Source organism: Peromyscus maniculatus, chromosome 21 (genome assembly GCF_049852395.1).
Source record: "Peromyscus maniculatus bairdii isolate BWxNUB_F1_BW_parent chromosome 21, HU_Pman_BW_mat_3.1, whole genome shotgun sequence".
Taxonomy (NCBI): Eukaryota; Metazoa; Chordata; class Mammalia; order Rodentia; family Cricetidae; genus Peromyscus; species Peromyscus maniculatus.
This window is the reverse complement of record NC_134872.1, coordinates 44,671,205-44,732,151: the sequence shown is the minus strand read 5'-3', so window position 1 is coordinate 44,732,151 and position 60,947 is coordinate 44,671,205. Positions and strand designations below refer to the sequence as shown.

The window sequence follows — 60,947 nt, the reverse complement described above, 5'->3', positions numbered from 1 at the left end:
GATTCTATGCAATCCCCATCAAAACCCCAAGAAAATTCTTCACAGACCTCGAAAGAATGATACTCAACTTCATATGGAAAAACAAAAAACCCAAGATAACTAAAACAATTCTTTACAATAAAGGAGCTTCCTCAAGACCCAGCTATACCACTCTTAGGCATATACCCAAGGAATGCTCAATCATACCACAAGGACATTTGCTCAACTATGTTCATAGCAGCATTAGTCATAATAGTCAGAACCTAGAATCAATCTAGATGTCCCTCAACCAAAGAATGGATAAGGAAAATGTAATACATATACACAATGGAGTATTGCTCAGCAGTAAAAAACAATGACATCATGAAATCTGCAGGCAAATGGATGGAACTAGAAAATATCATCCTGAGTGTGATAACCCAGACTCAGAAAGACAAATACGGTATGTACTCACTTATAAGTGGATATTAGGTGTGAAGTAAAAGAACAGGCTACAATCCACAGCCCCAGAGAGGCTAAGTAACAAGGAGAGCCCAAAGAAGATGCATGGATTTCCCTGGGAATGGAAAGTAGAAGAGAGCGACTGGGTAAACTGGGGGTGGAGAGCATGGGGGGATCAGAACATGAGGGGTTGGGTTGGGTGGGCTGGGGGCAGGATGGAGAGGGAGAGTAATGAAAGTTTTCTTGATGGGGGGCATTTCTAGGTTAGGGAGAAACCTAGTGCCAGGGAAACTCCCAGAAATGCACGAGGATGACATCAGCTAAGACTCCTAGCAATAGTGGAGAGGGTGCCTGAACTGGCCTTCTCCTGTAATCAGATTGGTGACTACCCTAATTGTCATCAGAGAGCATTTATCCAGCAACTGATGGAAGCTGATGCAGAGATCCACAGCCAAGTACTGGACCGAGCTCAGGGAATCCTGTTGAAGTGAGCCAGGGAGGTCAAGGTCATGACAGGGGAACCCACTGAGACAGCTGACCTGTGCCCTCTGCATGTGTGTGACAACTGGTCTATTTGTCAGGCTCCCAGACGTGGGATCAGGACCCATCCCTGGTGCCTGAACTGGCTTTTGGGAACCTATTCCTGTGCTGGGATGCCTCGTCCAGCATTGATGCAGGGGAGGAGTTTGGTCCTGCCTCAGTTTGGTGTGCCATGCTTTGTTGATGCCTATAGTAGGCCTGCCCCTTTCTAAACTGAGAATGAGAAGTGGATGGGGGGTGTGTGGATGGAAGGTGGGGGGAATAGGAGGATGGAGAAGAAACTGTGGTCAGTATGTAAAATAAATGAGAAAATTTTAATTAATTTTAAAAAAAGAAATGGCTTGCTCTGAAGACACCAAGACTACATGCTGCTGGTTTCTCCGATATAACCTTGTCCATCCTGCCCAAATCTGCACAGCTTAGAGACTGACCGAACCGGGACAGTGGAAAATGAAGAAATGACAGACACAAATACAGAAAAGGTGAGATGAGATAGGCTGTGCACTACGATGGAGATTCAGCAGCAGCACCTGGAAACTCAGAGCATTTGCTACAGACAGCACCAGTAAGGAGGAGGGGTTGTTGTAGCCAACCCCAGTGGCAGGTCTCTGTAGGGGAGCTGCCTCAGTCTGAGGCTACAATCATCCGGGGGAGGGGGAAGCTGGGGTTGGCAGTTTCTGCACACACTGGTCCTAGCTAAAGGTCAGCCCTTTGCCACATCTATACTCTGATCGGGGATACAGGTCTGACCTGAGGAAGGCCTTGCCAATCCCATGGGTCTGAGGCTTTGGGGTCCTTCACACAGCTGTGCTCATGTCAACAGTACATATACACTCAGGACTTCATCTGCTCCCCACATTATCCTGACTGGCGCAACCAGCTAGAAACCCATCACACGTTATGGAAGGTGATCTAGTTCCATTTTCAGTTGCTATGATAAAATATCCAGACAAAACAACTTAAAGAGCAGATTTGGCTTAGCTCACAGATCCAGAGGGATGGAGTCCGCCACAAAGAGAAGACAGGCAGCAGGCTGGAAAGGCATGGCAGCATGGTGGCAGAGGGAAGCTGGCCCAACATATCACATCCACACTCAGAAATCAGGGGTGTGGGGGGATGACAGAGACCACAAACTGGGACAATAAAATCACAAAGCCCAGTGACTTCAGCAGGGCTCCACCTCCCAAAGGTCCCATAACCTCCCACATGGAGCCACCAGCCGAGAACCCAGTGTTCAAACACAGGCGCCCGTGGGAAACTTCATCCTCAAACCACAAAAGGCATTGTGGACATACGTGAGGGTTGGAAAGCCAAAGGCAGGGGTCTGAGAAGAGCATCTTCCACATGAGCCTGGGATCCACACTATCCTCCATTCTTCTCAGTGTCCCATAACCTGAAGCACAGTAAGAACATAGAAGGTGTTGTAGAATATTATTTTAAAATGTGTTGCTTTTGTTTTTGTTGCATTTGTTAAACTATGTGAAGCGGTGTTACTTTGCCTGTCTAAAACACCTGATGGTCTAATAAAGATCTGAACGGGGCCAGGTGGTGGTGGTATATGCCTTTAATCCCAGCACTTGGGAGGTGGAGCCAGGCAAATCTCTGTGAGTTCTAGATCAACCTGGTCTACAGAGCGAGATCCAGGCCAGGCACCAAAACTACACAGAGAAACCTTGTCTTGAAAAGAATAAAACAAAACAAAAAAATCTTAAGGGCCAATACCAAGGCAGGAGAAAGGATAGGTGGGGCTGGCAGACAGAGAGAATATATAGAAGGAGAAATCTAGGAGGAGAGATCAAGGAGCCAGAAAAGGAGGAGGACTCCAGGGGCCAGCCACCCAACTACACAATAAGCCATGAAGTAAGAGTAAGATTTACAGAAGTAAGAGAATAGGAAAAGCCCTGAGGCCAAAGATAGGTCAGATAATTAAAAGTTAAGAAAAGCTGGAAAGGAATAAGCCAAGCTAAGGCCAGGCATTCATAATTAAGAATAAGTCTCCATGTGTGATTTATTTGGGAGCTGGGTGATTGCCACCCAGAAGAGTAAAGCCAAACAACAACATATTAGCACCCAACATGGGGCTCAAATGTCCATCTAGAGCCTGAAGAAGCTGAACAAGAACAATAAAAAGGGATATGGCTCCTTTAAGAGTTTCAGACAGACAGTTTTTGCCAATCACTGAGTCCTTGAGCAGCCAGTACATTAAGTAGGATCAAAAAACTAAGTAAAAATGCCTGGCACAGTGCAAGCATCGGCATTCAAGAACTATAGGAAGATTGAATGCAGTTCCTGGTCAGACAAACCTCTGACCAGTGGCTAGTTTCATGCTTGGTTTTCACAACCCGAGAAACAGGTAAAGCCAGCTGAGAGACGTGTGCAGAGGATCCAGGTGCAGGTTAGCAGTTTAAAGGTTTTCTCATACAGTCAAAAAAAAAAAAAAAAAAAGGCTGAAAATACGCAATAAAAGAGGTGCAGATGGAAAAACCTCTAAACAGGTTACAGTGTGTTTAACAATGTGTGTAGGCTTAAGAAAAGAAAAAGGGTGTAGTAATAGAAAGAAATAGTTTAAAAACGAAGTCTTTAAAGAGTTAGTAAAAGTAATAAATAAAAAAGGAATAAGCCATATAGAGATGGGAAATACACAGGGAGTCTGGATCCTGTATTTTATGTTGATTTCGAATTTTTTGAATGGTAATGACCAAATGACAGCTACTGGCAGACATGGGCTTGTGTCCAGGACTGCAAAATTGAACCAACCAAGATACTTTAGGGCTACCTTACTTTAAAAAAGAATTCAAAAAATGTATTTTTCAAATGGAAATAAAAAATGCTTTAGAGTTTTGTTCCCACAGGGGATGAGAGGCTATGGATTCTTTCAGGGTTAATATGGATCAGGTGTGATCAAGGGAGACCTCCTGAACTTTGACAGGTGATATCTATCAGCAAAGGTTACTGCTGGTCTTCCCAGAACTTGGTGATTATCTCAAAAATTTCTCAAAGACCCTAAAGACACTTCATCCACATTCAGCAGGAAGTAGTCTAAAGAACTATGCCCAAATTATTAGTTATGAATGTTTGTTTTCATCTAAAGGGGGTTGGTTATAAAAATATAGAGTAGATTATTGAATCTACTATAAACTGAGGGACAACTATTGATCTCAAGTATTTTGTATTTGTAAGGGCTTTTGTGTATTGACACAAATTTAAGGTAATTTTTGCTGCAACAGACTATATGTGTATTTCTGTTCTTGTTTGGGTAATTTTTTGTATAGTGATAAAAATTTAAGGTTATTTTTGTTACAACATATTGTATGTATGTTTCTATTTTTGTTTGAGCTATTGTGCTTATGCAGTTCATTTGGAAATGAAGGGTGAAGATCTAGCTTTTTAAAGCTATTATTATAAACTACACAGGATAATTAGAAAACCTAGGTTAGTGATTAGTCATTTATAACAATCAAACTTATAGATATGTTAGGAATGCTTTCCAGATCATATAGAGATATATTTTAGACAGATAGATGGTCTTCAAACCTTTTAAATACCTATAGAATATAGCATTTAAAATGGTAACTTAAAGTTTTTAATGACAATGAGATAACTCTGCTCCTGGCAGCACAAATTTACTTCAGAGAAGATGATGGGCATCAAAGAAACTCCTTATGGAGTTTGCTTTCATTGTGGCAAGGTTAGCCACTGGGCAAGAAACTGATTTTGCCATGACTGCTTGACTACATGCTATGCAGACTGGACATGCAGGACCCACAAGAAAGTGACTGTTGAACTTTGTCCAAACAAGGTGGGATGGTCCTTCAGGGTTCCTGCTTCACAGAAGAGTCTGCCAGATATTATGCAGGACACAGAGGAAAGTGACTGACAAACTTTGCCAAGACAAGGCAGGACAATCCAAAATTCCTGCTTCATAGAAAAGTCTGCTAGGTACTCTAGGCCTGTAGACTAAAGATGGATGCCCCAATGTTGCAGATGAACTTTGGGTGACTGTCCAGGTAGTCAGATGTCTCTGTCATTTCTAGAGTTTTGGAAGTTGTTTGCAATGCACTTTTTGTTTAATCAAACAATATTATCCTTCTGGGTCTTTGATGGAGTTGAAAACTAACTAGTTACAGTTGCAGTTTTCCTTAGTTATGACAGAAAAGTAAATTAGGTAAAATTTTGTATTCACTAAGATAGAATAGATAACACAGTATTTTCTCTGAATATGCTAACTACAAATGGACAGAATATTGTAAATTAATTATTACTTAATAACTTTTTGTTGTGTATAGTTTTACTACGTTAAAGTTAAAATCTTATTTTTATTTAGACAAAAGGGAAGAAACGCTGTAGAATATTATTTTAAGAAGAGTTACTTTTGTTTATGTTGCATTTGCTTAACTCTGCAAAACTGTGTTACTGTGCTTTTCTAAAACACCTGATGGTCTAAAGAAGAATTGAACAGCCAATAGCAAGGCAGGAGAAAGGATAGGCAGGGCTGGCAGGCAGAGAGAATCTGGGAGGAGGAAAGATCAAGGAGCAAGAAAAGGAGAAGGACTCCAGGGGCCAGCAACCCAGCTACACAGCAAGCCACGAGGTAAGAGTAAGATTTATAGAAGTAAGAGGACTGGAAAAGCCCCAAGGTCAAAGATAGATGGGATAATTTAAAGTTAAGAAAAGCTGGCAAGAAACAAGTCAAGCTAAGGCCAGGCATTTACAAGTAAGACTAAGCCTCCAGGTGTGATTTATTTGGAAGCTGGGTGGCAGGCCCCCAGAAAGAGTAAAGCCTTTCTGACTTTCTGAGTAAACCACAGGGACAGTATTGGTTTCTGGGGTGGCAGACCCCCCAGAAAGAGTAAATTCAAACAACAACACAAAATGCTCTGAGGGTTCCATGGGCCAGTGCTACATGAGGAGCAGCTGTGAACAGCAGGTACTCTTCCTATGCTCAGACAGCGGTCAGTCTGACACATTTCATGGGTATCTGCTCACTACAAATGAAGTGTGTCCTAGAGACATTGACTCAGCCAAGGCGACAGTCAATGAATTGTCAGCTGGGACTGAAGTCCAAGCTTCCTTCATTCTTCCTCGCCACCTTCAAGCAGCAGAGTCTGTGTAACTTCCAGTTTACAGAGTAGGTGCAATTTCCTTCCAGACTGCCTTGCCTCCTTCCTTGCCACTTCCTTAATGCTCTCATTCCATAATTAGCACCGAGATCAAGGCCTGACCGTGATAGGCACTCTCTAAACATGTGTTGAATGAGTGTGTAAGTACAATAGAAGACTCAGCTGCAGCTACTGACTGAAATGGTAGATAAACTCAAACTCACTCACGCTAAACTATCACTCAGGGCTGTGGACGGACTTCAGTGAGCACACCTGCACAGCATGCATGAGGCCCTGGGTTTCATCCTGAGGACCAAAAAGAGTCCCTAACTGTGTGATGCCTGATCCAAACTACTTTTGAAATATGGCTACTGTGCACTCAGTATTCCCTGTTGTTTCCTGTTACTCTCCTCCCCCTCCCCCCCCCCCCCCAGCTAAAACTATTCAGCTATATATTCCAGGAGTTACTTTTTTAGTAGAAAGGCCAAGAAAAATCTTGGAGGCCACAAAAGTTTCAAATATCTCAAAGAGTGCAACAGCACATTCCAGACTACAGGGAGGGGGGAAAGACTGGAGGGACGCAGACATAAGGATACACTGAGCCCCTGAGGAAAGGGGAGCCAATACTGTCCCTGTGTTTATTCAGAAAGAAAGACAGAAGCCGGTACAGTGGTGCATGCCTACAATCCCAGAACCCAAGAGGCTAAGGCAGGAGAATTGCCAGTTCCAGGCCATCTGTCTGGGCTACACAGCAAGATCCTGTCTAGCCCTCACCTTCAGAAAATGTTTCTGTCACCCAAGTTTGACCCAGTTCTGAAGACTGTGGAAACAATGTGGATGTGAAAAGCAGAGGCAAAGCTTGGAAAACAGGCATTGGTTGGAGCACCGCCCACTTTTTCTTGCTTTTCTTCTGAATGAGCCTTCTTAGACCCCCACATGGCACCTAAGCCAGGACAGAAACACACAGTCCTCTGAGCCGAAGAATCAAGACAGAGCTCCGACAGAGCCAGGTGGGTGAGGCAAGTGGCCAAGAAAGCCCAAGTTCCCTAAGCTGTGGCACACATGGAAGACAGAGTGACCCCACCCCACGCAACTGAAGGGAGCAGAGGTGGCAGAGTGCTGTGAACAGCCCACAAAGATCCTCTCCATCTTTGAAAGGACCAAAGGCATAAGATGCTCTTATTTCCTGCAAGCAGCAAGTGACTCAGCGGAGACCCGACCGGGCAGCAGCTGGGGATGGACCGTGGGCAGAACATAGCAGAGGGCAACCAAGGGACAGGAAGAGGCCCTCGGCCTCCCTCCCAGATGTGGTGGCTGACCAGGGACGGGCAAACGTGTCCGTCCCTTGGCCCAGGACTTAGCACAGTGCGAGGGTACTGGACCAGTCCTGGAGAGGCTGGGAGGAAGCTGCTGCATCCTCCGCTCTGCAGCTATGGAAGCAGCCAGGCGTTGGCCTCAGCCCAGCACCTGTGCGCTAAATGGAGATAAGCAAGTGTGTCGGGAACCAAGTCGAGGTCAGACAGTTGCAGGCTGACTGGGATAAGGAGCAACTCTAAGTGCCTCCTCCCTGCCCTCCTGGGAGGACCTAGGGACTCAACCTAGAATCTTCTCTGAACTCTCAATGTGCAGCTCAGGCTCCACCTGTGAGCAGAGTCCTCCCTGCCGCCAGCGGCTCACAGACAGGCTTTATTAACTGAGATCTGGCATAGGAGGGCGTCCATTATCCTCTCTCTATTAATCAGATGAATAGATGAAGGAAGGAGAAGAACAAACATGTAGGAGAATACTACTCACACCAGAGCTCAGGCCCTTCTTCTGGATACAGTGGTTCTCAGAAAGCCTGCTCTGCATCCTCCCCAATCCTTCAACCAGCCCTCTGAAGGCAGATAGCAGGTAGCACCATCATGGCCATCAGCCCACCTCGTCTCTTCCCTCACCTTGCTGGCTTTCTGCTCAGCTGAAGTGGGGATCTTGGAAGAGAGGACTCTGTCAATCACCAGGCCCACATGCAGAGGATGCCAACAGCCCCGGAGTCAGGGAACACACATGAACAACTTCTTCCCAGACCTTATTTCCTGGTTTTGGCTCCCACTCTCAGCTGAGAAACAGCTGGACGGCAGTGGGCCATCTCCAGCCATTGGCATCAAGCTTGGCCTGATGCTGGTACGGGGATTATCAATATTCTACAAGTGTTACCACTTCCAGGAGACAGAGGCGATACCTGATTAAGTCACACAGTACAGGACCTCAGTTCTCAGGACATAACACAGCAAGGGCTCACTCTCACCTCCTCTTTCCTCTCAAGGTCACCAGACTAATTTTCTTTATGTTCAAACCCCATATGTCCCCATGTCCTTTCTCTCACACAGTTCAAGCCAACAGCCCCAGCACTAAGGAGACAGAGTCTGGAGGGTCAAGGCTAGCCTGGGCTACATATGATTTCAGTGCCAGCTCAGACTACCTAAAAAAGTGGATTGTTCGTTTGTGACACTGGACCCAACTCTCAGGGTCACACTTTGCACAAGCTACAGCTTCCCCTCCTCTGCTGTGCACACCTCCTGGGGACCCCTCAGACCAGCTCCCCCTGGCCTCCACTTCCCCCAGCCTCTAACATTACCAAGCATCCCCACAGCCCCACCCCCATGAACATACCAGCCAAGCAGACCAGTAAAACGAGCAGCACACACCCAAACATGCTGAAAATCCAGAGAGGAAACAGAAAACAAGGAACAAAACTCCCACCCATCCGAGACAAACCTAGAAATTGGCCCTAGAACTATAATCACCCCAAACCCAGATGCCTGGATGCCAACATAAGAACATAACAAGTCAGGGGACTATGTCTCCACCAGAGCTCAGCTGTCCTACCACAGCAGGCTCTGGATACTGAACAAAGCTAGAGTGCAAGAAAAATACCTTATACCAACTATATGAAGATGGAAGAAGTCCTTAAAGGGGAAATGAATAAATTCTCAAAGAAATCCAGTAAAACACAAACAAACATTTGGAGGAAATGAATAAATCCCTTAAAGACAGCCAAGAACAAACAAACAAATGAAGGAAACACATAAAACTGTTCAAGACCTGAAAACGGAAGTGGAAGCAATAAAGAAAACACAAAATGAGGGAATCCGGGAATGAAAAATTAAGGAATGAGAACAGGAAGTAAGACAAGCTTCACCAACAGATTACAAGAGATGGAAAAGAGAATCTTGGGCACTGAAGATATGTAGAAGAAATGGATACATCAGTCAAAGAAAATGTTAAATCTAAAAAATCCCAACATAAAACATCCAGGAAATCTGGGGTATTATGAAAAGGCCAAACCCAAGAATATTAGGAATAGAGAAAGAGGAACAGCAGATCAAAGGTCCAGAAAATATTTTCAACAAAATCATAGAAGGAAAATTGCCTAACCTAAAGAAAAAGATGACTATAAGAAAAGGTACAAGAAGCATGCAAAACACCAAATAGATTGGACCAGAAAAAGTCCCCTTGCCACATAATAATCAAAACAGCATATAGAGTAAAGAAAGAATATTATATGCTGAAAAGGAAAAAGACCAAGTAGCATATAAAGGCAGACCTATCAGAATTACACCTGACTTTTCAATAGAGACTCCAAAAACCAGAAGGTACTGGACAGACATGCTGCAGACTCTAAGAGAACACAGATGTCACCCAGACTACTATACCCAGCAAAACTTTCAGTCACCCTAGATGGAGAAAATAAGATAATCCATGATAAAGACAAATTTAGGCAATCTCTATCTACACATCCAGCCCTACAGAAAGTGCTAGAAGGAATGTAATCCAAACCAATGTTGACTGCACACATGAAAACACAAGTAATAAATAATCTCACACCAGCAACACCAAAAGAAGGGACCCCCCCCCATATACACACACCACCATCACCACCACCACCACTAATAACAACGACAACACAACAGGAACAACAATCATTGTTCACTGATTTCTCTCAATATCAATGGCCTCAATTCCCCAATTAAAAAATAGGATTAAAATAATGGATATGAAAACAGGACCTATCCTTCTGCTGCATATAAGAAACACACCTCAACATCAAGGATAGGCATTACCTTAGTGTACAGAGCTGGAAAAATATATTTCAAGCAAATGGCCATAAGAAGCAAGCTGGTGTAGCCATTTTAATATCTAACAAAATAGACTTCAAACCACAATTAATCAAAAGAGATGGGGAAGGATGCTACATATTAATCAAAGGGAAAATCCACCAAGATGATATTTCAAATTCTTAATCTATGCCCCAAACACAAGGGCACCCACTTTGTAAAAGAAACACTACACAGCTTAACTCACACACTGACTCTCACACACTGATAGTGGGAGACTACAATATCCCACTCTCACCAATGAACAGGTCATCCAGACAATAATTAAACAGGGAAATACTAGAGCTAACAGATATTATAAATCAAATGAACCTAAAATATTTACATAATACTCTACCCAAAAACAAAAGAATATAACTTCTTCTCAGTACCTCATGGAACTTTCTCTAAAATTGATAACATACTGGGACACAAAGCAAGTCTCAATTGATACAAGAAAATTGAAATAATCCCCTGCATCCTATCAGACCCCAATGTGCAGCTGGACATCAACAATAACAGAAGCAACACAAAGCTTACAAACTCATAGAAACTGAACAAGTCTCTACTCAATAAAAAAAATGGACTAAGGTAGAATTTAAAAAAAATCAAAACTTTCTAGAATTTAATGAAAGTGAATATACAAGATACTCAAACTTATGAGACACAATGAAAGCATTCCTAAAAGGAAAGTTCATGGCACTAAGTGCCTACATAAAAAAAAAAAGGCGAGTTCTCATACTATCAACTTAACAGCACACCTGAAAGCTCTAGAACAAGAAGAAGTAAGCATATCCAAAATGAGTAGGTGGCAAGTCAGGGCTGAAATCAACAAACAGAACAAATAAAAACAAACAGAATACCAAGAACCAGTGAAACAAAGAGTTGGTTCTTTGAAAAAATCAACAAGATAGATAAACCCTTATCCAAACTAACTAAAAGACAAAGAGAGAATATCCAAATTATTAAAATTGGAAAAGAAAAGGGGGACATAACAACAGACACTGAAGAAATCCAAATAATCATAAGGACATACTTTTTAAAACGTGTACTCTACCCAATTGGAAAATCTAAAAGAAATAGACAATTTTCTGGATAGGTGCCACATACCAAAATTAAATCAAGACCAGATAAAAAACTTGAAAAGAACTATAGCCCCTAGTGAAATAGAAGCAGTCATTAAAAGTGTCCCAAAAAATTTAAAAAAAAAAAACCCCAAGGCTAGGTGGTTTTAGCAAAGAAGTCTACTGAACTTTCAAAGAAGAGTTAACACCAATATGCCTCAAATTATTCACAAAACAAAAACAGAAGGAATGTTGCCCAATTAACTTTATGATGCCACTTACCCTGATACCCAAACTACATAAAGACTCAACAAAGGAAGAGAATTACAGACCAATTTCCCTTAAGAACATAGATGTAAAATTACTCAATAAAATGTTTGCAAACTGAATCCAAGAACACATAAAAAAATCATCCATCATAATCAAAGTTTCATCCCAGAAATGTAGGGATGGTTCAACATACAAAAATCAGTAAATGTAATCCACCATAGGAAGAAAAAAACCACATGATCATCTCATTAGATGCCAAGAAAGCCTTTGACAAAATCCAACACCACCTCATGATTAAAGTCCTGGAGAGATTAGGGAAACTATGGACATACCTAATCATGACAAAGGCAATTTACAGAAAACCTATAGCAAACACCAAATTAAATGAAGAGAAAAAAACAAAGCAATTCCACTAAAATCAGGAATAAGACAATGCTGTCCACTCTCTCCATATCTATTCAATATAGTATTTGAAGTTTTAGCTAGAGCAATAAGACAACTGAAGGAGATAAAATTGGAAAGGAAGAAGTCAAAGTATCTTTGTTTACAGATGATATAATATGCATAAGTGACCCTTAATATTCTCCTAGGAAACTTCTACAGTTGATAAACACTTTCAGCAAAGTGGCTAGATACAAGATTAACTCAAAAAAAAAAAAAATAGTAGCCCTGCTATGGACTAATCCTTCTGTATACTGTGAATATGTATTACTCTCATTTGTTCATAAAAAGCTGACAGGCTGATAGCCAGGCAGGAAGTTAGGTGGGAAAGCCAAACTGAGAATGATGGAAAAGAGAAGGGCAGAGTCAGAGAAGACACCAACAGGTGAAGAGGGAGCAAGACACACTGAGGGACAGGTAAGGCCATAAGCCACATAGATTAACAGAAATGAGTTAATTTAACTTGGAAGAGCTAGTTAGTAACAAGCCTGAGATATTGGCTGAGCATTTATAATTAATATTAAACTCAATGTGGTTATTTGGAAGCAGGCTGGCAGGACAGAAACTTCTGCCTACATAGTCCTCCTATACACAAAAGACAAATGGACTGAGGAAGAAATCAGGGAAACAGCACCTTTCACAATAGCCTCAAATAATATAAAATCTTTTGGGGTAACTCTAACCAAGCAAGTGAAAGACTTGCATGATTAAAAACTTCAAGTCTTTGAGGAAAGAAACTGAAGAAGATATCAGAAGATGGAAAGATCTCCCATGATCATGGATCAATAGGATTAACATAGTTAAAATGGCCATCTTACCAAAAGCAATCTACAGATTCAATGTAATCACAATCAAAGTTCCAACACAATTCTTTATAGACTTTGAAAGAACAATACTCAACTTCATATGAAAAAAAAAAAAAAACAAAAACCCAGGATAGCTAGGACAATCCTGTGCAATAAAGGAACTGTCAGAAGTCCCTGATTTCAAGCTATACTACAGAACTGTAGTAATAAAACCCACATGGTATTGGCATAAAAGCAGATAGGTGAATAAATGGAATCGAATTGAAGACCCAGACATAAATCCACATACTTATGGACACTTGATTTTTAATTTAAAAAAAAAAGCCAGAAATACACAATGGAAAAAAGAAAGCATCTTCAACAAATGGTGCTGGTCAAACTGGATGTCAGCATGTAGAAGAATGCAAATAGATCCCTATTTATCACCCTGCACAAAATTCAAGTCCAAGTGGATCAAAGACCTCAACATTAAACCAGACACACTGAACCTAACAGAAGAGAAAGTGAGAATAACCTTGAACACATTGTCACAGGAGACAACTTCCTGAATAGAACACTGATAGTACAGGCACTAAGATCAACAACTAATAAATGGAACCTCATGAAACTGAGAAGTTTCTGTAAGACAAAGGACACTGTCAATAGGATAAAATAGCAGCCTACAGAATGGGAAAAGATTTTCACCAACTCCACATCTGACTGGGGGCTAGTATCCAAAATATATAAGGAACTCAAGAAATTAAACATCAACAAACCAAACAATCCAATTTAAAAATGGGGTACAAATCTAAATAGAGAATTCTCAAGAGAGGAATCTCAAATTGCTGAGAAACATTCAAAAAAATGTTCAACATCCTTAGCCATCAAAAAAATGCAAATCAAAACAACTCTGAGATTCCATCTTATACCTATCAGAATGGCTAAGATCAATATCACAAGTGACAGGTCATGCTGGCAATAGTGTGGAGCAAGAGAAATACTCCTCCATTGCTAGTGGGAGTGCAAACTTGTACAGCCCCTTTGGAAATCAATATGGTGGCTCCTCAGAAAATTGGGAACTGATCTATCTCAAGACCCAGCTATACCATTCTTGGGAATATATGCAAAGGACACTCCATCCTCCCACAAGGACACTTGCTCAACTATGTTCAATGCAGCTTTATTCATAATAGTCAGAAACTGGAAAGAACCTAGACGTCCCTGAACCAAAGAATGGATAAAGAAAACGTGGTACATTTACACAATGGAGTATTACTCAGTGGTGTGTGTGTGTGTGTGTGAGAGAGAGAGAGAGAGAGAGAGAGAGAGAGAGAGAGAGAGAGAGAGAGAGAGAGAGATGCTGAGATTTTTAGACAAATGGACAGAACTAGAAAAAAATCATCCCAAGTGCAGTATACCCAGACTCAGAAAGACAAATATGGTATTATTCACTTACAAGTGGATATTAGCTGCTAAGTAAATGATAATCTACAATTTACAGACACAGAGAGGTTAGGTAAAGAGGAGGGCTATATGGGAGAAGCATGGATCTCCTTAGAAAGGGGAAATAGAATAGATTCTGTGGGTAGATTAGAGTTGGGTGGGGATGAGACCAGGAAGTTGGGGAATGAAGGAAGAGGGTTCAGGGAGAGATACCTGGAATTGATGGAAATCTGGGGCGGGGGAGGTGGGCAGTAGAAACCTAGTGCATTGGAAACTCCCTGGGACCTATGAGGGTGACCATAGTGAGGACTCCCAGTAATGGAGGATACAGAGTCTGAACTGGCCATCTTTTGTAGCTAGGCAAGGGTTCCAGTGGTGGGACTGGGTTACGTTCCAATGAGTGGTTGTCCATGGATATCTCTAAACAACCCAGGCTGATGCTAGGACAGAAGGTCACCCTCTGAAAACTGACAGTGGGGCCCCATTGCCAAGGACACTTCCACATAGCTCATTGAATATAGAGAGGTTTTAACTGATGAGAACTCGGAGCCTCCACCCCTACGTTCTAGTATCTTTGGCACAACTGCCCTACAGGCTGTGGAAAGAGAAACCTGGACACCAACCCAGTCAAAAACCCTCAGCCTACAACCTGTCCTGCCCTCAGGATGTGCTGGAGCAGTGGAGGCACAGAACTTGTAGGAGTGGCCAACCAATGACTGGTCTGTCTTGGGGCCCACACCACAAGAGTAGGGACTCTGCCTGAATGGCCAGGAGCAGAGACTGGACAGCCCAGAGACATAGACAACTGGCAAAAAAAATCAATGATATGATTCCTAATTCCTAATATTCTGCTATACTCAGATAGGAGCCTTGTCCAGTCATTATCAGAGAGGATTCCTTCTGCAGCAGATGGGAATGACTGCAGAGACCCACAGCCAGGCTTTATTCGAAGAGTGATTCTAAATTGGAGGTCTCCATTGGGTCCCTCCCTTCAGCAATCGGGGAACCCCACTGAAGAGGGGGAGGAAAGACTGCAGGAGTCAGAGGGGATGGAGGACCCCAGGAGAGCGTGACCCACTCAATCAACAAAGCAGGGCTCCCAGAGACTGAAACAGCAATCATGGACCCTGCATGGCTCTGCTCCAGGTCCTCCACGTATGTTACAGCTGTTAGCTTGGTGTTTTGTGAGACGGTGGGAGAGGATGTATCTCTGACTCTTTATACTGTTCTTGGGACTCTTTCCCTCCTATTGGGTTGCCCTGACAAGCTTGATATGAGTAGTTTTTGCCTTGTCTTGTATCTGGTTTTATCCTGTTTGGCTGTCATCTCTTAGAGGCTTGCTCTTTTCTGAAGTGGAAATGGAGGGAGAGTGGATCTGGGGGAGGGGAGGGTCTGTAGGGGAGCTAGGAGGAGTGGAGGAAGAGGAAACTGTGGTTATACTGTATGAGAGAAGAATCTATTTTAATCTATTTTAAAAGAGAGACAGAAAGAGAGAGAGAAGTGGATTGTTAAAATAGGACATTTTTGCTTGCCTGTTTACCTCCACTACCAAACACACACACACACACACACACACACTGAATGCTGCAGCATTTGGTTATGCAGAAGATGAACAAAAGCTGTAACCCCTGAACTCTCAGAGAGGCTCCCAGCTAGCACGCTTTCTTCAAGGTAAAGCTGATAATCTGAAACAAGAATTCCCAGAGACTACGCCACCCTTTCTGCCACTCTACTTGCCCCCACCATAAACCAAACTAAGCCAAAGACCACCATCCGATGCCGTTTGTGTGACGAGATCCCTCTGAGCACACTTAAGTGAGTTTAAAGAGGGGGTGAAATGATGATGTTCCCACAAAACTCATTCTGAAGTAAGGACCCCATTCTTAGCTACTTAAAGGGTATAAATGTAACCTAACTATGGCTTTGTGGAGGTCAGAGCTTTGGGGAATAATGATGGGTAAATGAGACCATGAAGGTGGGATAAAAGACCTAAGCTAGAATGATCAGTCCTGTTGGCATGTGATATCCTGCACTGCTGAGTTCCCCTCAGCAAGAAGGACCTGCAAGAAGTTCAGGTATACTGCCTGAACCCTGAGCTCAACAAACCTCTCTTCCTTATAAATAAGCTGGCCTGTGTATTATTCACTTACAGTAACAAAAAACAGGCTAAGACAAAGCCACTTTTATTAACGTGTGTGTGTGTGTGTGTGTGTGTGTGTGTGTGTGTGTGTGTGTGTGTGTGTGTTTTAAATATTGGTAGAGGTCTGGGAAAACAGCTCAGTGGGTAAAGTGCTTGCCCCACAAGTACAAGTTTTGAATTCAAGTCCCCAGAACCCCAAAAGATGGATGAATTAACATGATCTGAAATCTCATCACACCTATGGGAGGACTGGAGGTAGAGGCGGGAGAATCCTTAGAAGTTTGTAGCCTGGCATAACCAGCAAGGAACAACCATGTCTTAAACAAGGTGGAAAGTGACAACACAGACACCTGAGGTTGTCCTCTGACACCTACACAGAGAGAGAGAGAGAGAGAGAGAGAGTTTTAAATTAATCAAAATGTTGGTAGAATTATGCAAGAAAAATAAGAATCCACAGGCAGCAGAAGAGAGAGACACTGGGCCTGTTGAGCATTTGGAACCCAAAGGCCACCTCCAGTGACACACTTCCTGCAACAAGGCCACACCTCCTAATCCCTGTCAAGGAACACCACCTCCTAATGACCAAGCATTCAAATCCGTGAACCTATAGGGGCCATTCCTATTCAAACCACAAGGGGTGCCAGACAGGAACGTGGAAGGTGATTAAGGCTCAGGATTCTTTTCTTAAGTCATGTTTCAGATGTTATCACTGACTAGCAGGTCACTCCAACTGTAGAGTGTGGTGGTATTGTTCCCTGAAATATTGTGCACCCAAATAAACTTATCTGGAGTCAGAGAACATAACATCCACAATATTAAACATAGAGGACAGACAGTGGTAGCACATGCCTTTAATCCTAGCATTCCAGAGGCAGAAATCCCTCTGGATCTCTGTGAGTTCAAGGCCACATTGGAAACAGCCAGGCATGATGACTTACACCTTTAATCCCAGAAAGTGAGCCTTTAATCCCAGGGAGTGATGGCAGAAAGCAGAAAGTTATATAAGGCGTAAGGACCAGAAACTAGAGGCATTTGGCCTGGTTAAGCTTTTAGGCTTTGAGCAGCACAGTTCAGCTGAGATTCATTTGGATGAGGACTCAGAAGCTTCCAGTCTGAGGAAACCTGAGGAATTGGCAAGGTGAGGAAGCTGTGGCTTGTTCTGCTTCTCTGATCTTCCAGCATTCACCCCAATACCTGGCTCCAGGTTTCATCTTATTAATAAGAACGTTTTTTTTTTTGTTTGTTTGTTTGTTTTTGTTTTTGTTTTTGTTTTTTTTTTTTTTTTTTTTTTTGGTTTTTCGAGACAGGGTTTCTCTGCGTAGCTTTGCGCCTTTCCTGGAGCTCACTTGGTAGCCCAGGCTGGCCTCGAACTCACAGAGATCCGCCTGCCTCTGCCTCCCGAGTGCTGGGATTAAAGGCGTGCGCCACCACCGCCCGGCATAATAAGAACGTTTTAAGATTGCTGCTACAGTAGAGTCCTTCAAGTGAATACCATCCGAAGGCAGCTACTGCTGCTGTCCTGAGACTAGAACAGCCAGGACTGATCAAGTCTATCAATCCATTCATCTATCTGTCCGTCCATCCATCCATCCATCTATCCGTCCGTTTGTCCGTCCATCCATCCATCCATCCATCCATCCATCCATCCATCCATCCATCCATATTAGTTACATCTGTGTCTCTGTGACCAGACACAATCTCAGGGAGGAGGGATGTCTTGGCTCACGGTTTCACAAGGGCCATGAACTTAGATGGCGGCAGGAATGTGTGGTAGAGGTTGCTGTTCATTTCTTCACTGACACAAAGCTGGGAAACAGGAGGAAAGTGGAGATTCCACATAACAACATGTTACTATGGGGTCTGCTTCCAGGGTGGCCCCATAACCTAAGGTCTCCAACACCTCCCCAAACAGCCCTGCCAGCCAGGGACAAGAGCCTATAGGGGAAATTTCATATGCAACCCATAATACTATCTATCTACATACCTACTACCTATTCCCTCCAGGCCCCTCTGGGCAGTCCTTCCCTTTTTTAAAAATTACTGTTTACTCATTGGGGTGGGGGGCACAGCAAGAGTGATGGGGTCAGAGGAAGCTTGTGGTAGTCAGTTCTCTCCTTCCACCACGTGGGTGCCAGAGACCAAACTCAGGTCGTTAGATTGGTAAGAGCCTGTACCCACTGAGCCTCCTGGCCAGCCCTCCAAACAGTCTTTACTATATTAATAAAGCAAAAGAGGCTTTGTGCTCCATAAATACCTCACAGAAAACACCCCTGTGAGCAGGGCTGAAGCTCCATTCCTTCTTACAACCTATCCTTGTACTACCATAGTAACCCTTGGATCTCACTCTGCTGGCAGAGTCCCAAGGCCACCCAGATTCAACGACAGAGACACCCACCCGTCAGGAGGAGCAGCATTAGGAGAAGAATATGGAGGAATTGCGGCGACCATATTTGAGTTGCCACAGGCTGAGCTCCTCAGAAGCTAAAGTTGAACTGGGGAGTCATTTGGGAAGGAAGAGGAAAGAGGGAGGAGGGTGTGACTTGAGGTGACATCTCCCCAGCTCAGGTCTTCACTGGGAGCCTGCCCAAGGGACCCTGGCCAGCTCAAGCATGGCCAGCATGGCTCTGGCAGGCCTTGCCCTTCTCCCCCAGCCCTCTGCCTTGCTAAAAACTGTTAGGTTACATCCCTAAAGCCGGCCACCAAGGTCTATTCCCTCATTTGGCCACTTTCTCCTCCTGAGGCTGACCACCAAAGTCCAGCAATCAAAAGTCCCCTTTGGCTCACCTAATCAACATGCCCAACTAAAATTAAACACCTCATCCTAACATGGGGTTTCCCATTTTATCTTTAACCTCCATTTTCCTGTGTGCCCCTTCTGTCCCCCCTCTATCCAGAGACAGTCCTCTGTCCCTGCAGGTCAAATACCCCTGCCCCTCTCCCTTTTACCCTTCCCCTCCTCCCTCATCCCATATCTCCTTTACCACATCATCCCAGCCCATTCTAACACAGACCCCACCCCCACCCCGCCTTCTCCTCCTCTTAAAAACTACACCTGCAAGGTCATTTGCTGCTGTTTTCTGTGTGAGTCACTTTAACGTTCCTTCCCTGCTTAAGAAAGGATCTCTCTGTGAAAGCAGGTGTTTGGGTGTGCCTAACCCAGGATCTAGGAGGGATCGCGTGCCATGCTGGAGCCCCTTCATTGGTGCCAAACCGAGGATTGGCCAATAACCCCCAGCCCTTTTTCACATGTTCCAGTCCTCCTGGTGCCTGATCCCCTCATCAACAGCGGCTGATTGGTAAGTCCCCATCCCTGACTGTCCTGAACAGTCCCCAGATTACCGGGTGACAGCGGTGGGATGGCCAGTGCTCACTCTGTCCTGTGGGATTGGGGAGACTGCACCCCTCCACAGCCTCCACTCCTACAGCAGCGGACTCCCAAGGACTGGCTGCTAGCTGGGCACAATCCGTCCAGTCTGGTCCGGAAGGGGCTTCTCCCTTTACTTTTGGTAGCTGTACTGCTGGAATCCGGTGTCTGCTCTGTACCGCCTGGAAATCCTGTCGACAGGTCGCGGACTTCCCTGACCCGCATGGTCTGGACCCACTCGGGTAGCTCTGCTGGTAACAGAGCCTGGGTGAGGACCCCCTCTCTCCCAGAGATTCTGTCCCAGGCCTCTCAAAATACAAGGGACACCTTGCCTCTCTACCTTGGCCCACTGGTCATCCACCATTGGTGATGGGTTCCTCACCCTCCATTCCAACTCACTCACTCACCTTTGGATTGTCTCCTCCAGAGTATCAAACTGCAACAAGACTCAGACATCAAATCTCCTAAGCTCATTCCCTGTAGTACATAAGCCTGGCCTCTATATGCACTAGATAACCAATCTAAATGTCCCCTACCATGTAGATTGGATCCTAACATTATTCAGGATCTTTACACCATTTGTGAGTGCACAGGAACATGGAAAGAGATCATGCCTCTGCTTTCCTTCTGTCTGCCCCAAGTCCTCTGTGTGACTCCTACACTCCCTGAACTTTCCCGAACTCCACTGTAAGCCTTTGGGCCAGTTCATGTCCTATTTAACCCTCTGCATGCTGCAGGAATACTGACTGCCAGGCACTCTGTGCCCGCCAGCCAGCTCTGCTCTGCCCATGCAGCCAGCACCCGCCTCCGTCCTCCTCATGGTTAGCTGCCTTCCAAACAATCTCCTTTGTCAGTCACCCTCCCCACCCCGTTAGCATTCAGGCATTTACAGGGGCCTGCCCTGGGGACCTGGCAGGACACAGTAGCAGCAGCAGCTAAGATGTGACACTGTGACTACTACAGCCACTGAGTAGAGCCCTCTCCCTAAGTGCACACACTATGTCCCCTTATAAAAAGCAAGCTCTCCTCTCCCCCCTTTCTCTTACTCTGCTCTCATTCAGAGGCTGCCTCTGCATCCCCCTCCCCAGTAAACCTCCCGTTTGGCTTTGTGGTGCCCTTTGCCTCCAACCTGCCAAGGTTACCTCCTGGTGGCTACTGCTGCCCACTGGCAGTCTGAGGCACACCAGGACCCTGTACCCATCTCACCTACAACAGGCTCACTTTCCAACTAACCAATCACTGGACACTTCACCCAGCACCAGCAGCAACTGGTAAGTCCTCCTTCTCCCAGTAGGCAAAAATGCTTCCCCGGATCTGAGGGAGTGACTGTTGAGCATCTGGCACCCCTCTGGTATCTTAGGGGCAGAGGAACCCCCCCACCATGGTCTTTAAGGCTAGGGTTGACCCTCCTCTGGCCGACACCCACCTCTGGACATTTCCCATGAGTAAGGCTTAATCTCTTGAACATGGTCTTTCTTCCTTTTGCCTTGTTCACAAGCCCTGGTACCAGGCGGCCATGTCTTGCTTGGGCTCTTAGCCCTTGGGCCCTGCTCAGTTCGTGATGACTCAGTGGACAGCTTTTACCCACGTAATCTGATCCTCCCTGGATGCCTGGGATTCCAAGACACTCAGGCTTTGGATCTTCTTCCTCTACCTCACTCATGGGAACTGAATCCTCGACCATACCTCCAAGCTCCCCCGAGGACACCTTTTGGAAAACCTCAGACCTCTATATCTAGCACCCAATGTTGTGCCCTGGGCGCGAGACCCCCGAAGAGACCACAGAGACACAAACTCACCGAAATGCAAAAGCAAGGTTTATTTCAATTCAAGCCGCGGCAGGGACCTTGGTTGAGCACCCCGGACATAGCGGAGGCTAGAGGAGGTGCCCCCCCAGCTCAGTTTTTAAAGGCAAAAACCATAAGGTTACATCATTTACGGGTGCAAGTACGGGTACAATTCTGATTGGCTCAAATTTTAGGGGCTTTCCAGAATTTCTGTGTTGTCTTACTTTGTAGTTTTAACCCGTTGTTTGTCACACTTTATAGACTCCCTCCGGCATTGGGGCATTCTGCGGTTAGTCAATTGCTACCAGATAGTCCTTCAAACATCCTGACTTTGTACTTTGACCATCTCCGGCATTCTATGGTTAATCAATTGTTACCAGATGGCTCTTCAAACATCCTGACTTTGTCCTGGGACCTATGTCAGCAGTTCTGAGAATCTTGGAACTCAGGCCTGTTTCAAGCTGGGGTGAGGGGCTTGCTTGAAATGGGGGGTGCTTTGGTTCTTCACCCAACTTCAGGGCTTCTAAATGTATCTGCCTTTGCAGTCCAATCTGGTCCCAATACCCCTTAGATAATCAATCCAAGTGGCTGTCTACCAAGACCCTAGATCTCAATATTATACCGGACCTTTGCAACTTTTGCCAGCGATTGGGGAGATAGAAGAGGGTTCCCTATGTCCAAGCTTTCTCTTCTTCGCTCCAAGCCCTCCCTCTGTTCTTCCTGTCCCCCCACTCAGCTCCTGCTAGCTATGAAGTCTGAACTAGAGGAAACCTCCACTAATCTTGACCCTGCTAACGAGTCTCCACCTTACCAACCTCATAGCACACGCAGTTGGGGCTGAGATCCCAACTGGGATCGCAGTGGGACTGCAACACTCCAGGTGGCATTCTAGCTGGAGATCAGTTCACAGCTTGCCTCATGGCCAGTCTCCATAAGGCTGTCCTTAAACAAGTAAACTATGAGAAACTCCAAGAGGTCATCTGGGACAAACATGAAAACCTGTCTCAGTTCCTAGAATGCCTCGCAGAGGCCCTTTTCCAGTATAGCAATCTAAACCCCACCCCCCCCACAAACCCAGAGGGTAAACAATTCCTTATAACCTTTTCCCTGACATTAGGGCCAAACTTAAGCATCTGGAGAGAGGACCCCTAACCCCACAGACTTAGGCCTTAAGCCTTAGTGCTGGCCTTTAAGGTGAACCATTAGAGAAATGAAAAAGCCCATAAACAGATACCAAATGTTGGCCAAGGCCATTCAACAAGCTTCGGCAACTGCCCGGGCTCCCTTGCCTCCTAAGCCTTGAGGACCACTGGGTCCTTGCCTCAAGTGTGGTCAGGAGGGTCAAGGGCCCAGGCCTGCCCTGATGCCCACAGGCCACCCTGGCCACATCCAAGGTGCCATCAAGAGGGACACTGGGCTGATGACCGTCCCCACGTCTCTCGTGTAGTGGAGACATCAGGCCCAGAACACTCTTCAGCCGACCTTTTAGGTCTGGCATGGACAACAGAAGGGCCCAGGCTCTTGGCCTGACCGCTGTCATCTCCTGCAGGGAACCCCAGGTAGTCATTATGGTATCAGGGTGGTCTGTCTCCTTCCTCTTGGACACTGGGGCCACTTACTCAATTCTGAGGGAGTTTTGGGGACCCACCTCTCCTTGTTTCCCTACTGTCGGGGTAGGGGGACAGCCTTACCTACCCACCAGACCCCACCACTCAATTACATTTTCAGGGGCTTTTCTCTCACTCATTCCTTCCTGGTGTGCCATCTTGTCCTGTCCCCTTACTGGGAAGGGGTCTCCTAGCTAAAGTGGGAGCGTCTATTTCTTTTGCTCCCTCTTTTGCCTGACCCCAAGTTGGCCAGCAGCCTCTCTCCTCCTCCTCCTCCTAGCCACCCACCCTACTGGTTGCAACACATCATTTCCTTTGCCAGCCTCCCAGGGGGACCCCCAAGTCTGGGATACCCAATACCCCTCTATTGCTAAACACCATTCCCCCATCATCATCCAATTACAGGACCCTAGCTGGTGTATCACTCAAGCCTAGTACCAACTCTCACTCCAGAGTCTCAGAGGACCTGAGCCTGTCATTTCTGACCTCCTAAGAAAAAAACTGCTTCGCCCCACATTTTCCCCCTTTAACACTCCTATACTTGAAGTTAAAAAGCCCAATGGGACCTACTGCCTGGTTCAAGACCCCCAGCTCATTAATTCTGCAGTGGTCCTGCTCCACCCTGTGTGCCTACCCTTACACACTCCTTTCCACTATCCCCTCAGGGACCTCCCATTTCTCAGTCCTGGGTCTCAAGGATGCCTTCTTTTCTATCCCTCTTGACACTCAGTTACAAAACATTTTTGCTTTCACCTGGACTGACCCTGACACCCACCTCTCCACAGCTCACTTGGACTGTCCTACCCCAGGGGTTCCCAGATAGCCCACACCTATTTGGCCAGGCCTTAGCCTCTGATCTACTTTCTATCTTTTCCCAAATCTAAACTCATATAGTATGTAGGTGACCTTCTCCTCTGCAGTCCATCCCTACAAATTAGCCAAAAACCCCATATGGAAGTGGATACTTCTCTTTCCTGATCTCTCTCCTTCTCATTCTCCTGTCTCTACTAATCACATTCTGTTTTTATCAATTTCTTCTCTACATTTCTCCAGTGACATATTCAAAAATCTCTAATCAAACAATTAATCAGCTATTTTTTTTCCAAGACTACCAACCATTAACTGTGGTGATATTCTGTTTGTGCTCTAACAAATAAAGCTTGCCTGAAGATCAGAGGGTGGAGCTAGCCACTAGTTAACCACAGAGGCCAGGCAGTGGTGGCACACACCTTTGATCCTAGCATTTGGGATCTCATGCCTTTGAACTCAATACTTGAGAAGCGCATGCCTTTGATCCTAGCACTAGGGAGGTGGAACCGGAATATAAGGCCGGTGAAGACAGGATCTCGCCCCCTTCAGTTTGAGGATTCCTAGAAGTAAGAAGTCTTTCTAGTGGCTGCTGCTTCTCTGATCTTTCAGCTTTCACCCTGATATCTGACTCCGGGTTTTTAATATTAAAACCAATTAGAATTCACGCTACAGTTAGCCACAGAGCTGGAAGTACATGACCACCAAATTTGCCCAGATGATGAGAACCAACAGCACCCCAGAGTTTCCTACACCCCAGACAACAGGAAGCAGTCTAAAAGAGCACAATGCCCCCACCCCTGCCTCTCCATTCCCCTTCCTAGTTTCTCTCATCTTGTTGATAAACCAAAGGGAGGAATGGTGTCATTCAGGCGTTTATACTGACCTGCCCTCAGGGATCTCACAGGACACGTCAGCAGCAGCCAAGATGTGACAGTGTGACTGCTGCCACCACTGAAGAACAATCTCCCTATGCACATGCGCTACATCCCTTATCTAAAGCCAAGCCCCTGGACCCTCTCTCTCTTTCTTCTGCTCTCACTCAGTAGCCACTTCTGCATCCCACCCACCCACCCACCCACCCCTCCTCCCCAATAAACCTCCCACGTGAGCTCTGTTGCACGGTGTGCTTTGTGGTGCCCCTTGGTTCCAACCCGCCAAGGTCACCTTCCACCACTAAACTATGACAACTCCTCCATCCACCTGTCTCACTAAGGCCAGACAGGCCAGTCTCCACGTCCCTGGTTCCCACTCCCCCCGCCCCACACTTCCTCTGCTCAGTCCAACCCTTGCCCACCAGAGCCCATAGCTTCCCGGTCACGCCCCTCAGGCCCAAACTTCAGCAGCTGCTACAGTCCCCACAACTTCCAGCCTCCGGGAGCTCTGGTAATGCTCCAGAAGACCCTCTTCTCTTGGTAACTGCTCTCCTTGCACATGGGCCACCCACTCTGCACACTCCAGCCTGGCAGGGCAACATCAGTGTTCACGCCCAAAGCACATCAGCCTCTCTAACCCTCCTTAACAACTAGTCACTCCTCTCCTGGAGCTCTGCAGCATCCCCAGGTCCCCAGGCTACTCAGAGCCCACCAAGCCTCCTCCCCTGCCTCCTCAGCCACTTGTTCCACCTATACTGTTCCCACAGCACCCCCACTCCTCACCCCAAAAGCCCCCCCCTCCTTTCAGCCCAACACAGCTCCCCCTCCCTTCCTAAAGCCAAATTCTTCACTGTTGATAGTCGAGTACCGGTAATGCCGTACCAGTTATGGCCTTGGGACAACACCGCCCTCCATCAGGGTCCTTGCCATGGCTTTCCTACCTTAACCCTTTCCTAGCCCAACACTGCCTACAACATAAAATGCTAAAGATGATTAAAACATGCAAGTTAATTATCAATTGCCTCATAAATAATCATTCTTTAATACATTCATAACTATACTTACAGTCATGATTAATTACAGAAATGAGGTTCATTTAGCCGTTGAAAACAAATAACTAGGAATAAAATTTTTCTAGTCCAGGTACACTTAATAGATAATGGTTCTCAAACTTCTCAGAGACCTGAAGAATAAGACATTTAAGATGTTCAATAAAAACCTTCCACAATAAACAGAGACCTCCCGCGCCCCCGCCCCCCCCAAAAAAAAACACTTTAAGGTCTCTTAAGTTCTCCAAAGAAGACAAACCACCATCACACCAACAACTCCCCCTGGACTGTGGTAATGCTAACCACTGGGGAAAACTGTCCCGTGCCTGCTGCCAGAACCCTATACAGACTGTGGACACTCTTGGGTTGAATGCTCTGCTGTCCCCTGCCTCATCAAAATAAGGTCAATTTCCCCAAGTTCTTCATTTCCAGGGAGAATTCAGACCTGAGTCTGACTGCCTGAAGGCCCTCTGCTCTGTGGGAAAACTGAAGATTAAAAGCTGCTCTCATCTGACAACTGAAAGTGGACTACTGCTTGGGCAATGGACCAGTAAGTCTCAAAGGAATGCCTAAGTAAGTCTGCCATTTAATTGATACGACAACCATTTAAGTTATACTTCCTACTAAAATGTATCCTTCACAGGTCTCTGAGGATATTGATGACTAATTGTGGCTTTAACCACAGCCAACATGCATCTGTCTGGTCCATTTCATGTGTACAGTTGGCCTTGCTGACAGGCTTCGCACTAACAGATCTGAGTTTCTAAATGTTATAACAAACAGACATGTAAGTTATAAAGGTCAAGGAAAACAAATGATACAAGTTACAAAAATTGTGTTAAAGATGTGAAAGCTTAAATAAGCCATCTAATGGGTCCGAGACAGTAATTTAAGGTATATAAAAAGTAGTTTCAGATTTCTTTCCTTCTCTCTATGCTACTGTTGGGTCCTATCACCCTCACTCATAGTAAGAACACATAACCAGTCCTTCAGACCCCTCCAGCCTCCTACCTTAACTTGCTCCTTTCAAGTTTTTTCTCCCCATTCCTCATTCCCTCACTAGGAAAGAATGTCCTCTCCAGAAGTGACATAAATTTTGCCTCCCCCATTGCCCCTGACAACAGCTCCAGGACACTCCTGCATCCCTCCTCTTCCTGTCCTCTAAAATCCCCAAACCTCTCTGGCCCTCTGCCTCCTTCTCCAGCCCTTCCCACTGTGTGGGGTCCACCTCTCCTTGCTGCACCATAAACCTCCCTCTATTGAACTCAAAGGCCCTTCTGCCTACATCTCCAAATACTCCCTACCCTTCACCAGCCTCTGCCTAGGCCTCAAAGCCATCATCTAGGCCATACCATACCTCCTCACCCAACAACACTCCCCTCCCACCTACTCCAGGACCTTCACTCCATTAACTGTTGTCCCTTTACACCCTGTTAAGTCTCTACCCTTAGGCTGTCCCCTCTCTTATCCCAGACATCACCACTCACTTTTCAGTCCTAAATCTTATAAACACTTTCTTCTCAGTACTCCTGGATGTTCTCTCCCAAGACTTTCTTGCCTTCATATAGAAGGATCCTGATACTCAACAATTCCCACAACTGACCTAGACTGTCCTTCCCCAGGATTCAGAGACTGTCCCCACAGTTTTGACAAGACATTTGATTCAGACCCAGCCTGCCTTCTCCCTTACCTCCTCCTTTACAGTCCTCTTCTCTGCTGGCCAATCGGACACCACCTCACTCCTCACTTTCCTCAGTTCCAGAAGGCACCGGGTCATCCCTTCCAAAGCTCAACTCTCCTCTCCCAAGTCATCTATCTTGGACTGTCTCATGCCAACCTACAGACACCTTATTTTAGACCGCCTTGCCCATCTCTGCTCCTTATCTCCACCCTCCACAAAACTGAACTGCTTTCCTTTGGGAATGGCCAATCTCCTCTGCTCACAGACCCCTAAATACTCACTCATGATATATTCCCTATACCAGGCCACTCCTAGACCTCCCCCTTCCTCCCATCCACAAGCAATTCCTTCAGCTTAAAACATTGCCCTTTCAGCTCCAGCCCTCTGCCTCCCAGAACCATACAAACTTTCCCATCCTTACACTTCCAAAATGCATAAACATTTTCAAGGATCAACCTTTGCCCCTGTTGCCTACCTCCCCCAAACTCTCTAAGACCTCCTACCCCATCCCTCTAATACACAAGAGGTTCCTTTAGCTATCTCTGCCTACACTTTTTATAAGGATGGCAGCTCCCTCCTGTCAGATGGTCACACCGGACTGACCCCTCCATTATCATGTTCATCCTCACCCTCTGGTTCCTCTTCCCTCCAGATCACCCATTCCCCACAAATCTCATCCCTCTCCTCACATTCCTACTCTCCCTCTATCCAAATGATGGTCAAACACCAACTGCCAACTGACTCCCCTAATTTTCCTAACTGTCCAGAGGCCCTGAGACATCGCATACTCTAAACAAATCCTACATTCGCAATTACAAACCATGGCTAAACCCACGCCATCTCCCCCTACACACCCTCTCATGGCCAAACCCTCACTTGGGTCAAGGTCATCCAACAAACTCCTCAACTTCACTGATCCCTCCTCCAATGTCTTCCACTGGCTTCTCTGCGTCTCCTTTCAACACCCTGCCCAGCAGCGGTTCCTCTCGCTGGTGATGCTCCTCCAGTCACCAAGGCCCAACACCCCACTAAAGATGGCTTGTCCCCAGCCATCAGAACACATGCCTCTTTGAGAGCCAAAGATGGATTCTCTTAACATCTCCACCCTAATCCCAAAAATCTGCCACAGACCACCCCTATCACCATTTAACACAAACCTCTCTACTGCCCATATCCCTAACGTATTTCAATTTCAGACCCCCCAAAGCCCCCAGGAAAAGCTATTGTGATGTAACAAAAGCCTCTCAAATTGTATTCCCCCTACACCACCAGACCCTGCTTTCAGGTGACAGCTGTTCCCCACTTAACCTTATACAGCCCGTCTAAATTCTCCTGGCTTCTCTTAAGAACTCTCAACCAAACTCCACGTAGGTACTCCTGTCAACCAGCAGCCTGGGTTTGCTGCCTAATTCCTATTCCTAAGGGTGGGATCTCTCCCCACTCCCCTGGTGCTCTCCGCGTTTCCCTAATCTTAGGACTCCTCTTCCCAACTACCAGATCCATGAACCTAACCATTTCAAGTGTACATCCAAGAGAAAAGAACTTTTTTCTAAACTCCTTAGCTTCACCTCTGTCCCTAGTCTATCTCTTCCAACAGATTTCAAATCAACGGCTCAAGCAACACCAGTGCCGGCCCGGCTATTTCCTGGGAATCTACGTCCTGGTCCAGCCTCACAGAATTCCCTAGCCTCTGAAGGTCCCCTCAGAACCTGGACATCCACTGACACAGCCTGCTCTTCCTGACCTTGACCCACAACACAGCTTCCTTGGGTCCCTAATAATGACACCCCAGTGTCAGCAGGAAGCAGCCAAAGAGAATGACACCCATTTACCCAACACCCAGCTACTCAATAATAAAACAAATAAATGGACCCTGGCCAGCTGAAGAATGGGCAGCATGGCTCTGGAGACCCTGTCTTTCTCCCCCAGCCCTCTGCCTTGCTACAAACTGTTAGGTTACATCCCTAAAGCCAGCCACCAAGGTCTATTCCCTCATTTGGCCACTTTCTCCTCCTGAGGCTGACCACCAAAGTCCAGAAATCAAAAGTCCCCTTTGGCTCACCTAATCAATGTGCCCAACTAAAGTTAAACACCTCATCCTAAAATGGTTTCCCATTTTATCTTTAACCTCCATTTTCCTGTGTGCCCCTTCTGTCCCCCCTCTATCCAGAGACAGTCCTCTGTCCCTGCAGGTCAAATACCCCTGCCCCCTGCTGTGGGATGGTCTGTATGTCAAATTGCTCTTATTGGTCAATAAATAAGACACTGATTGGCCAGTGGCTAGGCAGGAAGTATAGGCAGGACTAACAGGAGAAAAGAAAGAACAGGAAGGTGGAAGGAGTCACTGCCAGCCGCCGCCATGACAAGCAGCATGTGAAGATGCCGGTAAGCCACGAGCCACATGGCAAGGTATAGATTTATGGAAATGGATTAATTTAAGCTATAAGAGCAGTTAGCAAGAAGCCTGCCACGGCCATACAGTTTGTAAACAATATAAGTCTCTGTGTTTACTTGGTTGGGTCTGAGCAGCTGTGGGACTGGCAGGTGACAAAGATTTGTCCTGACTGTGGGCAAGGCAGGAAAACTCTAGCTACAGCTCCCTCTCCCATTTACCCTTCCTCTTCTCCCTCCTCCCATATCTCCTTTATCACAGCATCCCAGCCCATTCTACACAGACCCCACCCCCACCCCGCCTTCTCCTCCTCTTAAAAACTACACCTGCAAGGTCCTTTGCTACTGTTTTTCTGCCAGAGTCAGAAAGCAGCCACTTTAACTTTTCTTCCCTGCTTAAGAAAGGATCTCTCTATGAAAACCAGAGTTTGGTTGTGGTTTGAACCTAATCCTGGATGAGAGGGGGAGCCTCCTCTGTGGGAGTCCCCTTTGCCCACTGCATCTGGCCCTCGAGGAGGCCCACATCAGCCAACGTCCAGCTAGGGAAGCCCCAAGTACCTCACAGAGAGTTAAGTCCATTTCCTTGAGAGCATTACTCAAGTAAGGTTTGCAGCGTGGGTCTTCAGCAGCAGTAGGTGGAAAAGGCACCTGGAAGGCTGAGTGTGACCCAAAAGCCTCTACTACAGTAGGGCATAGGGCAAACTCACAAGCTCTTGACCAAGAGGAAAGACAAGGTCCATTGTAAGCAAGGCAGGTCAGTCCTCAGGCTGTGAGATGTTGAAGAAATGAGCTGAAATCACATGCCTGATGCATCCAAAGTGACTATTCCTATAGATCTGGGAACTGTATTAGTTAGCCTCCTCACCACTGTGACCATATAAAGGAACAACGTGCTCATTCTGCCTCAGAATTTTAGAAGGTTTGAGTACTTCCACATAACGTCATGACAGCAGGATCATGTATCAGAGGACAATCCTTAGGCAGACAGGAAGCAGAGAGCAGGCATCCCACCCAGCTCCTTCTCCTTGTATTCCATCCAGGTCCTCAACCCATGGAATGGTGCCATTCAAATTCAGGGTGGCTCTTCCCTGACGTTCTTCACAGACATACCAGTGGTGTCCCTCGCCAGTTTCCTAGGTGATTCTAAATCCAGACAAGGTGACAAGGACTAACTCTCATGGAAACCCAAGCAGAGGACACTTAGAGCTAGATCTAGAGGCTCATGCCTGTGATCCCAGTCCTTGGGGGCTGCGGAGGATTGCTGTGATCCTGAGGGCTACATAGTGAGCCTGGGGCCAGCCTGAACTAAGTAAGACCCTGTCAAGGACAGGAGGGAGGGGGAGGAGTGAAAGAGAGAGGAGGGAGAGAAGAAGTGAGAGAGGGAGAGGAAGGCAAAGAGGAAGGAAAGATCCTGGAAGGGAGCGAGGTGGGGCAGAGAATCCACTTAAGTGAACATAAGTAAAAACTAAATGCATTGATCCATAAATGAGTCAGGAGAAGCTGCTGGTCCAGGCTGGTCATGGCTCAATTTTCCTTCAAATTCTCCTCCCCTTCCCTTCCTCCCCCCCTTTTTTTAATGTGTGTGTGTGTGTGTGTGTGTGTGTGTGTGTGTGTGTGTGTGTGTGTGTGTGTGGACTCTGCTCACAGGAGCGCACCCTCTCAGGAGCTCACCCTCTCAGACTTCTCCTGGTTCGATAGTAAAAGCACAGGCAGCAAGGACAGACTCTTTCCTCTCACGCATCCGGCGAGAAGAGACTATTTAGTCCCAGCCAACCTTAGAAAAGTCCTGTCGCTGAATATCTTCAACTCCAATTGGACAGACTAGTCACGTGGCTGTTCCTGAGCCAATCACTGTATCCAATAAAGTGTGGTGATGTTCTGATTGGCCAAGCATCAGTCACATGTCCATCCTGAAGATGAAATTAATTTATTTAGAACCTCAAAGGTTGAGAGTAAAGGCCAAGCAAGTGACAGGAAAAGAATGGCTATCATCAGATGTGGGAGCAGACCAGCTTCCTGCTAAAGACAGAAGCGACCGCAGGACACCAGTCACGGGGACAGAAGGACAGACTGAGTGGTCATGCTGTTCACACCAACGCCAGTGGGAGACTGACCCAAGCTGCTTCCAGTCCCTCTGCCCAGAGAAAACATAAATTTATCCATTTATTTTTGAAAATCTAATTTCACACGTGTGGAGGTCACGGGATAACGGAGAGTCAGTTCCTTCCTGCCCTGTGGGACTAGGGATCGAACTCAGGTCTTCACACTTGGCAGCAATCATGTATACCCATCGATCCATCTCAGTGGCCCCGGGTGGAACCTGGCTTCCAGAATGTGCTCGTGGCTCTGCCTTGAGCTGGAGGATTTGAAAGCAGGCCACGGTTATCACAGTTTTGTTCTCTAGCTAAGCCGGAGGGGGTCCTTAGTGACCACAAGTGGTTTAATAACTACCCGTAGTTTTTATTTGATCAAATCTCTTGTAAAGATTAGAGGTTTGTGAAATCAGATCTGTGAAGAGTGTAAAAGGAATAGATGTTAATGGGCCCGGATGAGTAGGCTAAAACACGAGAGAAATGCAGGCGGCCCTTAATGAAGCCATCTCCCAAGAAAAAGGGGGGAAATGGTAGCAGCCATTCCTGAGCTCTGCTGAGGATGAAATAAAAAGAAAACCAGCTTAATTGAACCATCAGGGAATCAAACATGAAAAGAAATCTTTGTTCAACAATGGCCTACATTTTCATCTCTATTTAATTGTGAGGCTCCTCTGGGTAGCCGGATAGTGCGGTCTTCATCTTCTGACGGCAGAACGGATGGAGACCACAAAACTGCCGGTCCAGGACTCCAAGAACCAGCCTCCAAAGCCTCTGGGACCTTATCTAAGGCTCAAAGTGGCTCCGATCTCTCTCTCCCACCGTTAGGAATATTTGGGATGCACGTACCACACACAGACTTTAATGGTTGAGATGAATGGCGTGGGAAGGAATTTCTTTTCTTTTCCTTTTTTTTTTTTTTTAAGCATATCTGTCTCTTTTTTGGTGAATTTGGAAATTGTTTTTTTTTTAATTAATAAAAAATGCATTTTTCTTGAAAGGGGCTCTAAAAGGGCAGTCAATTTAAACAAGTGAATAGCCTTATAAAATTATGAAAAACAGCCACAAGAACAAATATCAAAAAAACAAAGCCAAAACCGGAACAGCAGCAACAAACCCTAAACCAAAAACCAAAGAAAAATTAAGAGAAGCAGCATTCTCTAGCTGCAGATTGAACCGCACAGATCTACACCCTGTGGCTGGCCTTGGAGACATGGTAGGAAGACAGTCACCAATTGTAACAGCAGTTTCAAGAGTATGGCCATCCCTCTTTGGGGCTTTATATGCCATGTTCTCCCCAAGGGTGAGGTATTTTCCTCTTTATGAGTTCATAGCTACAAAGTGGTGTCTTTTTCTGATGATGCCTAGATCCTAGGGTGATGAATGCCATGCTCTCTAGTTGCCTGTAGCTTCCTTTGGCTTCCTCCGTTCTCACAAAAGGTGTCAAGAAGGAAAGAGAGTCGAGCCCCAGAAGCAGCCATGATGGGTCAGTAGCTAGGAATACCCAAGGCCTATTTCACAATGGAAACCACATTTGAAAAAGAAAATGCATCCCCAGAATTCAGTAATTGCTGGGAATGGGGCTCAGCAGGTGGCTGTAGAGCCTCCTTCTGCAAGTGGATCTCATCCTGGGCTGTGGCCTGTTCCAGCTCAGGCTGAAGTATTTGGACTGAGTATCAAATGTATTGTTTCCTGGACAGTAGTTCTTGTTGACTGGGCCAGCACATTTCCCTGAGGTCTCCTTTCTTTGGCAGTTCATCTGGGAGACTTCAAAGTGATGTTGCAGCTTTTCTGCCAAGTCCTTCTCTTTGGTGACCACCTCCTTCTGCTTTAGCAGGAACTGAAGTCTTTCCTTCAATCTTCTGAGCTCCTGTTGTTACTGGGGTTTGAGATCACTGGTCTTCTTCCTCCTGGCCCTTACAAATCACTTTCAGGTCCTTCAAGTGGAGCAGGACCCAATCCTCCAGCAGTTCCTTGTTCTCCTGCCTCAGTGTGTCCACCTTCTTCTCCAGCTGATTCTGTTCCACCAGGAGCTGCCTGTGCAGACTGCGATAGAAGACCGTCTCCTTGGTCAGCTCACTGAACTTCTCTGATGCCTCCGTGTTCTCATTCTCCAAGCTCTTTAGTTCTGACATGACCTGGTTATGCTCCAACTTCAGTTTTTCATAGGAAGGATTTGGCTGTGGTAGGGCCTATGGTCCACAGTTCCTTCAGTGATGAAGATCAGGTCACAGGTCACTTCTTTTGCTGGTCACCAGCTGCAGCTCTGTGGTCAGCCTCTCCATTTCCTTCTTCAGCTGTTTCTTGGTGAGGAGGACTGGGTGGGATGATGGCTCCAGGGCTGCCTAGCAGTGGGGCTTAGTTCAGTCCCATGCAGGCTTCCTGCTATCCGTCTAGAGTCCATGAGCTCCCCCGAGCTCGGGTCATCTGTCTTTGTGGGTTTGCCCTTCATGATCTTGACCCCTCATGCTTACATAATCCCTCCTCCCTCTCTTCAACTGGACTCTCAGAGCTCAGCCCAGGGCTTGGCTGTGGATCTCTGCATCTGCTTCCATCAGTTACTGGGTGAAGTTTCTATGATGACAATTAGGGTAGTCACCAATCTGATTGCAGGAGAAGGCCAGTTCAGGCACCCTCTCCGCTATTGCTAGGAGTCTTCACTGGGCTCATGCTTGCAGATTCCTGGGAGTTTCCCTGGTACCAGGTTTCTCCCTAACCCCACAATGGCCCCTCTATTCAGATATCTCTTTGCCAGTATTTTATGGAGTATTTTTGCATCAATGTTCATGAGGGATATTGGTCTGTAATTCTCTTTCTTTGTTGTATCTTTATGTGGTTTGGATATCAGGGTAACTGTAGCCTCATAAAAAGAGTTTGGGAATGCTCCTTCTGTTTCTATTGTATGGAACAATTTGAGGAGTACTGGTATTAACTATTCTTTGAAAGTCTCCTAGAGTTCTGTGCTGAAACCATCTGGCCCTGGGCTTTGGTTGGGAGACTTTTAATGACTGCTTCTATTTCCTTAAGTGTTATAGGTCTATTTAACTGTTTATCTGGTCCTGATTTAATTTTGGTATGTGGTACCTATCCAGAAAATTGTCCATTTCTTTTAGATTTTCCAATTGTGTGGCATATAGGTTTTTGAAGTATGTCCTAATGATTCTCTGGATTTCCTCAGTGTTTATTGTTACACCCACTTTTAATTTCTGATTTTGTTAATTTGGATACTCTCTCTCTCTCTCTCTCTCTCTCTCTCTCTCTCTCTCTCTCTCTCTCTTTCTCTGCCTTTTAGTTAGTTTGGATAAGGATTTGTCTATTTGTTGATTTTATCAATGAACCAACTCTTTTTTTGTTCATTGATTCTTTGTATTGTTCTCTTTGATTCTATTTTATTAATTTCAGCCTACAGTTTATTTCCTGTTGTCTACTCCTCCTGAGTGAATTTGTTTCTTTTTGTTCTAGAGCTTTCAGGTGTGCTGTTAAGTCTCTAGTGTGAGATTTCTCCAAATTCTTTTTGTAGGTATTTAGTGCTTTGAACTTTCCTCTTAGCACTGCTTTCATAGTGTTTCATAAGTTTGGGTATGTTATGAATTCATTTTCATTGAATTCTAGGAAGTCTTTAATTTCTTTATTTCTTCCTTGACCTAGTGGTGATTCAGTTAAGAGCTGTTCAGTTTCCATGAATTTATAGCCTTTCTCTAATGTGTGTTGTTATTGAATTCTAACTTTAACCCATGGCAATCCAATAAAATACAGGAGGTTACATTTTTTTGTACCTGTTGAGATTTGTTTTGTGAGCAAGTATGTTGTCAGTTTTAGAGAAGGTTCCATGAGATGCTGAGAAGAAGGTATATTCTTTTGTGCTTGGATAAAATGTTCTATAGATGTCTGCTAGGTCCATTTGAGTCATAGCATCTGTTAGATCCCTTATTTCTCTGTTAAGTTTCTGTCTGGCAGACCTGTCCATTGGTGAGACTGGGGAGTTAAGTCTCCCACTATTAGTGTGTGGGGTTTGATTCGTGATTTAAGCTTTAGTAATGTCTCTTTTACAAGTGTGGGTGTCCTTGTATTTGGGGCATAACTGTTCAGAATTGAGACTTCATCTTGATGGATTTTTCCTGTGATGAATATGAAATGTCCTTCTCCATCTCTGTTGATTGTTTTTAGTTTGGAGTCAATTTTCTTAGATATTAGGATAGCTACACCAGCTTGTTCCTTAAGTCCACTTGATTGGAAAATCTTTTCCCAACCCTTTACTCTGAGGTAATGCCTGTCTTTGAAGTTGAGATGTGTTTCTTATATGCAACAGAAGGATGGATCCTGTTTTCATATCCATTCTGTTAGCTGTGTCTTTTTATAGGCAAATTGAGTCCATTATTAATGACCGGTGATTGTTAATTCCTGTTATTATTTTATTTTGGTGGTGGTGGTGGTGGTGGTGGTGGTGGTGGTGGTGGTGGTAGTAGTAGTAGTGTGTGTGTGTGTGTGTGTGTGTGTGTGTGTGTGTGTGTGTGTGTTTCCCTTCTTTGATTTGCTAGTGTGAGATTATCTATTGCCCATGTTTTCTTAGATTCATCTACCTTTCTTTGGTTGGAGTTTTCCTTCTAGTACTTTCTGTGTGTCTGGATTTGTGAATAGGTATTGTTTAAATCTGGTTTTGTCATAAAATATCTTGTTTTCTCTGTCTATAATGATTTAAATCTTTTCTGGGTATAGCAGTCTGGACTGACATCCATGGTGCCTTAGTGTCCCCAAAAGTTCTGTCCAGATCCTCTGGCTTTTAGAATTTCCATTGAGAAGTCGGGTGTAATTTTGATGGGTCTGCCTTTTTCATTTGCAGCTCTTAATATTCTTTCTTTGTTCTGTATGTTTAGTGTTTTGGTTATAATGTGGTGAGGGGACTTTTTTTTTTTGGTCCAGTCTATTTGGTATTCTGTAAACTTTTTGTACCTTCATAGGCATGTCCTTCTTTAGGTTGGAAAAGTTTTCTTCTATGATTTTGTTGAATATATTTTATGTGCCCTTGAGCTGGAATTCTTTTCCTTCTTCTATTCTTGTTATTCCTAGGTTTGGTCTTTTCATGGTGTCCCAGATTTCCTGGATGTTTTGTGTTAAGAACTTGTTGGATTTAACATTTTCTTTGACCAATGAATTTATTTCCTTTATCCTATTTTCAATGCCTGAGAGTCTCTCTTCCATCTCTTGTATTCTGTTGGTTATGCTTATATCTGTAGTTCCTGTTCATTTACCCAGACTTTCCATTTCCAGCATTCCCTCAGTTTGTGTTGTCTTTATTGCCTCTATTTCAATTTTCAAATATCGAACTGTTTCCTTTACCTATTTGATTGTTGTTTTTTTCTTGGCTTTCTTTAAGGGATTTATTGACTTCTTCCAATTTTTTGTTTGTCTTTCCTACATTTCTTTAAGGGAGTTTTTAATTTCCTCTTTAAGGGCCTCTGTCATCATCATAAAGTTATTTTTAAAGTCATTTTCTTGTGCTTCAGCTGCATTGGAATGTTCAGGTCTTGCTGTTGTAGGATTACTAGGTTCTGGTGGTGCCATATTGCTCTTTATGTTGTTGAGTGTATTCTTGCACTGCCATTTACCCATCTGGGTTTGGGATAATTATAGGAGCAGGTGTTGATTCTTGTGATGTCTTTGTTTGGTGAGTCTTTTGTTCCTTTATCATCTCTTGCCCTGAATGGCCAAGGATTCTGGTTGTCAGGTCAAGTATGGTTGTCTCAGCTGAGGTTTGTTGGGGGTGAGTGCCTAGATCCAGCATATCATCCAGTTCTTAAAACCAACACACAACAGCCAGAACTGGATGATATGCTGGATCTAGGCACTCACCCCCAACAAACCAGAACCCTTGGCCATTCAGGAAAGTCATGAGGCATGACAAAACCCATTATCAGAGCAGAGTTTTATTAGAAGGGAGAGGGGAGGGACAGAAGAGAGTGACCAGGCCTGTGGAAGTCATGTGCAGAGAGAGGCGGGGGGCGGGGGGCGGGGGAGGAGAAGGAAGAGGAGGGGGAGGAGGAGAGAGCAGAAGAGAGGGGAGGAATCTGTGACTGGCTTTTTAAGGATTCCCCCGCACAAGCGCATGTGGGCTTATGGAGCTACACCATGCATGTACAGATTGTGTGACCACACTGTACACATTGTGCGATCACACAGCGCACAGATTATGCAGGATGTAAGACCCCTTACTTGGCTACTGAACTGCACATGTGTGGTCATATAGCTGGAGGAGTGGCCGGAATCCTAACATCCCAAACTTTTTGCTTAGTATAAAAAAGGCGGGTGAACAGGAACAGGGGCGTTGTTTCTCCCCCCTAAAAAACTGCTTCCATCTGACTTGGTGGCATCCGTTGGCTCTTGTGGGGAGTAAGGAAGGGGGCTTCTGAGGTAGATAGGCGTCCTAAGATTATGGGCTGTCGTCTCATGCCTTGGACCTGTCCATCATCCCTCTGGGCCTGGGACTCCGGCTGCTTGTGTCTGACAGGATGTTGGTGAGACAGAGAAAGGCTTAGAAAAAAAAATTATTTTTTTTTTATTTTTTCCTTCTGGAAGCATCCCAGGGTGAGAGAGGGGGTCCCAAGACCAGGAAAGTTTGGGCTGCACCTATCTGAAGCAGATCTGACCTGTCCAGATGGATTCAAGCTGGTTTCTGGAGCTTAGAAGAAATTTTAAATATATTAAGAAGCAGCCATGAGAAAATTAAAGTCTTGGGCTGGTGACCATGACATTGTAATGTTTAGTACTCTGCTTATACTGGTTATTGTTGAGAGAGAGAGAGGGAGAGAGAGAGAGAGAGAGAGAGAGAGATTTGGAACATGTTTTTAATTTTTACTTGAGATAAGCACTATCAAAGACAGATTATCTTAAGGTACCTGTTTCCTTTATTAGTTTAGCATCCTGTAGACACAGGTGATTAATTGCTGAGAGCATTTAACAGTAATAGATTGTTATATTAAAGTCTGTTTTTTGCAGGGCCCAGACCCTTTTTGGTCTGGGGGTGTAAATACCTTTTGACTGATACTGTTCCTTACCACCTGGGTATATCTGATGGTCCTTGGACTCCAGCTCTATGGTAATCCTGTAACAATTAGCTGAGTAGTTCATTAGAAGATGGAACCAAAAAGAAAAACCTTGTGAGGTGAGAACTCATTCTTCTGGAATTGGGGACAAGGCAGTGGATCCTGGTGTCCTCTGGAACCTGAGAGAGAGCAGGGCCCTGTCTGTGTCCCTGTGCATGAGGAGGAGAAGCACTCCTGACTGGTCTGGAGTGAGGCACATGGGGGGATCAAATGAAATGAAAGCTCCTACCTTAGCTGGAAAATCTCCTCCCATTAGGTACCCCTGAAAATACAATTGAGTGGTGGGGGGAATTAAGTGGTGGGGTGGGTAAGGCTGTCCCCCTACCCTGACAATAGGGAAACGAGGAGAGGTGGAATCCCAAAACTCCCTCAGGATTGAGTAAGTGGCTTAGTGTCCAAAAGGAGGAAAGAGATCACCCCATGGTGCATCCTGAGTCCCCTGTGAGTGTGTGAACAAGCCCAGGAGGTCTGCTGGAGGTCTTTGATGTTCCCATTCCACGAGGTGCACCAGGGCAATAAGTTGACCAGCATCTCTCTAGGTGGCACTTTGAACAAGGCTCAGTTGATGGCCCAAGGATCAGGGCACCCACTAGCCTGTGTGGCCTTTTTAAGCACAAGGATCTGGAAGCCCTTATGCAGCTGCTTGGATAACGTGTTCCAACATTTGGCAATTCTGTTCATGGGTTTTCTCATCTCTCCCATGGTACCTTAAATGCCACAGCTGAAACTTCCACCTTTGGGGTTAGGAGCCTTCTCTCCTGATGTCAGGAAGCTCTGGGAGACATGAGACAGATTTTATTCCATATATTGAATTAAGTTTTGTTTGTTTATTTGTTTGGTGTGAGGACAGCTTTAGGAAGACCCGCCAGGAGGCAGGCTGTAAACTGATCTCTGGCTAGAGAGCCATCTGGATTATTATGATCCCAATGTGGGTCCTGATCATAAACTTATTTGCATGCATCCTAGCCTGCTTCCAGACCTGTCTGTGCTTCTCATGGCAACTGAGAACGGATGACAGTAAGAGTGGAAGTGGGAGCCAGAGTCGGGCAGGAGCAGACCTCCCAGTACCGGAGAAACAGAGCAGAGGTCAGAAAAGTGGAGGTTCTTTAGAGTCAGAGATTCCTCAAGTTCAGGTTGCACGTGGGCAGGAGGGAAAGACTCAGAAAGGGAGAGTTCAGAGCTTAGTAAAAGTGTGGGGATGGGGTAACTCTTTTCATTTGCCTGTTCAGTGGCAGAAGTTAGATAATTTCCATGAAATATTGAGGTTCAAGAAGCCATTATGTAGCCATATTTCTAGGAATATTTAAGGCATTTCTCAGAGGAGGAGCAGGACCAGGAGAAGGAAGCCTTTATGTCCCATGACTACAGCCAAGAGAAAAAATTAAAATAACAAACAAGATCCAAGACTCCCATCTTGGGTGTCCCTGAGAATAGGTAAAGATCTGTGGACCAGCACAAGTTACCTGACCCTTCGTCAAGGGAGGGTAAGGGCTGGCAGTGTATGCAGCATGAGGACCCCCTGGGAGTCTGACAGCATTCAATGCTTCACCAAGAGAGAATGTGCCGTAGCTTGCACAGCCTGAGGACCCCCAGGGATCCGATGAGAGAAATAGATCTCAAGCTACAGTAGTGGAAAATGGCGAGGGATCAGAAAGGGAAAACTCATCAATCTGAGCAGCCAGTGTGCTGTGCGGAGCAGTCTGGTGGCTGGGCAAACGAAAGAAGCGGGCAGCCGAAGGTGGAGTAAAACCTCGGTACAGGGTCCAGACACAGAGTGCTGGGAGAGCCTGCTTTGCATGGCACCAATGCTGGTTTTAATAAGTGGCGCTGTTACCATGCTAAAAGGTCACAAGGCACGACGAAACCCATTATCAGAGCAGACTTTTATTAGAAGGAGGAGGGGGGAGACAGAAGAGAGTGACCAGGCCTGTGGAAGGCATGTGCAGAGAGAGAGAAAGAGTGGGGAGGAGAAGGAGGAGATGGGGAGGAGGAGAGAGCAAGAGAGAGGTGGGGAGTCTGTGACTGGCTTTTTAAGGATTCCCTTGCACATGCGCATGTGGGCTTATGGAGCTACACCATGCATGTGCAGATTGCGTGACCACACTGTGCATTGCACAATCACACAGCACACGGATTATGTAGGACATAAGACCCCTTACTTGGCTACTGAACTGCACATGTGCGCTCATATAGCTGGAGGAGTGGCTGGAATCCTAACAGTGTGGACTTTACTCGGGCTGTGTTCTTCCCACTGGTGTGTATGGCGCTTGTGCCTCTAGGATCTGCTGATGCTGGAGAGGAACATCCACTGGAGGCTGCTCTTCCTCCAGATGATGCTTGTGCCTCTAGGGGCTGCTGACTTTGTGGAAGATGGTTGGCCAGAGGGAGGTGTTGAAGTCCAGCTCCAGCCTTTTGAAGAATTCGTGGGGGGAGAAGAGAGGAATGAAGAAGTATTAGATAGAAATATAGGCAGAGACAACAAGAAAGGCAGAGAAACAGGATAGCTTCGGGAGGGCCCTGGGTCAATACCCAGTCGCCCAGAGTTTTATTCTAATGGGTTTTTTATACACTACCAAGGGGAGAGGCAAAAGACCTCCCCCTTTCAAAATCAAAGCACAAACAAGTGCCCACACCCCAGAGCAAAGCATCTTGTAATGAGGCTTTGAAGTATAAGACACCTGGCAACCATGCCTTTGTACCCTACTATGCAGCCTTGGAGAGCAACATAAACTCTGACTCTCTGGCCTTGAGTCAAACCACAAGTTGGAATCTTTGTGGGCTCCCACACAGAGGGAAGTGGGAAGGTGGTTCTGTGACAGCTTGTGGACCCGAGTTCAAGTCCTCAACACCAATGTAATGTCAAATTCACTGGTTTGAGCATCTGTGATCCCAGCACTCCTACAGGAAGATGATGAGTAGAGACAGGAGAGTCCCCAGGAGCTCACAGACCACTAGCCTGTATAGACAGTGGCCGTGAGACCATGTCTTAAAGAGGTGGAGGACAGGGACTAACACTCAAGGTTGCCCTCTGACCTCCAGATGTGTGCTGTGGCACACACAGCCCTAATAGTCACACATATTCCACACACATATTCTGTGTGTGTGTCGTGTCTGTCTCTGTCACATACACACACACACACACACACACACACACACACACACACTACTAAGAAGCAAAGAAGTAGGGGGCAGGAAGAGGAAACAGACACTTCAGGACACTACCTGTCAACATGAGCTTACACTTCACTGGTCACCTCCGTCTTCAGTGTGACTAAGGGGAAGGTATGGGAACGAGGGCTACAGCAGTCCAAAACACTGTAGCTGCATCATTTTTTCAAATGCCCACCTGTGAACAAGGTGTGGACACGTATTTTTTTTCCATAGTTAATGCTCTCATTCCAGGAATATCTAGACCACTTGTCTCTCAATTTCAGTTTTCCCAGCCAATTAACCATTCAGAGTTGGCTGTTGTGCTTGTCAGTGTTATCCAGAGGAACAGCGGTCATGGAAGATTCACTTAACTTACGGTTAAGTAAATGCTATTATTAATATTTTATACAATATTTTAATTGAGATTAGTATTTTATTCGTGTGTGTAGGTTCTGGAGATTAAACCTAGGTCTCAGGCTTGGTGGCAAGCACATCTACCTGATGAGCCATCTCACTGGCCCTAGAAGATTTTTTTGGATTGGTTAACACAGGGCTGGCATAGTCCGCAGTGGCCACCTACACGTCCAGTCCAGAGGCTGGATGCCTCAGTATTCCAGCCACTGCTGAAGATGCAGACACTCCCTAGCACTGAGTCCGCACTGAAGATGCAGACACTGCCTAGCACTGAGTCCAAGCACTGAAGATGCAGACACTCCCTAGCACTGAGTCCGCACTGAAGACAGGAGTTGTCAGTGGATGATTGCTACAATGGGTGAATTCCACAGCAAAAGAAGGGGCTGGCACACCCAAGTCTTCCTGCTCCCTAATCTCCCCCCCACCCCGGGCTCCCAGCACTTTGGATGGCACCATTCACAATCAGTGTGGGTCTTCTCCCTCCTGCCACTGTCCCACATGCCAACTCTCTCTGGAAATTCCCCCACAAACACACAAGTGTGTGCTCCCCATCCTAACACTCAATCCCGTGAGGGCCAAGCCTTCACAGCTCTGCTGTTAGTGTGGGGATGCTTAACCACAAAATCATGGTGGCACTGTTTTCCCCTGGGAAGAGACATCCACAGGGCTGGACACATGACCTGGAAGCCCTAGTAACCCAACAACCTTGCCCTGGTGGTGAGCCGCCAGGCAGTCAGGTGGTCTGGGCAGGCCAATCGGCAGGAAGTCAGGTGTTCTGGGCAGGCCAATCAGCAGGAAGTCAGGCGGTCTGAGCAGGCCAATCAGCAGGAAGTCAGGTGGTCTGAGCAGGCCAATCAGCAGGAAGTCAGGTGGTCTGGGCAGGCCAATCAGCAGGAAGTCAGGCGGTCTGAGCAGGCCAATCAGCAGGAAGTCAGGTGGTCTGAGCAGGCCAATCAGCAGGAAGTCAGGTGGTCTGAGCAGGCCAATCAGCAGGAAGTCAGGTGTTCTGAGCAGGCCAATCAGCAGGAAGTCAGGTGTTCTGGGCAGGCCAATCAGCAGGATGTCAGGTGATCTGAGCAGGCCAATCAGCAGGAAGTCAGGTGATCTGGGCAGGCCAATCAGCAGGAAGTCAGGTGGTCTGGGCAGGCCAATCAGCAGGAAGTCAGGTGGTCTGGGCAGGCCAATCAGCAGGAAGTCAGGTGGTCTGAGCAGGCCAATCAGCAGGAAGTCAGGTGATCTGGGCAGGCCAATCAGCCGGAAGTCAGGTGGTCTGAGCAGGCCAATCCGCAGGAAGTCAGGTGGTCTGAGCAGACCAATCAGCAGGAAGTCAGGTGGTCTGAGCCGACCAATCAGCAGGAAGTCAGGTGATCTGGACAGGCCAATCAGCAGGAAGTCAGGCGGTCTGGGCAGGCCAATCAGCAGGAACTCAGGTGGTCTGGGCAGGCCAATCAGCAGGAAGTCAGGTGGTCTGAGCAGGCGAATCAGCAGGAAGTCAGGGGTCTGGGCAGGCCAATCAGCAGGAAGTCAGGTGGTCTGAGCTGGCCAATCAGCAAGAAGTCAGGTGATCTGGTCAGGCCAATCAGCAGGAAGTCAGGTGGTCTGAGCAGGCCAATCAGCAGGAAGTCAGGTGGTCTGAGCAGGCCAATCAACAGGAAGTGTGGGGTCTGGGCAGGCCAATCAGCAGGAAGTCAGGGGTTTGGGCAGGCCAATCAGCAGGAAGTCAGGTGGTCTGAGCAGGCCAATCAGCAGGAAGTCAGGTGGTCTGATCGCACCAATCAGCAGGAAGTCAGGTGGTCTGAGCGCACCAATCAGCATCCCTCCACAAGGCATTGGCCACAAAGATCTCCCCATTTGGGGCAGAAGGGGATGGAAACAGCGTGTGCTGGTGGGCGTCCACTGGTGCAGAAACTGAATCCTTAGCAGGGAAAGTTGAGGTGGGGGTGTGTAAAGAAATGCCCAGGTGGAGGACAGCCAATGGCAGACCACCCAGGCCAGAGTGGTGGTTCAGTGAGCTTCCTGTGGTTACATATGGGTGCGTGGAGGATGCACAGGCAGCTACAGGAAGTTTCCCTGGGTGTCATGCAGGCAGTTAGACCCTGAGGGCCCCAGTCCATTCCCCAGCAGTTGTTTGCCTTTTCTATGACCTCAGTGGAGGAGGGGCTCCACGGGGTTCTCCTCTCTCCTCAAGAGAACAGTGAAACAGATCTGGTCTTCTGAGGATTTCCTTTTTAGGTTAGCACCACTGCTGTGTCTTCAGATGGCAGCATTTGTGTCCGACCCAGAGGAAATAACCACACGAGAGAAGCTCCTTACAGACTGGAGAGTCTACGGGAACCATGGACAAAGCGCGAAGGGCGACCTTGACTCCGATTGTGCATGGACCCTTGCAAGCCCTAATTCCTCCTTTTGCCCAGCTGGTATTACATTGCAGCCCGCTGTGGGTAATAAGTGGCATGATTATGTCAGAATGTATACAAACACTCCGAATGTAAATGTTACTGATGTGAGAATGAGGGGAAAGATTGTCACAGGGAAGCAGGGATTTCATACAACATCCTGGTCCAGTGTCTGGAATGGACCAGGAAGCAGCTCTTATCTGTGTGGTGCTGTGTGAGGACTGTGGACAAGTTTGAGTTGGTTGGCCCCTCTGGGTTAGTTTTACATCTGCTACTGAGGACCCTCACTCCAGTGCAGTTGATCGCTTGGGCCTGACCATGACTTTTTCAGGAGGCCTGGGGACTTCTGAGTTCAGACAGCCTGGACACAGACTCCAGGCAACACCTCCTGACTGCCTTCTAGATGTCCTTGCCCACACAGGAAAGGGGGTATTCCCATCTGTGGTTGCTGAGACTGTTTTCCAATCAAGAAGAAGGAATCCAATCACTACTCCAGTCCCCATACAGACCACTTTTCTGCACACCCAGGGCCACCCAAATGGCCAGCTGCAGTCTCCTGACACAGAGGCACAAGGGGAAGCATATAAATATATCCTGGAGATCCACTGAGAGGATGGAGTGATGTGGAATAAAACGTGATGTCTATGTCCAAGTTCACCAGGAAGGAGCACACAAAGTGACCATGTGATTGGGGGATCAGACAAGGCATGATGTTCACCTTCCTCACCCTGCCCTGCTACCAATAGGATCAGGGTGGTGAGGAAGCCACAGAGCAGACTAAGTCTGGCCACTTTGTCTCCACAGCCATGGCCAGGGAGAACCACTGTGTTCCAGTGGCCAATAGTAAGAGGCAAAGTTCCCACAAGTTAAGGAATTTGGGGTGTCTCTGTCTAACAGATGGAGCCTGTAGATGCCCTTAACAAGGGTCTACAGGCCCCGAGAACATGGACAGTCATCTGTGGGAACCTGTCACTCAGTATCAGGCTGCAGTCTAGTAAGATGTTACCTGGAAGGAGACTCAGACAGAGCATGTGAGCTAGAGTTGTGTAGTTCCAGGATCCCGTGGCCTCAGTTTCCTAGCACTGTAGACCATGACCCCCCAGGAAGAACTGTTTTCACTATGACCTGATACAAATGTGGCCATATGGACAACAGGAAAGCAGATATGGAGGACACAGATTTGACCCAACTCTTCAGGAGGGTCAAAGAGTGCGCCACCAAGCACTCTTTAAAGTGCCGGTTCTGGGGAGCACACTCGGGCCCTCCTGCCTCTGCAGCCAGCACTGTTTGCAGCCTGTGAGATGCACCTTCCGATTCTCATGTGAAATGAAGAGGCAGAGAGCCACACTCTGAAGGCCCTGGATCTCAGCTTGCTTCTTAGACTCCCTGCAGCTGTGGGTCCAGTCTTTTGTTTTCTCTGTGGGGGTAGGGGCCTGTGGGAGTATGTAGGGAGAGGAGGCCATGCAGAAGTGTGCAGGGGTGCCCAGGAGTGTGTAGGTATGGTGTGTTCAGAGATGTGCAAGGTTTTGCAGGTGTTTGCATGGTCCTTAGAAATATAGAGGGGCATGTGGGTGTAGGGGCTTATATAGGCGTGTGGGGGTACAAGGGTGTGGGTGGGTACAAGGGTGTGTGGAGGTGAGCAGCTATGACTGGGTATGTGCAAAGGCGCGCAGGTCTGTGAGGGTGTGTGTGTGTGTGTGCAGGTGGGACATCTGGACCCGGCTGGAGCAACGGCTCAGTAATTAAGACCATTTGCTTCTCTTATGGAGGACTGTATTTGCTTCTTAGCACTCACATTGAGTGGCCCACAACTGTCTACAGACAAGGGATCGATTTCCCTCTTTTAGCCTCCTCGGGCACCCGCATGCAATGTGGTGCACGTACAGACAGGCACACACACACATACCCACATTAAAATAAATAAATAAATAAATCATCTTTTAAAAAGGATGAAGTTGTGTGGCTGTGTAAAAGGGTCTGTAGTGAGTGTGAGTGTGTACAGTTGTGAGCAGATGTGTGTGCAGGTAGTGCAGCGGGTGTTTGGGTATCTGCGAGGTGTTTAAGGGTGCAGCTGTGTGCAGTGATGTGCAGGGTTGAGCAGGGGCCATATGGGGGTTGCCCTTCTGTCCTGGGGAGGAGGAAGTGCTGCTGGGCTCCTGGGCCTCCTCCTGTCCCCGGGAAGCAGACAAGAAAGCGAGGCCCCGGCACAGTGACAGCACAGATAGCACTGGAGCACCTCGGCCAGACCTGCTCCGCCCCGGGTCCACACCAGGGAAGATCCTGAGGAACAGCTGCCGAATGCTGGGAAGGGACTTTCTGAGGAGATGTGTGTGGTTGTCTCTGTCCATCCGGTGCCAGAACTGCAAGAATGCACCACCAAGCACTCTTTAAAGTGCCGGTTCTGGGGAGCACACTCGGGCCCTCCTGCCTCTGCGGCCAGCACTGTCAGGCCTGAGCACGTCCTCAGCCCTGCAAATATGGCTTCCTGTAAGTGGGATACGTTTCTCTCCGCTATACTCAAAAGGAGAGCCAAGTTTGGAGTAAGCCCCTTCCTGTAGTCTGGTGGGGAGGAAGTCGACCCAGTGGTCAGCCCTCTGAGGACACCTTTCTGGTGCATGGTGACGGCCTGCCGAGGGAGCTAGGGCAGGCCCAACCATCTTATCCTAAGATCAGCGTTGTTTTTATATCCTCTTTCCTTTAGAAAAGGAAAATGATGACTCCTGGTGAAAGTTACCCTTTATCCACACAATATCCAAACCGAGGACCACATCTTCCAGTCCGGATGTGGGCACATACCAGCCCTGCCTGATGGATGGAGTTGGCAGGTTTTCTTCATCTTTTCTTGGCTCAAATTTTTGCCAACTTACATATTTTTGATGTTTCGATAGCTTTCCACCAAACCAGATGTTTCTGTGGCTTTACTGTGTAGGTTCACTCTCCCTCCAGGCAAGCTTATAGCATTTGATGAAATACTGATGCAGTTGTTAGAACATGATGCCATCGCAGACTGGGAGCTTCCAATGCTGGCTCTGGTGACTTGGCTAAAATAGTGAACTATGGAGCATTTTCACCTTCGCAGTAATTCTTTTGAATAATTCTGCCCAATCTTAACCCGGGTTTCCCCCTAAGAACAATGGAAGCCATTGAGTAATCTTTGCAGAGGATAAAGTGGCCGAGTCTATGCTTTTAACAGATTTCTGGAGCTGTTGAAATGGACTTGGGAATGGGGCTGACACAGAGGGAGGGGCTTCAAAGTCACCGTGTCAGATTAAGGTCATTGTTAACACACTGACAAGGCAGCAGTCAAGTTGATTAAACTGTGATTAGCACAGATAAAGCCAAATCAAACACTAGAGGGGGGGCTAATAGCCCACGACCAAAGGGCAGAGCCGCAATCCTACTTAGATGATTAGGGTCTCCTGCAGCATGAACTTTGTAGCTAACCGTAGTCAGTAGCGTACTCCACTTCCTCTGCAGTTACCTCCACAGTCCAGAAAGTCTACAGACTATGGCCCAAATTCTTGATACTTTAGACAAAAGAGTTTGTCTAAAGCACACACTGGTGAGTCTTCCAAAAATTGAAAAAGAACCCATTCTCCTCCTTCTCCGTGGCAGATATATTCGAAGTCGACATCAAACATAACATGGAGGAAGCAGCCAGCTTCTGCTCCATCCTCCGGGGTGGGTGGCACCCTTCCTCAGCTAGACATTCTGGGTTAGAAAAAATGTCATGAGGTTGCAAGATGCTTTAGTAAAGGGACAACCTTCTCAGAAACAAATCTGCATCCTCAAAAAGGTCTTCTTTCCACAGAAAAGCTCCCCTTTAGGGGTGGAAAGTTTTCCGTATAATTTTTGCAACCACACACAGATGCAGGATATGAAAGGATGGCATAATGTGTCAGCTGTGAAAATACGGCTTCATTCCCTGATACCTCTTAAATCTTCAACTCTGGAATCTGGGTGGAAGGAGCCATGATGCCCCCCGATCCTAAAGCCCCTCCTGTTTCCTCCCTGTTCAACACCGTGGCAGCATCTCTGCAGATCAGCCCCCAGAGGAGGGGCCCTGAGGAGGAACCGCTGGGCCAAGCGCCACGTAACTCAGACGTCTGCTCATAAACACAGTTGGTTTCTGGATGTCGCGAGGGAAAAGAGCAGCGAATGGGTTTTAACCCGTTTGCTGTTGCGGTGACGACACATCCAAGACTGGGCATCTGTAAGCGTGCACGTTATTTCTGGATCAGTGTGAGCTCAGGGTCTGTGGGGCAGGGTAAGGATGTGGTGGGGTAGGTCTCTCTTCCTCCTGCACTGCCTTCTCTGCTCAACTTGTGTGTGTGTGTGTGTGTGTGTGTGTGTGTGTGTGTGTGTGTGTGTGTGCGCGCGCGCGCGCGCGTGCTCACATGCGAGTGTTCCCGTGAGTGCGTGTGTTCATGTGTGTGCCCTGGCAGTCGGAAGGTGACCTTAGGTGTATTTCTTGGTCATTTTCTGTCTTGTTTTCTGAGCAGGGACTCTCACTGAATCTAGGTCAGCTGGCCAATCCCAGAGATCCTCTGTCTCTGCCTCCTCAGTACTGCACGCTGTTGCTCCCAAGGTTCCCAGTGGATTCTAGGGATCCAACCTCAGATCCACATGCTGGGGTGGAAGGATCCCTACCAAGTGATCATTTCCTGCCCGAGCCTTCGCTTCCTCTTCTTATAAAGCCACAAATGCCACCTCATGATCATGGTCACCCTCGTGATCCCACCCAGTCACCTCCCAATGGTGCGCCTCCAAATGCATCACCATACGATTTGGGGATTAAGTTTCCAATACACCGTGTTTGGGGCGCACACTCAGACCATGCTAGAGGGACATCCAGGGTTCACTAACTTGGTCTTAGGATGGGATCCCAGAGCCAAGGGGCTTCTGGAAAGGACTGTTTTACAAGAAATACATGATGCTCCAGTTTAACCTACCCACTGCTGTCCCATGGTTCTCAAGGCCCTGAGTCTCCAGGGAATGCCATCCAAGTGGCACAGCTGTGTCCCCCACCTCCCAAGGCCCTGCACAATGAAACCCCTTCCAGAGGAAACAGTGTCGGGGAAGTGGAACGAAGCCTCTGAATCATGAAGCCTCTGAATGACCAATGTTCACCAAAGGCCACTTCTCAAAGAACTCTTTAGCTCAGGGGACCTACTGGAGGTACCTTGAGTCTGACAGACCTATCCAAAATAGTTATTCATTCAGAACCTACAGATTTGATATTTGGGGTTTTTTGTTGTTGTTGTTGTTGTTGTTGTTTTGTTTTTGTTTTTTGTTTGTTTTTTTGGGTTTTTGGTTTTTTTTTTTTGTTTTTTTTTTTTTTTTGTTTTTCGAGACAGGGTTTCTCTGTGTAGTTTTGGTGCCTGTCCTGGATCTCACTCTGTAGACCAGGCTGGCCTCAAACTCACAAAGATCCGCCTGGCTCTGCCTCCCAAGTGCTGGGAGTAAAGGCGTGTGCCACCACCACCTGGCCAGATTTGATATTTATATTGTTTACTTTTCTTCTTGCTGGGAACCAACACCTGACAAAGCAGCGTGAGGGAGAAGGAGTTGGTTTGAGAAGATGCAGTCCATCTGTACCCACCCATGGTGGGGTGGGTAGGCCAAGCAGGGGGCCGAGGCAGCAGACATGTGCATGCAGCTGAGGCGCCTTACCTTGCTAAGGAACAAAAGTAGAGACCTGACAGGAAGCGGGCTCACTTCCTCCAGTGACCTCCCTTGCTGCTCCACACCTAACAGTGCCACAGCTTCCAAAGCAGCTCTGCCTGTGGGAGCCAGCGCCCCCCAGGCCAGTGGGAGTCCAGCAGCGTTGTTTGTAAGGGTTTGCAGAAAGGACAGGAGGGACTATAACGGGGACACTGGCAAAGACACGCAGAGTGATTTAACAAAGGACACTGGTGTGTATTGGTTACTTTTCTATTGCCGTGGTAAAGCACCATGAAAGAAAACACTTACTGGTTTGTGGTTCCACAGGGTTAGAGTCCGTGATGCCGGGAGGAAGGCATTGGTGGCAGGCACAGCGGAGAGCTCACATCTCAAACTGCAAGCAGGAAGTTGAGAGCACACTGGGAATGGCATGAGCCCTTTAAAACCTCAAACGCACTTCTTCCAGCAAGGTCACAGCTCTTAATCCTCCTCAAACAGCCGCCAGCTGGGGACCAAAGACTCAAGAGTGTGAGACTCGGCAGGGGAACATCGCATTCAAACCCACAAAATAGAATGGGAGATTGTTCTACCTTCACATAATTAAATGTTTGGGCACCCTGATTGACATATTAATACTCAAACCATGTAAACAGGTAAGCTGCTAAGGCTCGAATTTGACTTTGGTTGGTTGCTTTGTTTGAGACAGGGTCTTTCTGTGCAACCCAGGGAAGACTCGGATCATGGTCATGTGAGTGCTGGGCTTGTAGTGTGCACCACACTTGGCAGCTCTGACAGCTTTAGCTAAAGCTTACTTTGAAGCGCCAGCCTGCTCTGTCATCTCTGAACTGCAGGTAAGAAGTCAAGTCGAGCCTTTTGTTTTAAAGATTGCTGGGGTGATAACTCAGTCAGGGAAATACTTGTGACCATCTGAGTCTGAGACTCAGATTCAAGCAGCCTCGTATTTATTCACCAATGTCCTAGAAGCTATTCAATCTTTTTAAGCACAGCACATAAGGAAGTTGGACTAGGGGCAGGTGACAGGAGCTGCTTGTCCCTCTTCCCAATGTGGCCACATTGCATAACTCTTTTCCTGCTTTTCACTATTTAATTAGTTTCTTTGGCTTATTGGGACCAGGTGGCCACCCCTGGGGACACAGGCTGTGACCCCTCAGTCCAGTAACAGTAAGGCGTCCATGAAGGGACAAAAGACACACCCTGTGGTGTGGGCCACCCTCAGCAAGCTGCCCTGGATGGAGAGGAGAGATGGAAGTTCTTAGCTGCTGCCGGTCATCTTCCTCCAGGGAGCGTGTCCCTCCTCACTTCAGCGGCATCAGCTCCTCTTAGCCTCCTCCTGGTGATGCAGGAATAAATGAGTATTCAGAGAAAGTCTGACCCTCGCATTTTAATGGGGTCTAGGGTGCATCAGGGTGACGTGATGGAAACCGTGGTGCCCAGGAGCCTGAGGAGTGGCTCTCCTCACACTTTGTTCTGCACCCTAAGCTTGGGGCTGCTGTTTCCTTTGTAAATCTAAACTTGATCATTTCTGGACTTCACCTGATCTCCCGCCTGCTGTGGCCACAGCTTCCTGCAGCCCTGGGCCGGGTGCTCTCTCTTCGGGTTTGGGGGGAGAAAGGTGCGTCTTCGGAGTCTCCATTGCATGGTTTCCTCCCCCCCCCACCCTGCTTTCATGGTGTTTGCAGAACTTTGTACCCAGAGTCAGCCTACAGTCCAAGTCAGTGATTTCACAAACTCATCAAGCACATGTTTATATCCAAACAAACACCAACCATCCTGCAGTGGCCACAGTTTCTTAGCAGGGGAGTGTGTGCCGCTGTGGGGTGGGGCACAAACGCTAAGTCCTTCACAGCCTTTGCTGTTTTTATTCCACATTGATCTTCTTTGGAACACCTTTTGTTTTTATCATAGTGACAAATCTGAAACCCAGCTTCACAAAGATACAAGGTCACATTCTCATGCTGACACAATGTCCTATTTTAAATGAATACATTTATATCACATTTGAGAGAATTTTCTGATTTCCCTTAAGTATCTAAATCACCCCACTGTGCTCATGGATCCATCTAGCACCTTGTGACGTCTCAGCACAGTTTCAGGAACTGATTTGTCCTGAGGCTTCACAAGCCAAGTCACCTTTCCTCTCTAGGTGACTATCATCATACCTCAGGTATCGCGCAAGAGCAGGGAGCCTGAATCTCTTTACCAGAGAGTTCCTGGCTTCCTCTCAGTGACCAGTGGCCAGACTTCCCATCCTGCTTGCTTTCCACCAGTGAGAAGCCTAGAGTGTCACGTTCCCATCCTAAAGGCCAAGGTGTGGACTCCTTGGACCCTGTGTGTGCTCAGTGGCAGATGGCTTATGACTTTAACTGGGTCACCCTCAAGGGGAGAACAAGCTTCCTTACATTCAAGCATGCTCTATCCCCAAACTGAGGAAGCTTTGGTGGGTCTTAGTTATCCTGCAAAGACCCATGTGTCAAACAAAGGTCTAGATGCCAGCTCATTACTGCTGGGAGGGTTTTATTTCTGTGAAGAGACACCATGACCATGGCAACTCTTATAAAGGAAACCATGTAATTGGGGTGGCTCCCTTACAGTTTCAGAGTTCAGTCCAGTATCATCATGAAAGGAGCATGGCAGCAGGCAAGCAGATGAGGTGCTGGAGCTGAGAGTGCTACATCTTGACTCAGAGGCAGCAGGAAGTCAACTGACTGTCACACTGAGTGAAGCTTGAGAAAGAGACCTCAAAGCCCGCCCCCACAGTGACACACTTCCTCCAACAAGGCCACACCTCCTAATAGTGCCACTCCCTCTGGGGGGGCCATTTTCTTTCATACCACCACAGGTGGTGAAACCTTTTAGAGGAGGGACTCACAGGGAGGTCTTGGACCTCTAGGGGCATGTCCTCAATAAGGAGTGTGGAATGCCTTTCTATTTGTGTTCCGGCCACCATAAAGTGAGTAGCTGCTCCATTTCATGTTCTTGTCACAATGTGCTGTCCCCTTGCAGGATCAAAAGCACCAGCTGACCAAGGATAGAAGCCCACAAAACCATGAGCCAAAGTAAATCTTCCTCTCTCAAAAGAACATTTAGTGTGTGTGTGTGTGTGTGTGTGTGTGTGTGTGTGTGTGTAGGCACACTCACATGTTTGTGCACATTCAAAGTCCAGAAGTTGTCCAGTATTTTCCTCTATTGCTTTTTTACATTATTTTTCTGAGAAGGGGACTCTCACTGAACTTGGAACACCGTCTGAACTGGATTGACTGGCGAGTGAGCCCCCGGGGTGTCCTGTTTTTCTCCCCCAGCATTGGAATTACAGGTCCGCCCACCACAGCCAGCTTCCCACGTGGGCTCTGGAAACCTGAAGTCCGACCACTGTGCTGCCACAGCGCTTTGCCCCCTGAGCCGTTCCTCAGCCTGGCTTTCCCCCTTTTGAGTGGAGTGACCGCAGAGCCTTTGCCACAGCAGCAAAGCTATCACAGGGAGGGGAGCAGCATGCTGTGGGTCACCCCAGACTCTCCTTGGCTAAGACAGGACCATGCACCCTCCCCTGAAGACAGCCCAGCATGTGACTCGGAGCAGATGGGGAGAATGCCTGTCTAACTAGTACTGAGTTTTGTTTCCATTTCCAACCCTTCTTCCCTGGATGACAGACACTGGGTCACAGCTTTGTGAGCTGCTGACGTCACACTGAGCAATGGCATCGCTGTGATTTGATCCTTTCTGAAATATATGTAGCTATGGATATGACATATAGACATATGGCCCAAAAGATCACTTACAAGCTTGGGATATGACTCTGAGTAAAATGCTTGCCACAAACCCTGAGGACCTGAATTCAGACCCAAGGACCCACAGCTGCCAGGTGTGGTGGTACACACCTTTGGTCTCAGCACTTGGGATACAGAGATCAGCACAGTGAGCCCCAGGCCAGCCAGGGCTGCATAGTGAGACCCTGTTCAAACATAAACAAACAAACAAACAAACAAACAAACAGTACAAGGCTAGGAGGTATCATTGCCTGTGTGGACCTGTAACCACAGCCTGGGGAGATGGGCACAGACATGGAAGGATCCTTGAAGCCAAACACTCTGTATAAAACAGCAGAGCTTCAGGTTGAGTAAGAAACACTTGCAAAAAATAAAAGGAGCAATCCAGCAAAGACTCTGAGGTTGTGTACACTGCTGATATTGTACACAGCACATGCACACACACACACACACACACACACAGAGAGAGAGAGAGAGAGAGAGAGAGAGAGAGAGAGAGAGAGAGAGAGAGAGAGAGAGAGAGAGAACGTGGCTCTGTGTTGGGTGCTGGTCTCAGTTCCAGGACTTGAGTTGGAGTGGTGATGGGCCAGCAGAACAGTGTCATGCTCTCTGGGGTCACCAGGTTTCACTCAGTCGTGTCCTGAAGATGCTATGCTTTTCTTTTGAGTTTTACTATTGGTCCATAAAGATCTTTCTGTCCTTGCTTCTGCAGGGCCGCCCTGAGGTTGCCTCTTCTCTACACCAAGTTCCACAAACCCCTGGGCTGTGATCACATTGGGGAGCAGAACACAGCTTCCTTTCTTGGTGAAGTTTATGAACACGTAGTCTCTTGGGTGCTACTGCCCCCACATTTGAGTGCTGTGGGACGGTCTTTGTGTACTCTGTGATTGGTTACTAAAGAAGCTGTTTTGGCTTATGGTAAGGTAGGATAAGAGCCAGGTGGGAAATCCAAGAGAGACACAGGGAGAAGAGGGCAGAGTCAGAGGACATGGGAGCCCACAGCCCAGGGAGCAACATGTCAGCAGATCGGTAACGCCACAGCCACATGGCAAACATAGGTCAATAGAAATGGGTTCATTGAAGATGTAAGAGCTAGCTAGCAAGAAGCCTGAGCCATAGACCAAACAGTTTGTAATTAATACAAGTCTCTGTGTTTACTTGGGACTGAGCGGCTTCAGGACACAGGAAAACTTCCGGCTACATTTGAGGGCGAGAGGACCCAGCTTCTGCAACCCTCATCCTCCCGCACGGGCTTCCCTGGTAGAAGCTTGCACCTGTCACTCTTGAGGACCTGGGATGTGAGAGGTGCGTTGTCTCCATTCCTGGGCTTGGGCCCCCCTCCTTGGAGACAGCAGGTGATATCGCCATTAAAGTCTGAGATGAAGAAAGCCTTCGAGGGAAATAACTATGGGAATTAGTATCTGCCTGTTGTCCCTTGAATGGCAAGGTGTCTGTCTGTCCTCTTTGCCTAGGTATTATCCAGGAACCTGGAAAGGGCACTGAACAGGGAGTCCAACCAGGTCAGAGTCCTGACTGCCTGGTTCCAAGCTGTGCACTCCTGGCCAAGTCACTCGACTTCTCTGAATATCAGCCTCCTGGGGTCCTACAGCTCATCGGACACCGTCAAAGAGACCAAGTTCATAAAAATGTACCTTCCCTCTGCTGCAGTGAAAACGCAAGACTGCCTTGTGCCCCCCCCCCACACACACACACACAACACACACACTGCGTTTGAAGCATCCTGTGTGTCCTTCATCTGGGCCATGTCCTGCTCACTCATCTAGATGAACAAAAGACTCAGCCACTTTCTGTCACGACTTCCCCTGCTTAGATGGAGGGTGTGGTGACAAGGTCTGCTTTCCCACTGTATCGCTATTTATTCCTGTGAGCACAGGGCCTCAGGAATTGGCAATGATTTTCCCTTTGTTCATTCACTTTCCTCCCAAAGCCGGCCAGACTCCAGGGTGAACGCTTTCCCCTTTAGTTGCCAGAACAGGGCAGACCTGATACAGAGAGCAGCAGCAGAGAAAGTGTGTTTCCCAGGCCCTACCCAAGGGGGCCTGTCCTTGTGCACCTCAGCCTGGGCTGTCAGGGAGCAGAGGGGGCGCCCTCTCCCCTCCACCAGCCTTCCTGCCTGACTCACCAGCCTTCCTTCTTTCAGACAATTCACACCAGCTGGGGTGGCTGCAGCAGGCTGGGGGGACCTGCTGTACAGAAATGTTGCCTTTTCGCCCTGCACTGCTGGGGCCCCCAGCCTGCCCACAACCCCAGTTTTTTGAAGTGTCTCCGACTGAGGCTTTTTTAGGGAGGACATTGTAGGGAACGGGATGAAATACCAAGCGGAGGTAAGCTTTCTTTCTTTTTTTTCCTTTTTAAATTGAGAATAGCACCATGCAAACCATCATCCATTCCCTCCCCATTTCATGTGCTCCTTTGTCTTAAACCCAGAGTCCCCTAAGTGCTGTCTATATGCACGTGGACGTGGGACCACCCACCGGAGCACGGGCAGCCTCTCAGGGGTCACATCCCTGCAGAAAACTGACTGTCCTGCCTCAGCGGCCGTCAGCTGCTAATAGCGCCTCAGTTCAGGGTGGGACTTCATGACCTGCTCCCCATCCACATTGGGATTTTCCACTGGCTTGATCTTGCATAGGTCTTGTGCAAACAGGCACAGCTGTGGTGAGCTCATGTGTACAAGGGCCCTGTCACACCTGGCAAACGATGTTTTGCTGGGTTTGCCACTGCTTCTTGCTCTTATATGCCTTCCGCTCCCTTCTTCGATGACCCTGAAACCAGGGAAGGCTGTCTCATTTAGGGCTGAGCACTCCACAGGCTCCCGTTTATACATTGACCGTTATGGGTCTCTGTATTAATCACCATTTACTAAAACAGGAGTTTCTCTCATGAAAACTGAGAGATGCACGGATATGAGTCATGAGAATTCAGTTTAATACTCTGTCCACTTAGCAAAATAATAGTAACACCTTCTCCCTTGTGGCCTCTGGCCTAGCCAATCACAGGGTTTTGGTCCAGTTAACAAAACATATCAGTCATGAGTTCCATCATGTCCGGTCAGCTTTAAATCCAACCAGAAAGTAATGTGGCTGCTCCTATAACATTTGTTGCACTGGGCACATCTCGACATTTGTTATCCTAGGTCCTAGGTCCTGGGGCTCACCACTGGGTAAGGTTGTTGAATAATCTTTTCCCCTGGTAGTGCACACAGAATCTTCCAGAACTGTGAAAGCTAATCAGTAGGGATGAGGCTTCCAGGCTGTCACCAGCCTGATTTCCCTGTGTCCTGTGAGTACATGGTGCCTTCAGCAACAGCATCATACCATAAAGTTTTGGAGGGGAACCAAAGCGATCTCGATGGCCTGTGATGTTGGAATATTGAACACCATTGGCCAACAATTCAAAAAGACATAACTCAGTCCTGGTACTGACTGTTTTTTTTTAAATATATTTTGGTAGCATATGGTGTCTAGTGGGAAATTGCCCCCCACGATAGCATAACTCCGTTTAAACTCCATGAGTGTGTGTGTGTGTGTGTGTGTGTGCTCGCATGCGCGCACGTGCACGCGCTTTAAAAATCTTCTATGTAGTAATTCCTATATTGCTTTTTCAAAAGAGGTCATTACTGTTAGTCATGTCTCCCCATATTCCCTCATCCTGTTGTCCCATCCCCCAGCTCATTTATCCCTTCCTGGTCCATTGTTCCCCTCCCCCACATACCATCTGTGTCCTGCCCTCCTTCCCTTGAATGCCCCCTGTAGCCCTTACCAGCTTCCTCTATTGAAACACATATATCTGAAATTCAAACCTATCACCCACATATGAGAGGAATATGCAGCGTCTGTCTTTCTGGGTCTGGGTTGCCTCACTCAGGCTGGTTATTTCTGGCTCCATCCATTCTCCTGCACGTTTCACTGAACCACATTTTCATTAGGCTGTTTCAATCTTCTGGCATTTTGAACACAGCAGCAATGAATGTGGACGAGCAAGTATCTCTGTAGTAGAATACAGAATCCTTTGGGACTGAGCCCGGGAGGGAGGCTCCAGCTGGTTCATATGGTAGACCTGTTTCTAGCTTTTAAAGGAACCCTACATTTGATTTCCACAGGGCTGCACCATTTCCATTCCACCAACAAGGAACAAGGGGTTTCCTGTCCCCCGATCCATGTCAGCATTTATTGTCTTTCTTTTTAAACCTTAGCTGGAGTAAGACGACATTGCCAGACTTCTGGACAGCAAAGGACATCACACTTAGTGAAGAAGCAGCCTACAGAATGAGGAAAAGTCTTTACTTGCTACGCCTTGATAGAGGGTCTAGAATATAAATTAACTAAAAAAATTGAATAGCAACAAAAATAACCCAGTTAAAAAAGAGTGGCATGGAAATAAACTAAAAGAAAAATAGCAATGTCTGAGAAATATATATATTTTAAGTATTCCGCATCCTTAGCTACCAGGAGAGTTTCCCTTTTGATCTCCGGAAACCAAGCGGAGATCCCCGAGTGTCCGGGCTGATCTTGGTTGTCGGCTTGACACGCGTGGGCAGAGGAGACCTCGGTGGAGGTTTGCTTCCATCAGACTTGCCTGCCGGCATGCCCCAGTGGGGCATTTTCTTGGGTAATGATTGCTGCAGGAGGGCCTGTCCCATGGTGGGTGGTGCCATCCCTGGGCAGATGAGCCTGGCATGAGAAACGTGCCTGGAAGCAAGCCGGTAAGCCGGTAAGCAGCGCTCTCCCGCAGTCTCTGGTTCAGATTCCGCCGCCAGGTTCCCACCCTTGCTTTCCTCCATGACGGCCTGTGACTTGGGAGCTGTAAGATGACGTAAACTTTTCCCTCTCCAAGTTGCTTTAGGTCAGTGTTTTATCACAGCAACAGAAACCAAACTAGAAACCCAAGACAGAGGGCTCTTTGGAGGACACGGGAGCGGCGTGTGCCTCTTCTGACCTGACCTGACCTTCTGAGGTGCTCCGGTGTGTGCCCTGACCCGAGGCAAACTCCTGTGTACACATCCACCTGGTGTCCCCTTTATTTTCAACCAAAGCTTGATGTGGGAACCGAGCATGCCCAGAGGCAGTCCTGCCTGCCATTTTAACCTTGCAACCTGTCCCCAAATGAGGTGCTCAGTTTTCCTACATAAACTCGGTGTTCAGGGCTCTGTTGCCCACGTGACTCCCACGCTCCTTGCCCGCTGAGGGGGGTGGTAATTTTCTCCACTCTGTGTCTTCGCTCTGTGCTCACCACTCCTTAGAGGTGTGACCCGGAATATGTTACTTAGCCTCTATCCAGACATCAACCTCTTCGTGTTTGAAACAGGACTAATAAGCCAGCTCACTCACTCCCCTCATGGGTGGTTTTTCAGATTCAGTGAGATAAAATGTTGGTCTGGTGGTTTATGATTTATAAAGCATGTGCATATATAAACATTGTATTTTTTCCTGATTTACCTTGGACTCCTGGAAGAAACCTTCACCAGGTCCAGTCCAGCCCCTAGGCATGCCGGGATCTCCCTCTGCTGGGGTCTCTGAACAAGAATTCCTGGAGAGAAGCAATGGCCAGAAAGCCTCATTGACTAATTACAATTTCATGACTTCAATTCACCTCGGGCATCTGCAGCCCCAAGGAGTCTCTTCTTGCCCACCTCTGATTGACCTAACACCCTGTGACAGACAGATAAAACCCTCTCAGAATGTACTAACTTAGCAAAACCCTAGTTTTCACCATGGTGGGCACATCCCACTACACTGTAGCCACCTACTCAAAGTTCCTAACAAAACAACACCTGACTCCTAGGTCAGGAGGATAGCTTTATTTCTTGTACAATTTAGGGTGAGACCCTCCTTCCTTACAGTCTTACTAATAGACTCCTAATTTCTTACCTAACCACTTCTAGGGATGTAGATTGAGCACACAAATTCCCTTGTTGACTAATCAATCATTTAGCACTCATTTGGGTTGTAAAGGAAAGCCTAATGGCCACTGCCTGAGAAAATTCTTACCTGCCTTTATGACCCCTGTAAGAATTCAAGTCTGGTGACCTTGCTCTGCCAGAGGATCGCTGTGGCTTGGTTTCTAACTGAATACCAGAGAGACTTGGAGGAAAGGAAAGGTATAAGGAAGCATAGGGGAGGGTTTGAGATATGGAATTTGAGGACAAGATGGAGAAGATAAAAGAGAATGGAAAACTAGATGGGTAAGAACTGGAGAACTGCTGAGAAGGGGAAGAACTAGATTGAAGGGCTAGAAGAGAGGACTAGAGGAACGAGGTGGAAGATGAGGAAGAGCCAGATGGGGAAGAACAAGATGAGAGAGAAGGAGATGGGAGAGGAGCTAAGATGGGAAGGAACTAGACGGATGAGAACCTAGAAGGGGCAGAACTAAGATGAAGGAATTAAGATAGAACCTAGAGGGGACAGCAGATTAATGTAGGGAGAAAT

At 47.0% G+C, this 60,947-nt stretch overlaps 1 long non-coding RNA gene and 1 pseudogene across 1 annotated transcript; one reads left to right on the top strand and one right to left on the bottom strand.

Annotated features, from left to right (window-relative positions):
* Window positions 1–33,881: 33,881 nt before the first annotated feature.
* LOC102926326 (disks large homolog 5-like) lies at window positions 33,882–36,725 on the bottom strand (annotated as a pseudogene).
* A 14,166-nt stretch (window positions 36,726–50,891) lies between these two features.
* LOC121824724 (uncharacterized) lies at window positions 50,892–56,008 on the top strand. The gene is made up of 3 exons (XR_006066681.2): window positions 50,892–51,366; window positions 55,211–55,803; window positions 55,971–56,008. It is a non-coding gene; the product is annotated as an uncharacterized LOC121824724 (long non-coding RNA).
* Window positions 56,009–60,947: the final 4,939 nt, after the last annotated feature.